The sequence below is a fragment of the Coturnix japonica genome, chromosome 32, assembly GCF_054131305.1.
Source record: "Coturnix japonica strain WE chromosome 32, WE-NBRP24, whole genome shotgun sequence".
In the NCBI taxonomy this organism is placed as follows: Eukaryota; Metazoa; Chordata; class Aves; order Galliformes; family Phasianidae; genus Coturnix; species Coturnix japonica.
Window position 1 is genome coordinate 4,624,614 of NC_140694.1, and position 59,949 is coordinate 4,684,562.

The following is a 59,949-nucleotide window of genomic DNA, read 5'->3' on the forward strand; positions in this document are numbered from 1 at the left end:
TGCTTGATCTCCCTGTTCCTCATGCTGTAGATAATAGGGTTCAGTGTTGGAGGAACCACTGAGTACAGAAGTGCCACTGTCAGATCCAGGAGTGGGGAGGGAATGGAGGGGGGCTTCAGGTAGGCAAAAGCACCAGTGCTGAGAAACAGGGAGACCACGGCCAGGTGAGGGAGGCACGTGGAGAAGGCTTTGCGCCGTCCCTGCTCAGAGGGCATCCTCAGCACAGCAAGGAAGATCTGCACATAGGACACAACTATGAAAACATAGCAGCCTACGTCTAAACTGATAGTAAAAATGAGAAACACAACTTCCCTGAGATTTGATTCTGAGCAGGAGAGCTTGAGGATCTGGGGAATTTCACAGAAAAACTGGTTCACAACATTGCCTTGGCAGAGAGGCAGTGAAAACGTACTGGCAGTGTGCAGCAGGGAATTGAGAACCCCAGTGCCCCAGGCAGCTGCTGCCATGGTGGCACAAGCTCTGCTGTCCATCAAGGTCCCGTAGTGCAGGGGCTTGCAGATGGCAACATAGCGGTCATAGGACATGATGGTGAGAAGGGAATACTCTGCTGACATGAAGAAGGAAAAGAAAAAGAGCTGTGCAGCACATCCTGTGTAGGAGATGGCCCTGGTGTCCGAGAGGGCGTTGGCCATGGCTTTGGGGAGAGTGGTGGAGATGCTGCCCAGGTCGAGCAGGGCCAGGTTGAGGAGGAAGAAGTACATGGGGGTGTGCAGGCGGCGGTCGCAGGCTACGGCTGTGCTGATGAGGCCGTTGCCCAGGAGGGCAGCCAGGTAGATGCCCAGGAAGAGCCAGAAGTGCAGGAGCTGCAGCTGCCACGTGTCTGCCAACGGCAGCAGGAGGAACTCACTGATGGAGCTGCTGTTGGGCATCTGCTGTTGTTGGGCTTGGAGTCCTGCTCAGAGTGCAGAAGATAATGACAAGTCCAGACCATTCTCAGACACACTACTCCTGCTATACTATGAAATGTTTTAATTCTCCTACAACAGTGTACATTTAGCACCATTACTTGCATTTAATTTCATGTAGATCAGCATTCCTTAAGCAGAAGCAGCATATGGAGCTCTAACCTTCCTCTTATTTTCTTATCCCTTCTCCCTGGATATTTTCATCTGTTTCAAGTCTCATATCTTTACCCCAAGTGCTCTTAGAGCCCCCTACCCGAGCTTCTGTGGCATTCAGTTTCAGTTAGAAAATGCTGCCTGTTTGTAGGATAAGTGAATTATTCATGCCTACAGAAAATGATGATAATTCCATCCTTTGAGAAAGGGGAGACTGAAAGCACATCATGTGTGAGTGTTCACAAAACAAGCAATTGATTGATGAAAAATTCTCAGAACTCTTATTGCCCCTTTTAGATTTCTGACTCCAAACCTCTTTGCCTCAGAACAGGAAATGGAAACCCCCTGCCTTGGCTCTCCTCTTGCAAAGTGCCCTCAGAAACATTCAGTTGTGCAGTGGAGTTGTGATCCCCTGCCCCAGGCAGCAGCTGTGGCAGCACAAGCCCTGCCGGGGGGCTCCTTCCCCCCACCCGTCTCCCCGCAGTGCCCTGGGCAGCTCCCCGGGCAGACTGAGTGCTGAGCCTGGCAGGCGGCAGAGTCCCATACCCGGCACACAGCCCCTGGGGCACAGCAGGGACCCTGCTCTGCAGGACAGCCCTGGGCACCCGTCTCAGCTGGAGCAGAAAGCTTTTTCCACAGTAAAGAAACATGCAGTGCCTGCAGTCAGATCTCCTATGGGATGTCCCAGTTATAGTTACCCCTTAATTAAAAGCAGCTCATGGTCAGCTGTGAGACTTACCTTGTCATGGTCTGTGAGCAATGCTCCTGCAGTGAGTTCACAGCCCGCTCACACCACACACATCCTGCAAGCTCTCTCCAATTTCTCTCCTCTCCTTCTGTCACCTGCAGGCTGTGCTGTGCACGAGATCTGCTCCTGGGCACAGCTGTCTCTCTGCAGCTCTGCCCACTTTTATGAGCTCCCTGTGTCCCAGGAACGTGGACAAGCAAGCAGCAGATTATGTCATTTTTATCCTTCCCACTCATTTCCCCTGACATGTCCCTGGGTCCTCATGGCCAACAGCTCCTGAAAGACAACAGCATCATGACTGTGCTTTGAAATCCGCTCAATTAACCACCACATGTCCAGTGGTCAGTGACTGATTGGAGACATATGGGGAGTGCTCCCAGAGATCGTTTGATGAAACAATAAGGGCACCCAGACAAGGAAGGCGAGGTTTGGACTTTCCCTGTGCAGGACAGTGATCCAGCTGAGGCAGCGCAGGAGTCTCATCCCTTGACAGAAATCCTGGAGCTGAAATGGGATTCGGCTCCCCACAGAACCACAGGAGCTGGGATTCCTCTGGTTCAGTTCAGAAGTGCACAAGGAGTTGCCTGCATGTGAGCTCCTGCTCTGAGTCCTCGGTCCTTCAGCTGGGAGGCAGCTGGGTGATGCCCAAGGTGCCTGGGCTGCTCCTGATGTTTGCAAGTGCTTGTAAACCGTGTGGGAAATCCCTGAGATAGACACCACCTTCCTGGGCATCAGCTGAGGGCCAGAGAGGGGATAGCACCGGCTGTCCGGTGAATTCACTCAGAGCTACAAGAGCAGCACAGGGCATTCAGGAAAGCCATGCCCATGGTGTGTCCGTGCTGCTACGTCACCTCCAAGATCCACGATCGGTCTAATGTTTGTGTGCCACCTTCTGCACACTGATACCATAGATGAGCTATCCAGTCAGGCAATGTCCAGTGATGCTTTTCAATTAGGATATTTACTTCTGTGCTTTTGCACTAATGCAAACACCAACACACAAGAAGCTAGAAATCTTGGTAGAGCTGCTGGCCTGAGCTCCTGTTTGGACCATGGGGACACAGTTTAATGGTTTCCACAACTGCACTGTAGCACAAGGGGGATACCGAGTCTTTAGGATGGATGGGCGAGGAGACAAAGAAGGGCGACTGCCCTCTGTGAGAGTGCACTGAGCTCTGCCTGGGGATGGAAGAGCAGACAGGTCAGAGCTAATGGAAATGGCAAACAGAGGAGACCATCAGTGTCTTTTCCTGTCTTCCTGATCAGGGAGAGTAAATGGAAGGTGCCCTCTGCAGACAGATGGGAATCTGATGTTGTCTGTCCCCTGTCCCATTTGGTGGCCTTTGTCACTCCATTATCTGTGGCAGGGACAGCACAGCAGGGCATGTGGCATCCAGCAGATCCATGGAGAGCACAGATGGCAGCTTCTTGACCAAGCAGTGGAGGAACCAAAGAGGAGAGGTGCTCTGCTGGATCTCATACTCTCCGGCATGGAAGGACTTGTGGGAACTGTGAAGGTGAAAGGGGCATCAGGCCACGTGCAAGATGCAAATGTATCTCTTTTAATTAATTTATTTATTTTGAGGCTGTAAGCTTAATAGTTGATCATAAATGTCAATAAAACTGAAACAAATAATTGAAGACAAAGATGGAAATCATTGAAATTGTGTTAACCCTTCTCAACATGAAAAATTCTCATGAGTCTTGTTCCATTTTAAGTTGTAAATATGAATCTTTGAGGTGATTTGATGTCTTTTTTTTTCTTTTACTGAAACTACAATGTTTTCCAGAACTGTGTTCGCTGGACAAAAATGCCTTCAGGTTCAGAGACACAGACAGCGGTGCCAGTGCCAATGCCCTGTGACTATAGCCCGGTGCCCAGCACTACTCTTCCCTGCTGCCTATTTGATGTGCCTCATCCTCCAAGTTTTTTCAGCTCTCCTAAAGAAATGGCCATGGTTAAGGGCATGTTTTCAGCAGGCCATTTGGGCACACACTACTCCCACTGCCCTCCAGATTTCTCCATCCCTTGCTCTTTGTTCAGTCAGATACCTCCCAATTATCTGTCTGATTTCTGACTTTCAGGGGGATTACTGGAATTTGTTCCATCTCCCCAAAGTCTGATGGAATGTGTTGTCAACTCCTTCACTGTGATTTGATCTATCCCTTCCTATCTATTCTTTTTCTTTTTCTTCTTATACTTTTTCTTTTTCTCAATCACTGTCTCTTTTTTATTAAGGCACGAAGTCTGAAAGATGTTCATTAATGTCAGTAAAAGTGAAAAACAGAGTTGGAGACAAAGATATAAATCAATGAGAATGTGTTAACCCATCTCAATGTGTGAAATACTCACAAGTCCTGATCAATTTTAAGTTGATACCTCTCAACTACCTGGCTGATCTATCCCAGGAAGATTACTGGAATTTGCTCCATCTCTCAGAGTCTGATGGCCTCTGTTGTCAACTACTTCACTGTGATTCAATCTATCCTATCCTACCTCAGTATAAATCATTTCTTTTAAAAATATTCCATATGAAAGACAAACTTCAATAGATGCCGCTTGAACATGGCATGCAGTTGATCACTGTGTTTTACTGTTCATTCAATTGCATCACCTTTCTTTCCATTTGCTGGCCAGATAAAAAAGAGAAATCTTTCCTTTTCCATGTGTAGCTGGTTCTCTGAGGAAAGCCAGTGGGAGTTGGTGCAAAGCAGTTTTAACACTGAGCGGATGAATGCATCCGAAGGATGAAGGAGAAGAGTGATGTGAAGAAAAGTGATGCAAGTCCCATACGTCCATTGTGAGCAGAAATTGTGTGGGGAGGTTGAGAAGGACCTTTGTCAACACAGTAACAGTACAGAACTCATTGGGACATCCTGGATTGGTATCAGTTGCACAGTGCTGCTTTAATGTCTTCTTTAAACCCAACTATAAATAAATAGACAAGAAATTTATACTGGATTCTTCAAGCTCTCTCCAGATATCCCTCCTTTTTGCTGAACAAGTTCTGATAACCTGAAGAAGATAACAAGATGGCATAAGGCACAGGAGATTCTTTAGGTTATAATGGTCCCAGGGTGCATTTGATGCTGAGTTCGTCAGCCTCCAGTGCAGAGAGAAGTTTGCACAAAGTGCTCAACAAGACAAAGTCAGAAGTAACAGTGAAGTTTCTTGGAGTACTAATGGGCCCAGTGAGGAACATTACCAAGTAAGCTTCCCAAGGGACTTGTTAGAGAAGATAACTGGAAGCCATGACTAAAGGCAGGCAAAGGCACTGGCATGCTAAGAAACCTCTCCTTTGCCTTACGAAGCAGACAGGTCAAGCCCTGATTGCAAGACCAGTGGTAGAGAGGTCCTGTATCTCATGTTGGCTCCTGGCATTTCCTGGGGCAATGGGTTGGAGGTCCGTATGATGTTAAATGAAAGACATGGGGACAGAAGATCCCAGGCTCTACATGTGGTGCAAGGACGCTGTGAGGTTCATGTCCCATATGAGACCTATGTTTCATTGCAGGATGTGAGAAGGGATGTGAGAAGGGCCCAGTGTGAACAAGCAGTCAATCCCTGTGAAACTCTGAACTTCAGATCTCTCAGTTCCAGTGCCCTCGTTTGCACATTCTCCCAGAGTTTGATGTCCTTTATGTTCTGAGGTGCACAATCAGGCACTTGTTCTTGTTATACTTTATGCACTTGGTGCTTAGTACCAACTGGTACCCACTTCTCTGACTTGTCCACATCTCTCTGCAAGTCCTCTCCACCCTCAGTGGAGGCAACAGCACCTCCTCATCTGGTCTCATCAGCAAACTTGCTCAGAACGACTTCTAGTCCTGCATTCAAGTCATCTGCATAAACATGAAAGGAAAGTGGCCCCAAAATGGAACCCTGGGGACCCCGACAGTGACCATCTACCAGCCTGATGGAACCCACTGACTATAATCCATTGGGACTGACCTACTGTCCAACTGCTCACCCACCACATTGTGTTTCTGTCTAGCCATATGCAGAACATTCTGTCCAGAAGGTTGTTGTGAGAAACTGTCAAAATCTCCACTGAAATCCTCAAGGATTACATCAACTGGCTTCCCTTGGTCAACTAAACGGATAACTGTGTCACAGAATGAGCTTAAATTAAACAGGACCTTCGCCTCACAAACTTGTGTTGGCTGCGACCAATGACAGAATTGTCCTTCAGCTGTTTTTCCATAACTCCCACCATCATTTTCTCCATAATTTTACCAGGCTCTGGACTGACAGGTCCATAATTGCCCATGTCATCTTTCTTGCTCTTCCTTACAATGAGACAACATTTGCCAGCTTCCTGTCAGCTGGTATGACCCTAGACTTCTTTAGATGCAATTGAAATGACAGCCCAGAGCACACAAAGGCGTCATCATTGAAAGAAAGTAGATGTGCCATAGCTTTGCAATGCCTTGAACTCCAGAGTATGCCACAAATGGAGCAGAGGGGAAGATTTGCCTCTTCTGTAGTGAACTCATTCATTTGGTAAGCAGAATAACACTACCTGATACATGAGGACTGTGTCTCTGCTCTGCTCAGCTCACAGGGCAGCGGTGCAGGGTGTTGCGCTCATGTCAATGCAGGTAAACTCACTTTAATCCTTTTTCCTCTGTAAATGCTTCCTCTGTTTGTATGCTCAGATACACTTCCACATTCCCTCAAGTACACTTTCATATATAATTAACAATTACACTTTCTTATACCATCAAAACTGTTTGTCAAACAGTACAGTTCTTCAGTTCACATAAACTCCCTTAATACAGTCTGTATTCTTCAGTTATAAACACTGTGCCACAGAACCAGCACTGATTGAACCACCTCCCTCACACACTTCCTCGCAAGCAGTACATAGTATTACATAAATGGGTTGACACTCATTGGTCGGGTGGAATGTACACCTCTCCTCAGGACAATCTTACTAATCTACAGAGTACAAACTCCCGTCTTCTTACACACAAGCAGAAAGTACTTATGAGTGGACAGACAACACAGTCTTTCACTTTGTCCGTGTCTGGCCATTTCCCTCACAGGAGGAAGGAAACATGGATCGGGACTCGGCACTCACCCTGCAGCTGTTCTGTGTCTCACTCAAACCACACTCACTCTGACATTTAGATCAAAAACCATGGTTTATTCATACTACACAATGCTGACAACGTTTTCTAGCTGGAATCTTAATAACACTCATACTCTGGTCGACCAGTTGCAAACGTTAATGTTTTTCCCAGAGTCGGCTTGACACACGGTACCAAACACTTAAAGCAGATGATAATATTGAACATACAACCTATAAGCCCCATGATTACACCTTGGAGAACCCAGGCTACCATTTGACAGGCTATCCACTATATCCCATACCTGTAGGAGAGACAAACCTAGGTCCCTCCTATTGTCAACTACCTGGGAGAGAGTACTTGTTCTTGTTTCCATTCATATGACATACAGTTCCCTTTCATAGGAACTCACCCAAGGAGTCTTCCTACCCCAGCTGGCAACCAAAGCCATGAGCTCACCTCCCTGGGAGCAGCACGTATGGCTGTAAACTGTGTAGGATGTCTCCTCAAGACATATGGGCTCCACTTACCATACACATACCTGGTCCACCTGTGGGTGGTCCTTGTCTGTCCCTGCAGTGATCAGGTGAGGAAGGGAGTCCTTCAGAGAAATCTCAGGGTGCGCCAAAAGTGTCTCCCTCTCAGCTGGTCCTGCAGCGAACAGAGCTGGTCCCACCTGGGCCGCCAAATTGACTACAGGAATTGAACTCTATAACCTCTATAACTGATACAGTCTCCCATGACATACTTATACCAAAGTTGAGGAAGTATGGGATAGGTGAGTGGACAGTGAAGTGGGTCGAGAATGGGCTGACTGGCAGAGTGCAGAGGGTTGTCGTTGGCGGTGCAGTGTCTGGCTGCAGGGCTGTAACGAGCGGCGTCCCCCAGGGGTCTGTGCTGGGTCCAGTCTTGTTCAACATCTTCATCAACGACCTTGATGAGGGGATAGTGACCACCCTCAGCAAGTTTGTGATGACACAAAGTTGGGAGGATTAGCTGACACACCTGAAGGCTGTGCTGCCATTCAGCGAGACCTGGACAGGCTGGAGAGCTGGGCAGTAAGAAACCAGATGAGGTTTAACAAAAGCAAGTGTAGAGTCTTGCACCTGGGTAGAAATAATTGCATGCACCAGTACAGGCTGGGGGAAGAGCTGCTGGAGAGGAGCTCTGCTGAGAGGGACCTGGGCGTCCTGGTGGACGACAGATTGACCATGAGCCAGCAGTGTGCCCTTGTAGCCAAAAAAGCCAATGGCATCCTGGGGTGCATTAAAAAGAGTGTGTCCAGCAGGTCGAAGGAGGTGATCCTCCCCCTCTACTCTGCCCTGGTGAGGCCTCATCTGGAATATTGTATCCAGTTCTGGGCTCCCCAGTACAAAAAAGACAGGGATCTCTTGGAAAGAGTCCAGTGGAGGACCACAAAGATGGTGAATGGCCTGGAGCATCTCCCCTATGAGGAGAGACTGAGGGAACTGGGTCTGTTTAGCCTTGAGAAAAGAAGGCTGAGAGGGGACAGGATCCAGGTCTATAAATATTTGAGGTGTGGGGGGCAAAGAGGTGAGGCCAGACTCTTTTCAGCAGTGTGTGGAGGAGGGACAAGGGGAAACAGACAGAAACTGGACCATAGGAAATTCTGCACTAATGTGTGCAATAACTTCTTTATGGTGAGAGTGACAGAGCACTGGAACAGGCGGCCCAGGGTGGTTGTGGAATCTCCTTCTCTGGAGATATTCAAGACCTGCCTGGATGCTGAGCTGTGCGACGTGGTGTAGGGAACCTGCTTTGGCAGGGGGGCTGGACTCAGTGGTCTCTGGAGGTCCCTTCCAACCCCTACAATTCTGTGATTCTGTGAATATCATGGGGTGGTTTGGATGGGGAAAGACTACCCCTTTGAATGACCTTTTGTCAGGGCATGTCCTGGGATTCCTAGGATCCTCAAAATGCAGCACTGCTTCTGTCACTGAAAAATGGGGCCCTGTGTGGGACGGAGGGAGGGTCCATGAGTCCCTGGCCCACCTGACTGAGTATTTCCATGGTCTTAGCAAAGACATACTTACAACTTGAGAATGACAGTTAGCTGTGTTCATGGTGGCATGGCCACTGCTGATGGCCTTGAACTGTCTGAACATAACTGAAGAGGCTCAGGCTGATGCAAATCAGCTATTGAATGACAGTGTTGAAAAACTGGAAAGACAGGTGGCAGTTTTGATGGGAAAAAAACCTAATTCAATCATTCTCCTATGGAAGATCAGTAACAACTGTCTGGAGGACCATGGGGGCCCTGTACAAGGGAATCTGTATAAAATGGACTCTGTAAATGAAGGCACTAAAAGGTCAGATTTTGAGGTTCCATTTGGACTAGATCTATTTGAGATCTGACTGATTGTAACCCAAAAATGAAAAAAAAAAAAAAAAAAAAATGCAGGATAGGCTGGTGGGAGTGCCCTGACCAGTGTCCAACCCCCCAAACCCTGCTGCCCATAATACAGCAGCTGAACTGATGGATATAGTACAGTGGTTTAGACAGAAACCAAGAGAGCATGCCAGCATAGCTGCTCTGGTTATGGGACATGGAGGCAGAAAGTGCTATGGTGAATGGACTGGAAATTTCAAAACTGACATCCATTACTACTAACCCTGCCCTCAGGCAAAGACTTTATGCTCTTGTCTGGAGGGCTTATCGCAATAAAGATTGGCGGATTTGCTGCGTAGACCGGTCAGAACTCAGATCTGCGTTGTGCTTCCTGCGGCACCAAACGCCCAACAGTGGCAGTTCCGTGCATTGGCCAGCAGGTGGCAGCAGAGACCACGGAAAGAACGTCTGCGGGACAGACCCTGGGGATCCGTTCTCTTTTGATTATAGGGGAAGAACACAAAGATGGAAGAGGAGGGAAGGGGGAAAAAAAAAAGAAAAAAAAAAATCAAACCAAAGCAAACAAATAAAAACTTCTCCAAACGTAGCAAACGTGAATGTCTGTCAATAAATTAATGAGTAATTAAATTGATATCCCTTTCCTGCCCCCCCCCCCAAACTTCTGAGATGAAAAAAAACCACTTCTTTTAGAAGTAAACAGAGTAGTAACAACTTCTGTACCTACATTCACCACTCTGAGATCCTGTCTGGGTCTCCCAAGGCTTGTAAATAACCACTGGGTCGGTTCTGATGTCGAGTGATTTGTTGTCAGTTCTCTCATGGTTCTCCGGTCAGTTCTCCGGTGCCAGGATCTGCCACAGGGCATTCTGACCACGGGCATCATGTTTCTACGCTGCCGCCTGCATTTAACAGGCAATGGGACTGCCCAGCATGTGCAAGGCAGCACCTCTTTCACACCACCAGAATGTTTAAGGCTGTTGGGATTGTTGTTAGCGTCCCATTAACACTGAGGCTAGAGATACCCTTAGGATTGACATTACTATTAGCATTACTTTGATGGTGCCCTATCTGGGTCATTTCCAGGAGATGTCAGGAGTAAGGCACAGTGTCAGGAGAAAAAGAACAGACTCTGTTACTTTATAAAAGTGATAATAGAGAGAGTTCATTGGAAAAAATACAACTCTTAAATAATGCAAAGCATGCTTCTGATTGGATGCAGGCATCATCTGGGCTCTGATTAATATTACTCTTAAGGTAAATATTATTGTTACCTTAATGATTGTTTTTTGGATTATGATCAGGGTTAAGGTTCCTTTTGCTACAAACTTCTAGCATCATTTTTGTTGTTGCATTTGGAGTTAGAGACGATTTTAGAATCAGGGTAAGGGTTAGGATTAGAGTTACATTGCGGGTTATTGCTGTTATCTTTACAGCTCCTGTGAGGGTTGGGGTCTGGGTCAGGTGTTTAAAAATGAAATGAAAAAAGAATTAAAAAAATATATTGAAAGCTTCAGATTTCCTTAATCTTTGTGGGAATCATATAATGTGCAACTCAGATCTACCTCTTCGTGCAGTGACTGCCTGTAAATTTGCTGGAGCCTAATATAATATGGCCTTGTGCTTTCCGCTAACTCACCTTCATTTCATTTTCATTAAATTTGCTTGGTAGTCAGATTTTGGTGTGTGGATATTTTAAAACAATCTAACTGACATTAGCAAAAAATTAAAAATATAATTAAAAAAAATGCACAACAGCATCAATTGTATCAATTTTTATAGATAAGATAAAGAAGAGCAGTTTCCCTTAGTTTTCTGTGCCTCTTTACTTTCTTACCCTCTCCCCTTGTGTGAGAAACTCTCAAAGTCAAAGATTTCTAGTTAGGCAAAGATGGCAGCGATAGCAGCAGTGCTTATTCATTATTGCAATACTGCGCGCACATCCCCTATTGGCAAGGGAGAAACTGCACACCAGTCAGTGAAATCAGTTCTGTTCTGTGCCCTAAACCCAATGCAGGTGATGCTCTCATGGCTCTCATTGGTTGAGCATCTCAGGCTCACAGACTCCTCCAGACTGTTGCTAGGATTCATTTCCATAGAAGGTCAATTACCAACCTCTTGTTTTTAGGTCTGCCTTGTACTTTTCTGCGGACAGAGAAGGGCAATGTTTCCAAAAGTCAGTACATTCATTCTGTCCTGTGCTGGGCTCTACCCACCCTGTATTTATCTTGTGCTTGTCTCAATTCTCCCCATGTCAGAATGCCCCCAGTCTGAACTTAATTCTGTTCAGCAACTTTCTTGGTGGAAAAACTACTTATACAGCTGTTTTACAAGAGGGTTATACATTCAGTTAGGGCCTACACTATGTACTGAAAATACTGGAAACTTCCACTGCAAAAACACAATCTACCTCTCCCATCTGTGCAGCCTTGCAGACCCAGAGCACGCCAGGTTATTTCTGCTTTCATAGCATTTGCATGCTGTAGGGTGAGCACAAGGTTCTGCTGCTTGATTCTTCTGCAAGAGCTGCCTACCGGCAAATGGTTGCAGGGATGGAGGATGTGACAGAAAGCATTTGTCTCCACAAGAGCAGAGTTACATTCAGTGCAGAGTGTGAGAGTCAGGTTGGTGTGGAAAAGCACTGACACGCTGGGGATGATGCAGTGCTCACATGTCTAACACTCACAGACATTACTGTCAGAAGGATGGTGCTGTGTTGTGCTTCTACCTTTGGCAGCCCCTGGAGAAATGCTGTGGCACACAGAACACCTTTGTATTGCACTGACTGCTGCCATGCAGCATGGATTTAACACACCAAATCCAGAGGAGCACGACTGCATCTAACTGCCCTGAGAAAAACTACTGTAGCTGAAGAGATGAGGAGGCAGCTGCTCATCTGCAGAACAAGCAGTACTGCCAGACACTTGGCCAGGTGAGCACCTCCTGCTGCAGCGTGATGATGACAGGGCTGGAGATGATCTGCAAAGCCAGCTTAAAAGTGGGAGACGTGAGTCAACATGGCAGGAGGACAGAGGTGTTAGGGAGCAGCCAAGGCATCAAAGAGTATCAAAAGGCATTGAAAGGTATCACAAAGCGACAGCCAGGAAGACTGGGATTATCATGAGCAGCAACCTGGATGCTAGAGATTATTTGCTGCCATACAAAATGGTAGAGATCTTGCTGCTGACATCCCAAAGCCATGCAAAATGGGAACCCAGAGCTCTGCCTGCACGAACCCCACAGCCATAGCATTGCAAGCTGAGCTGCCTTGCTGTTTGTTGCATTCATCCCAATCCCTGTGAATAAAGACTCGGAATGCAGCCAAGGCGATGATTGAGCATGAGAGTGACTTTATTCAATAAAAGACAGGAGGGCTTGAGAGGTCAAGGGTGAAGATGGGACTCCTCTTGTCAAGATGAGAGTGGCTCAGAGCTGGTGCTGCTGCCTGGTGCCTGGGACTGGCAGCCTGACTCTAAGTCCCCATCTAAGATGCTCAGCTTCACCTCACTGATGCTGCCCTGCTCCTGCATGGTGGTGCTGCTGCTGGGGCACTCGGGCTGTGCTTGGGATGGGCAGCACTGCAAAGGCGCTGGGTCACAATCCAGGCAGGTGACTGTGGTGTCTGGCAGGCTCAGGTCAGGAGCTTCAGCAGAGCCAGGAGATATGAGAGCATGAACGTGGATGAGCACCTTGTGTCCATCACTGTTACCATGTGGAAGGCTGTCATCCGAATTGCAGCGATTTGTGCTTAATAAGAACTCTCCATTGATGGAAACACACTGCACATCACTACTTGGTTTGGATCTTTGGCGTTTACAAAGGCTCGAATTATCTAGGAAGGCACAGAAACACAAGGGTTAGTGTCAAACGTTTGCAAGTTGAATCATGCAAGAGGTTGTTGATACTTGGTAATAGAGTGGCGGCAGGACGAAGCAAATAAGCTTGAAGCAACAGAGCCACTGTCTTGAAAGTGATCCTCGTGCAGGTCCATAAGTTTTGACTCTGCCTGGACTTCATATGGGGTAGTATGACATCACAAAGGGGTGATATGATGTCACAAAGGGGTATTATGATGTCACAAATAAGCATTATGATGTCACAAAGGGGCATTATGATGTAACAAAGGGGCATTATGATGTCAAAAAGGGGCATTATGACATCACAAATAAGCATTATGACGTCACAAAGGGCATTATGACATCACAAAGGGGCATCATGACGTCACAAAGGATCGTTATGACGTCACAAAGAGGCATTATGACATCACAAAGGGGCATCGTGACGTCAGAAAGGGGCATCGTGATGTAGGAAAGGAGCATTATGACATCACAAAGGGCATTATGACATCACAAAGAAGCATTATGAGGTCACAAAGGGGCATTATGACATCACAAAGGGGTGTTACCATCACCCTGCGCCCAACTCCTCTCTCCCTCCTATTGGCTCCCTCTCCCACCAATCCCCGATCTCCCCTCCCCTTAGGCATTGAATTCTCTTCTCACTACCTCCTCCCAGTCCTCCCCTAGGAACAGAAACCATTCAGATTCTACAGCAAACTACAGCGTCTGCACTGCAAGAGCACACTGAACCACCTGCAACAATGAAACATGGTTTTGGAGAGTGGGTTTGAAAACACACCTTTAGACAGCTGTCTCCCTGTAGCCAAAAGGAAACCAAGCAGCAAAAGAAGAGTCCAGCCTGAAACATGCCCATGCTACTAGCCCAGGTTTTTCACAGTCAATGCAGAATCCATCCTGTTCATGAGGTGACAAATGACCAGTGGGTCTCCCCTTGCTCCACCCCTTCTCCTTCAAAGCCAGAAAAAGAAAGAAAAAACAAGCTTCTGTACAGCTGCTGTTATTTCTGACAGCGAGTGTAATCACAGAATCATAGAATGGCCCGGGCTGGAAGGGACCTCAAGGATCATGAAGATCAATCGCCTCCCTGTCCCTGCTGGCCATCCCCTCTTCTGATGGAGCCCAGGGGACCATTTGCTCTCTGAGCTGCAAGAGCACGCTGATGGCTCACGTTCTGTTTTTCATCCACCAGGACCCCCAGGTCCTTCTCTGCGGGGCTTCTCTTAAGGACTGCTCCTCCCAGGCTGTACAGATGCCTGGGATTCCTCCAGCCCAAGTGCAAAACCTTGCACTTTGCTGTGTTCAACCTCATTAGATTCACCTAGGCCAACCTCTCGGTTCAGCTCCCTCTGAATGGCATCCCTTCCTTCCACTGCATCAGCCGCACCACTCAGCAAACAGCAGAGGGTGCACTCCATTGCATCATTGGTGTCACTGATAACCATGTAAAAAAGCACTGGTCCCAAGACAGACTCCTGGATGACACCACTTGTTATTGGCCTCCACCTGGACACAGAACCATGAATCACCACCCTCTGTCTGTGGCCTTTCAACCAATTCCTTATCCACCAGGTGGTCCACCTGTCAAATCCACATCCCTCCAGTTTAGAGATAAGGATGTGGTGGAGGGCCATGTCAAAGATCTTGCTCAAGTCCAGGTCAATGACATCAGTTTCCTTCCTTTTGTCCACAAATGCCGTCACTCCATCATAGAAGAGCACCAGATTGGTTAGGCATGGCCTTCCCCTGCTAAAGCCACGCTGACTGTCTTGGATCACATGCTCATTCCTTATGTGATCAAGCATGTCTTTGAGGCGGATCTGTTCTTCACCATCTTCATCACAGTTCTACATTTGAATCAAATAATTGGTGTTGCTGTCACCAAGAAAACCTCTTTGTCTTCTACTCCTGCTGCACATCTGTGCTTTCACCAGAAGCAAAGGGAGAGGCCACCTCCTAGATCCAAATTTTAAGAAACCAACACCCAATAGGTGTCATCTGAAGTAAAATAGGAGAGAAATTAAGATGACTCTTTTGCATCCAGCTTGGATCACTCCCTCACTCAGGCACACCACCATCAGATCAAGGAGATGCTGCCTTCAGCTTAGAGACTGTATGGGAAATCACAGCTTGAACCTCTGATTAATCAGCTGAGGCAAGTGTTGGGTCAGCTGCGGGAGCACAGGTGAGAGTAATCTAGCTGTGCTCCCAGAAGGGGTGGACCTCGACTGCACCTCTTCTGAGACCTCACCTCATTTAAAGGCTGACCACCACTAAGGCAGAATCTCTTGGAGACTGCTCCCCAGTTGAGACTGCCTCAGCTTTCTGGTCAAGGCACCAACATTGGTGAGTTTTCCTTTGCTAATAATCTTTGACTATTTACCACCATCTTGGTTAACATCTTTTTACTAGCCACCCTTACAGAGACCAGAAGGGCTTGGGCTTCCAAACTCTCAGCAAGCATTTGGATCAGACAGCTTCCTGCTGGGGAGCCCCCTGCATCACTGCTGCCTCCTTTCGTACTGGACCTGCAGATGCTTCAGAGCTCATTAGCATGGACTTCCTTCCTCCCCTCAGCAGCTGCTCCTGCACTCACCTTCATTCCTACTCAGATACCGGCCGCTTCCAGCACCAGCTGACCTGCAAGACACAGAAAGGAAAGGTGGGAGTCATGCAAACGCAGAAGCCCAAGGCTGCGTCACCACCACGTATGGCAGCCTCGGGAAGTCAGCTGCAACTACATCCTTTGTCAGAATGGAAACAGGCACCGTCAATTAAGTGTGACCTCTGAACTCATTGCCACCATCAGAAATAGGCACTGAAATTGCTCACTTCACTGCAGCTGGTTACCTCCTGATTTTGGGTAAATGCGGACACTGTCTTGAGGGCTACCAGAAAAACGACATCAACTTCATTGTAGGTGGTTAAGCTTGGAAGCTGGACTTGAGCAAGAAAAGTTTCTCAGCTCAGAATCACAGAATTATCAAGGTTGGAGAAGACCTACAAAATCATCTGGTCCAACCATTACCAATACTTCCCGGATAAATCATACCTCTCAACACAACATCCAAACGTTTCTTGAGCACTCCCATGGTCGGTGACTCCACCACCTCCCTGGGCAGTGCTATCCAATGCCTGAATACCCTTTAGGGGAAGTAATATTTCCTAATGTCCAGCCTGAATCTTTCCTGGCACAGCTTAAAACCATTCCCTCTAGATCTATAACTGATCACACGAGAGAAGAGGCCAAACCCCAGCTCACTACAACCTCCCTTCAGGACGTTATAGAGAGTTATAAGGTCTCCCCTGAGCCTGCTCTTTTCCAAGCTGAACAATCCTAGTTCCCTCAGCAGCTCCTCGTAAGGTTTGTGCTCCAGACCCCTCACTACCTTCGTAGCTGAAGACGTTCCAGAACCGCAAGGTTTTCTTGCAGGGAGGGGCCCAAAACTGAATAGGTCAAACATCCTTCTCTCCATCATTGCTGTCGCGTGGAAGGCTGTCCTTGGAACTGCAGTGACTCATGCATCCTAACTGCACTCCATTGATGGAAGCACAACGTGCATCATTGCAACTTGCTGGTGGGTTCCTGTATTGGCAAGGGATCGATTCACCTGGAAAGAGTAGATACACAGCATTTAGCGTCAAACTTTCACTGTCCAAGGAGGCAAAGGCTTGGTGCTGCCTGTCAAGCAGGTTTCAAGCAGCTTGTGAGACTCATCTGGGAAAGACAGGAGTCAACCAAAGATGTCAGGCACGGGCTTGAATGCCAGAAGGAGGTACAAGCCCACTGAAAGCATGAATTCTACCTGTGTTGCTGACAAGCAGTGTTTTGAAAGCTGGATTTGCACCCTTACCTGCCAGGACCACGACTTCTGCTTCAGAGGGCTCCCTGGCACTGCTCTGCAGTTGGTGTTTGGCCACGGGATGGTTTGCCCAGGCAGAAGCAGGAACGCCAACTGCCAGCTGGTGACTCTGCCCTCTTACTGGGAGAACTCAGTCTGGAGAGAAAACAGAGCATGCTGTCAGTCGTGGTGCAGGATGAGGGAAGAGCTGCACCGAGCCCTTGCCAATAGTTGCCTGTTCCCGCCACTGCCTGCTTTCTGCTGAAACACAGCCTAGAAACACCCTCTGTTTCAAACAGCAGAGGATGCTTCCATTCCTACAGCTCAGCCCTCAAGTCCTGCTGGCTACATTCCTCTCAATGATTTCAAGCAAGATTCGGAGCATATGAGCAAAGGCTCCACAGCCGGACAGGAAAGGAGCTGGCAGGCGTAACTGCTTTCTGAGGAACCGTACAGTTATAAGGGAAGCTCAAAAGCATCCCTGACTCTTACATTAACACCTCCTCGGCCTCAGCTCACTGCCACCTTTAATTTCTAGTGCCAGCAAGTCTGACCAACAGCTCTGCTTACAGGAGAAGCACAATTGGTTTCAGGCACATGGCCCTGAAATCTGGAAAACCCCAAGATTTCCATGTACAGCCAGCACAGAACAGGATAGACGCCAGCGTGGCTTTCTGCATCTTGTGACTGCCTGCCCAACCAGGAAGGAAAGGCACCTTGTGTGGCTCCACTGAGGCCATAGGGCAACTGTGTGTTAGTTGAATCCTCAAAGATATAATGGACAAAAAATAAACCAATAAAAATCATCCGAACAATGATGGTAGGGGCTGGAAAGGGAATTCCTCTTTCTTTATCTTTCAGATGGAAAATCAATGATTGCGTTGAAGTTCCTCAGTACAGCTGCAGGCCCTTCCTCCACTTGTATCTTGCTGCTCCGTGTTGCAACAGGAGAGCTGCTCTGGCCTCTCCTCTCAGCCTGTGCCGCCTGCACGGTGAGCAGCTTTGTGGATGGAGAGACCCACACAGACTTGGGCCCAGGCAGAGAACTGTGCCCTGCAAGGGAAAACCACAGCTAAGACAGAAAAGGAAGCAGCAGCACAGCCATCCCCATTCTGCATATCTCTCAGAATTGCTCATCCGAACCACTGGAAGAAGAGGAGCTCAAAATAACTGTGTGCTCAGAGGTATGCTCGTGGCAAAGGACACAGCCACAATTAAGAGCAGCTCACTGTATCTTAAGAGGCAAACAAAAAGCCTAGAAAAACTAGGGGCCAGAGATCTCAGAAAGCATCACTGCCACACTTCAATCAAGTTTCACCTGCTTGCAAAACATCTTAAGAGCAGTGATGGTTTTCTCTATGTAAGGCTTGGACACTCTCAGGACCCATCAACAGGGCACCATATTCTAACCTAAGCCCAGAAGCCTGCTGTCTCCTCAACAGTAACAGAATTTTCAAAGGTCTTGGAGAAGCCCTGGATTGGATGAAGCTGTCAGATTTAGATCAAGCTAATGGAGGAAGATGCTCACCTACTCCCTCTCCCATGGCTGGTGTGGATTTGGAGCAGAAAAGGACGTCTGTGTAAATAGTACTGTTGAAATATCAACTGGTAGAGCAGTGTTGCACATTGTACAAATCACAGTTGGACATCCATGGACAGCTGATGATAAAAGTAATTGTAGGGGAAGAGCTGGATGAAATATTGTTAAAAACAAATAATCATTTTAGCTGCACGTTTGTAAGCATTTCTTTTCATCCTTCTCAAAACAGTTTCATGGCAGAATAAAGAGGACACGTTCACACAGACATTTCCACAGCCAGACTAGGGAATAATCAAAGAATATCAACCAAAATGTGTTTCCTACCAGTTACATGAATCTTGAAGGTGAGTTTCTAGCCAGCAGCCTCGCAGCTGTACTCCCCTTTGTTGCAGTAATTCATTCCTGGATGTAAATCACATGTAGAAAAGTGTTGCTATGATACTAGATGACCAAGAAAGTCCTATAGCCAAAATGTTTTGCACCAGAGAGGCTGTCAGTTGATCCTCCAAATGCAAGACACACAAAATGAAGCGTTCCTTTATCTCTGGGATTCCAAGCATTTTCTCACCTCTGACTTTCACTTGGAATGTTGCTTTGTCATCTTTTGTTTCACAGCTGTAGCTCCCTTGGTCTTTCAGGGTCACATTTTTGACCATGAGCTTGCGGTGCGTCCCCTGGGAGATGATGGTTGTCCTCTGATCCTGCTTCACCTCTGTTTCATCTTTCTTCCATACGACAGCTCCGCTTGCAGCTGACACCTCACACACCAGCTCCAGGTCTTCAGAAGGACTGACTGATATTTCTGAAGTGGTTTTGGGCTTGCTGACAACATTAATGGCTTCATCTGAAGAAAAAAATAGAAAGTGGTTTACATCCTGACTCAGGCTTATTCAGCACAGCATGAAGATACAGTTAGAACTGACTGTAATGTCTCTGCTCATTACATTTGGGTATTCGAGTTTCACCTCTGGAGGTACTCACATACAAACGTCTGCTTGATTCTCCTGTGTAAGGAAAGAGTAAGTTCTATGCAGACAGTTCTTATTTCTTTTAATCAATTCTGTATTCTACACGTGTTCTTCTGAAGCTAAAATGAAGGCAGCTAAGTAACGTGTTTTCAATACATGAACAAAACTATTCAACACCTTGTCTCTAAGCTAACAAGCAGCGTTTGAAGAGCACATCAGTATTTCATGCCCTTCATTCCATCCAGACAGAACCTGCCTGAGGAGCAAGCTGATGGCTGTCAGCTACAGGCAGACCTAGCTTAGCATTGCATTTCTTAGAGCAACAACTGTTGCTTTCAGTCACTGAATATACCAAGGCCAATTGCTATGCCAGGCACATTTATGGCATCAGTGAACAAATAATGAGTTAAAAATTGTAATAGACAGGAGTCATCTATTCTTGTAAAACTAGGTGACCAAAGAAGAACAGTCCCTCTAGAGTCAAGCTGTTTAGAACTAATAGCATCAATCAATGTCACGTAGATAGATTACTTCCCTGCCCTAAGACCATCTTGTGACCATTTGGTGCTCCTAATTAAGCCCTCTTGATGGCTTTTTTGTCTGAGCCATGTGACATTTTGTGATAGGAGTTACTGCTAGTGTTCCCTTCACTCTACACCAAAGTAGGAGGTATCCATTCTCAGGGAATCATGCAGGCTTCCTCTGTATTTGATGCTCAGAGACAGCCCCAGAACTTTTTAAATCTTAGCTTAGCTCTCATCCAATAATGTTCATCAAACAGTGCAACTTGTCCTTTGGGGATGCCTTTGTTCTGCATCAACCAGTTCCAACGGAGTCTTCTTGGCTTGTTTTAGATCAGTTTTTCAATAGATAAAGAAAGGGGCTTTGAATTACAAAGTGAAATTGCAGAATGCATGATTCTCAACCAAACAGAACGGGAGGTGGGATGCAGGGTGAATACCTGAGCCAACACCACCTGCAAGCAATCCTTCAATATCTTAGGAATCTCTAGCCATCCCAAATCCAGTGTTGGGCTTGATCTATCATCTCTGCTGAGTTTTTAGCCTGCTGATGGTGAGCATCATGATGGTGATGGGTGAGCAGTCGGACTAGAGGGTCTTAATCAACCTTAAGGATCCTGTGATCAGAGGAACTTGAATGTGCTGTTAAAGGTTACAAGAGCTGCACTGCAGCATGAGCATACACAGCAAAAGGTTTTCAGTAGAGCTTCGGTTCATAAATGAGGACTGGGTTATGGAAAATAGGCTCAAGAAATAAACCAGAAACCAGATCTTAACGCCAGGTTCTGTGAATGCAGCCAGCTGAATTTCACAGATATTGAATTTCAATGACAATTTCTTGTGTTATTTTACCCTCCAGCTCCACCCTGAACAGGAACAGGTCAGTGACAAGCATTACTCCTCCAGGCTTGACCTGACAGTGCTTTACTTGTACTATGAGCTAATGCCAGGAAGAGCAGGAAAAGAGTTTCATCCACGTGCCTTCTCCTTCCTTAGTAAAACCAGTGTGAAACTGCAGCCACGTCAGGCTGAAGGAGACGTCTCAGATGTCCTGCCTGGATGCAGGAGCTCACGTGTCAGAGGATGTCTGGCACGTCAAGTCTCATGGCAGTGCAGTGCATGACAAACTGCAACAACACTTTCCTGTGGGCTCCTTTGGGCACGAGGCCCAGCGGGTGACACACCTCTGGCTGCAGCTCTTCAGAGCCTCCCAGCAGCCACGTGATGCCCATGGGAGAGACACAGCTGACCCGCACAGCAGATGATTTACCAGCTAGCTCTGATTTACAACAAGAGAAGATACAAGTGGCGATGCTGAATGGTGAAATACTGCGAGTGTGTGGCATAGGTATAAGATTTGTGAGCCTGAGGATGTTCAAAGTCAGGATGGACAGGGCTCAGAGCACCTGATGGAGCTGCGGTGCCCCTGTTCATTGCAAGGGAGTCCAACTAGCTGACCCTTAAGGGTCTCTTCCCTATCTATGAGATACACAAAAGCTGATTCTGCAGTAACCACGCTACCAACAGCAGCTGTTTGTCTTAATGTTTGCCAGCACAGATTTTAAAATAACAGCATTGATTACTCATTTGATAGTCACATTACAGTGCAAAGCACATGGAAACGTCCATCAGCTAATTCATTTAATTCTTTGGGCAGACCTGCCAGTATGAAATATTATGCTAACATGACAGAGAGAAGAAAAGCAAAATTAAGACTAGCTGACAAGCCGTGGCAGGAAGTTCTGCTCTCCATCAATTTAGTCCCGTTATTCAATTCTGTTTGGAGATGTCTCCATGACTCTCTGGAGTTTGTTCTTTGAGAAGAAGCAATTAAGTAAGCTCTCCAATGCCAAAGTGCATACACTACTCTAGGCCTTTCTTGTTTCTCCATGGATCAACAAGGGTGACAAGCCAGCAGAAGATGATGAAGAGCCTCATCATGCAAACTCATGCATTTTATCCCCCTCACAGATGCACTGACAACTTACAGCATCATCCATTGAGACGTTGTGAATTTTCAGGGTGTGTTTCTTCCCCACAATGTGCAGTTCATATTTTTCACTGGCCTTGAGCTCCTTCCCATCCTTCATCCACTCCACAGTAGCGCCTGTGTCTGAAAGCTCAGCCTGCAGTTTGGCTTCCTCACGCAGCCGAGCGGAGATCTTTTCTACATCTTTGCTCTTATTGGTAAATCTCACTGCAGCACCTGTCAGGAGCAAAGGCCTCGTTATTTCAATTTAGATCAGGCTAACGTGGTCAATGTTTCCTGCAACATCTCTGAAAAAGTATCACCTTCTGTTCCTGCACTCATCATTGTGTCACTGCTGAGCAATTCAAGATATTTCATTTGGTCTTCTTGCCGGATTTACTAAGTAGAAATCAACCAAACATCTCCTTCTACTGATTAAGAATGCTCTAAACATGCTTCTGCAGAGGTTTCCACCCAATGACAAACAGGTCCTCCCATCATGAATGTTTATTTGTTCTATTTTGTCATGCAAAGCTGATTGATAGAGATATTATTGGAATGATTGCTCCCCTACTTCTAAATTATTCCAGTGCAATCAGAAAGGCTGTCTGAACCTGGAGCTGAAAGTACTGCTCTATGGTGATGCAGTGGTAAACCTGGTGACTGAATGCACTGGCCAAGAGCTGTGAACTGCAGACATTCATCAGCTGGCATGAAGCAATCTGGTTCAGATACCAAGCAGCTGGGTAGACTGGCTTACCCTACACTCAGTGCTATCATGTTTAGGTCATTACCGGGACTCACGTCAGTCCATGGGATGCAATTTCAGGTATTTGGTACAGTCAGTGAATGCCTGCAGCCCCAGTTCTAATCATCAGATCACAGCAACTATGCCTTGACTGTAAGAGGAAAGGAGAAGGATCAAAGCAAATACCTCTCACTCTCATCTTGGTGCTGACATCAACATTTTAGGCAACAAATTTCACTTCTGCTCCACCATCATTCTTGGTGATGTTCTTTATGATTAGGCTGTGAGTAGTTGGATTCTCTTGATGATGCAGGTCTCGCTTTCCTGTAAGACTTTACCACTGAGGTACCAAGTGCTGCAACACATTGTTGTAAGATCAGTAGTAAACATGGCATCCCCTCCAGGTACAGCTTCACCAGCTGTTAGGGGGGATTTCACAGCCAGGACTGGTTCTGAGGAAGAACAACATGGATGTCTTAATGCTCTTTAGATGCAAGTCTGGTATCTCATTTAGAGATGGAAGATTAAATCATAGGTACATTTCTACTTCTCCCTTTGCATGAGTGCTGGAAGAAGCACTTCTATGCTTAAGATCTGTTACAGAAAGTTCTGCCTCTTGCACATGTGTGATATCAAAAGATAATAATATTCATGTCTCTGTCACAGAAACAGAACTTGTATCACTTTAGTGGTAGCTGGAGGTTGACAGGAGAACTAGTAATAAAGGAAAGCCTTTGGTGTGTTAATGCACTACTATCCTTAAAGTCAAAGGAAACATCTTTAGGGAACCAACACAGCTGCTCAGCTCACACTGACCCATTTCCATTGGGGTTTTTGTGCTTACCAAGGTGCACGCTCCCTGGGAATTCCAGAGACGGGCTCTGTCCATGCGCATTGACTGCAGACACTCGGAACTGATCATCAGCCTCTTCAGACAGATTGCTCACCGTGAACTCTGGGATGGGGACATGAGACTCGTGGCACCTCACCCATGTGAAGCCAGTTAGTTTATTGCCTTCCACAATGTAGCCATCGATTGGAATGGGGCGTTGCATCTTCGGAGGGGACCATGCCAGTGTCACTGAGGTTTCTGTTTTATTTTTCACCACGGGGTCAGCTGGGGGCTGGGTGGGAGGTTTTCTGGGAGCTGAACAGAAATAAATACAGAAATATTAGCATAAGGTCATTTAGGCTGGAAAAGACCTTCAAGATCAGCAGACTCAACTTTCAGCATGACCTACTGAGTCCCACCATTAACTACTGTGCTACCTGAGGACATACATGACAAGCTTATTCCTGCAGGTATTTGCATAGTGAATATATTCACCCTCTGGTTGCTTTAGAGCATTTTAGAGGTTAAAATCCCATCAGACTTTTTCACTATGTGCAGCCACTGATACAGGCAGGAGGCTGGGAATTACCTGATGGGCTGTAGTTACAGACTACTGACACAGTAAAGGATTGATTTCATTTCATTTTGGCCATCAGAAAGTTTGGTGTCTGGTTTCAGTCACCCATCTAGACTCCAATTATAATCATATGGAGAACAGCGCATTTAGGAGAACTCATCTTAATAAACCTGAATGAAATCACAGAATCATAGGATCACGGGAGGGCTTGGGTTGGAAGAAACCTTCAAGATCATTAAGTTCTAAACACCCTGCCATGGGCTTGCTGCCCACTAACCAGCTCAGGCTGCCCATCACCCATCCAACCTCGCCTTCAACACCAAGGACAGGCACCCACAGCTTCTCTGGGCAGCCTGAAATGGAAGCAATGAGCCACATGTTGAAGATACTCAAACATTCATGACTGTAGAGAGAGCCAAATACTCCATACATATTGCCTGCCTGGTCAATGGTATTAAAATGCCAACAACAGACTCATCCAGCTCATTGAAAATGGTGTGAACAAGGCGTACAGGATTCATCCAGCAGCTAGTTAGATCTGCAAAGTGTAAAAATAGGAAATCTCAATGCAATGCAATTTTCCCTCATAACATAAATAGACGCATAACTGTTTTGGGGTGCACTGTTACCAGCCTGTCAGTTGCTGTTGGTCAGTGCTAGATGCCAAAGGTCCCACTAACATAGCATGAAGCCGAAAGCTAGACGCTGGAATCAGATCTCCTGACCTTACCATCAGAAAACGAGATGTCATATTTTGCTCAGAGGTGCCTGCTTGTAGGAGGGACAGCTTCCGAGCTTTTTCTGCTCCAGGAACCAGCTCGAGCTTCAGAATTTAAACAGCAGTCAGAAATTAAACTGAGCTTTGTCACCTCCATCAAACAGAAGGAGTGGTTGGGTGGTACAGCTTTCCAAATCACTTAGAAACTGGCACAACAATCAGATGCCTACCTTTTCTTTTTGAACTTGTTAATACATAGAGCTTAATAGCATCAGAATGCCCCAAGCACTTCAGATAACACGACAGCTGTAAACCCTTCCTTAAGGATTCCTTTGTTTAACCACTGAGTAACTGTAATTCAGTGGTGCTGGTGGGAGAAGGGAAGTCCTAATCTTCCCAGATGGTGAATAGAGCTGATGTTCACATGCAGACTGGTGCTGCAGCACAGCCAGAAACCACTCATTTGGGAAACACAGCACCAAGAAAATAATGGGAATAGCTTCATAAAATCAGGCAGCTTCACCCAAATTTCATGTCAGGTCCATTATTCTTCCTATTTTCAGGAAGAAAGGTTTTCCCTTTTTCTTGTAGTTTTATTTTCTCTTCCTTTCATGCAAGCAGCTTTGTAGCTTAAAAAATTGTTTTCTAATCACCTCCTGGTGTGGACAAATCACACAGGTTTGACTCCATGTTTTACATAGTTAGCATTTTATATTTGTTCCAGTATGGAACTGTACAGCCATAGAATGGCCTGGGTTGAAAAGGATCTCAAAGATCATCCAGTTCCAACCCCCTGCTATGTGCAGGGTCACCAACCACCAGACCAGGCTGCCCAGAGCCACAATCCAGCCTTTCCTCATAGGAGAGCTGCTCCAACCCTCTGATCATCACAGTGGCCCCTCCTCTGGACCCACCCCAACAGCACCACAACCTTATTGTCCACAGAAAGCATATAACCCTCATTCAATTGCCCTTCCACTCAGCTTAGAGCACTACTAAAACCAGCATCTTCACCTTAGCTCATCACACTGCTGCAGTTCCTTTTACAAGGATTTCACTGGCAAAAATTAAATCAAAGCCATCACAAGGGATTTAGCACAGTTACGTGTTACTGGCTACGAGAGCTGTCAGCACAGTCACCTGTCAGGCTTTGCTGCTGTTCTCTTTATGTAGAGGCACAACAAGGTTCAGACACCTCACAGTGCAATTCTCACTTGGACTGTAAAGAAAAAGGAGGCTTGAAAAGCAGCGTGTGGAAAACAAAGAAACAAGAATTAGAACAACAGTGGGGCCATGGCACTTGTAGGAATTGTTCTGCCTTTAACAGCAGAGCTTTTCAAGAAGTATGAGGGCATTGCAAACCAGACCAGTTTGGACAGATTAACAACTGCAAGTAGTGGGTTCCAAAATTCCAGACATGAAATCAAAGATAGAAAAACTCTTCACATTTTCATCTCTCAATTTTTCGTACATTGTGCATTACAGTGCAAACAAGTCTTCACATACAACTTGGAAGCTAAAGACAAGTCTGACAAAATAGACTGCACAAAAATGATGGATAATTAACAGAGCAAATTGCTCTTTCAAAAACAGAGTTTATGTCTTCTGGTCATAACACTTCAGAAGCCTCAGAGGCTTCTTCTCCTTTGTATATTTTCATTAATCGTAGATTTTGTTTTCATTCAATGTGACCTCACTAAACAAATATTGTCTAAGACCATGAGTATCACATAAATGTGCAGATCTCAAGCTGCTCACTTATCTAGTACCCTTGGCATGATGCTTTATTTTCCTCAGCTGATCATCTAGATTGTGCCTGTTGATTGTGCAACAACAGCCTGTTGGTCTCGATTACCTGTGAGAGGCTCTAACTTTGGCCAGGAAAAATCATTTGAGGACAAGTAATTCTCTTGGAATCAGTAAGGCAGTCTTCCCATTCTTTCTTACCAGCACCCATCTTACATGTTAATAAAGGATTCTGGAAATCAGTTTGAAGATCAAGAAACAATTCAGTTCAAGCATATGCAATCACAGGATTTGTACGTCACCTGCAAAAGTCATTTTATTCTATCCACAATCTCATCCTACATGCAGTTCCTTAGAGGGTTCCTTAGGCACACCAACCCCATGCTCCTATTACAGACCCTTGCATAAGACAGGTGATATACCTACAAGATTATCTACAGCTTAGACTATGAAAACAGGGAGTCTAGCTAGAGAAAATAATCTACCTGTGCTTCTGAGCAATCTGTTAACCACTCTCATACAGTTCAGGCCAATCCAAACAAGATGCAATGACATGTCAGCCACAGAAACAGCTTGATTTTAAGGAGTTTGTTTGGACAAGCCCCTGTTGCATACGGTGGTCAAACATGCATTACTTGGGGGCACATTGTATTTGATTTAACACATCCTCTTACCTTTGGCTTTGCACAGAGTCCAAAGTCTATCAGCTTCAAATTGTCAATCAGCAGATTTTCCCGGTGGATGAGAAAGCAGTCAGGAATGATTTCCACCCAAATGCCCAAGGAAACATCTTTTCTCTTCTCTTCTTTCCTGCTGTGGACAGTGGTTCCCAGTCTACTCAAAACTCGCTCGCTCTCGCTGTCTCAGAGGTCTTCACTGACTGCTGGCAAGTTCCCATCTTCCAATATCCCAGGTGGGAAATGCTAGCTTGTATCTGTTGGAAAGGACCTGGGGACTAGGAGGACAAGTGGTGAGAGACCACAGGCTGAATGCAAGCCAGCAGTGTGCTCTGACAGAAAAGAAGTACAACAAGATCATCAGCTGCATTAAAAAGCAGCACAACCAGACCAGGACAAGTCATTCCTGCTTCAACACTCATTGCACCACATCTACAATACTGTATCTGGTTTTTGGCCAGGAAGGATAACAACCTGAAACAAACTCTGAAGCAAGTTCTATGGATGACCTCCAGCCTGTGCAGGGGGCTGAAGCTCCCACTCAGAGAAGAGAAGCTGGGGAGAATGATCTTTGTGACAGAAAATCCATTGCATGGGGCCAGAGGAATGCATCTCACCCCATACCCTCTGTACAGCCACCATTTGTTTAAAGGATCACTCTTCCTTGAGGCACAAAACTAGAGCAGGTTACACAACAGACTGACACCACAAGGGCTTCTCTCTAGATACAAACTGCAGCAAAGAGCATCACAAAAATGTGAAACCAACACTCAGATCAGATCTGTGTCTCTGCTCCGCTCATTAGGAGCATCATGTTTTACTCCCCTTTCAGAGGAAGATACTTCTTCAAGGATAACAAAATCCAGCTCAGCTACAGAACACAGTACCACATAGCAATAAATATCTAACATTTCCTGTAGGGAAAGAATCCTAAGCACAAGTTATTGTCTGAGTTTCAGCTGGGACTGAATTATCTTCTTCAGTGTCTGATATAATACTACGTTTTCATTCTAGAGAAGCAATGGAGATAGCGCAGTGATGCTTACAGTTGCTGCCAGGCAGCGTTGTACAGAGCCACAGTCAATCTCAGCTGAGAGCCCAAGGAAGTGAGAAGGAACAGAACTAGGACAGCTGACTTAAACTGGCCAAAGGATATTCCATACTATATGACATATTGTGGAAGGAGTTTTGAAGGGGGTATAACTTCATGTAAATCTCTTCCACTACTAGGAGGCTAACTGGACACTGATTGGTAGGTGGTGAGCAATTGCTTTTGCATTCATCATAACTATTATTCTTTACTCTATCTCAGTACATAATTCTATCTCAACCCATGAGTTCTACTTTGTGTTACTTCTCCCCCCTTCAGTTCTCTCCTGCAGTCCACTGGAATGGAGTGGAGTACTGTAACTCTCTCTGCCAACAGAAAAATAAAAACACATTCATTATTATTTATGGAAGACTGACTGCAGTTCAGGCTCACTGGTTTGAGGTCTCTGGGCATAACCCTGACTGTGAACAGAAGCAATTGCTGAAACAGTCTGTCAAAAAAAGACTGGAGCTTCCTCTTCCAAAAGGCGGTCCTTAGAAACAATGCAATCAAACAGCTTCCCTGTAAGATAAGGTTATCTGAAAATGCATTTAGAGAGTATCAGAGAAAGATAAGTAAGAAAGACAGCACAGAAAGCAGAAACTATTTCTTACCTCTATGACTATAAATATTTCTTTGATGTCTCTCTTACGTGATCCAATGGGCAAACATGTTGATGACTTCAGTTCTTCATGGCATCAATTTCTGTTTTAGCATGAGGCAAGTCATCCTTAAGAGACCATAAAAGCAAGCGATGAAATCGCTAACTACTGTGACATACCAGGTACCACATCTGACTGCTGTGGAACAGAACAAGCACATATGGGACAGTACACAATTCAACATCAACTCAGCAATGACTGACATCACTCCCATAGAAATTCTGAAACAGAGCTGTGAAAAATGAAAAGTAAAACATTCAGCATTTTCATTGGCATTTTGGTAAAGTTGCTGTAATAATGTAACAATAATGTAATGTAATGTAATGATGTAATAACTTCCTCCATTTTAAAGCCAGAGAATACTGCCCTCTGAACAACCAGCAACAAGATTTGTGGTGCTCTGTTAAACTTTTTCCAGCTCTACAGCATCTTTCAAAACGCAATGGGACCAGTAGGCTGCATTCGTATGTACCATCCCACCTGCCCCCGTGTTCTTGAGAACTCCACAACTCCAACAGAAGATATTCTCATATTTAAATGCCTTTTGGCTTACCCCTACAGTAACTTTCTCCATGATTTTTAGTGCAACTTTTTCACCAGACAGAAGATGCCGCCCGAGTTTTACCTTGGCAAAACCACCTACAAATCAAAACACAGATGCTTAAAGTTGAGTGTGAATTCTTCTCTAATATAATATTACAATTTCCAACTGGTTTAAAAAACGAATTTCAAATTTATACAAATGAAACCTGACTTAGAGAACTGACAAGAGCTGTTAATCTATTCTCAGATTAATTCTAGAGTGGTGAGACAGACTGTTAGGCGTGCTGTTTCTGTACAAAGATGACACTTACCCGTTCCAACTGTTTCATGGAATTCCTAGTACTTGAGAATTTCCTCGTAGTCACTGACAGACATCCTGAAATGTGCAAGAACTGAAGATCCTCCAAGCACGTGCAATGAGGAAGTGCCAGCAGTGTTCACATCCTACTTAGGACGTATTCTTAGAGGCAGAAGGGACACTCGTGGCAGATCCAGCAATGCTCATCTTCTCACCAACGTGCATCCCCCTCTCACCCAGCAACAACAAAACACAGTGCATGAAGCTGGCTTCACTTAGGTTAACAATATGGAACATCCCTCAGGGCTTTGTGCCACAGAGCAGTAGCAGGGCTGGACTACAGCTTGAGGAAGCAGTGGAAGCCTTTCCCTGTATGGTTACAGTGTCCCTGCATGCACCCCACAGCCAGAGCGTTGCAAGCTGAGCTGTCTTGCTGTTTCTTGTACTCATCCCAATCTCTGCGAATGAAAACTCAGAATTCAGTCAAGGCATTGATTGAGCACGAGCGTGCCTTTATTCAATAGGAAAAAGGAGGGGGTGTGAGGTCTGGAGGAAAGATGGGACTCATTCTCTGTTGTCTGACGAGAGTGTCTCAGAAGTCGTGCTGTTGCCCGGAGCCTGGGACTCTTGGCCTGATTCTACCTCCCCCTCCAAGATGTTTGGCTTCTCCTCTGTAATGCTGACCTGAGCCTGCATGGTTGTGCTGCTGTCGGGGCACTCGTGCTGTGCTTGGGCTGGGCTGTCCTCGAAAGGCACTCGGTTCAGGCTGGTGCCTGAGGAGTCTGGCAGGCTCAGGTCAGCAGCTTCAACAGGTATGGGATGAACGAGAGCTTCAACGATTATGGCATTCTTCTCTTTATAACTGATGTTATACGGAAGGCTTTCATCTGAACTGCAGCATCCTGTGCTTAGTAACAGTTCTTCATTGATGGAATCACAGGATGCTGCATCGTAACATGCCTGGCGTCTTGGAGATATACAAGGGCTCGGGTCACCTAGGAAGGAGTAGACGCACAGCAGTTAGTGTCAAAGTTTCACAAGATGAATCATGAAACAGGTTCTTGACATTTGGCTATGCAGTGATGGTGGGCAGAAGCAAATAGGCTTCTAGCAACAGTGTCACTGTCTTGAAAGTGATCCTCGTGCAGGTCCAGCTCTTGTGTTGACAAGAGACTCATTTGGGAAAGACAGGGGTCAACTGAAGATGTCAGGCACAGGCTTGAATGCCAGAAGGATGTACAAGCCCACTGAAAGCATGAATTCTACCTGTGTTGCTGACAAGCAGTGATTTGAAAGCTGGATTTGCACCCTTACCTGCCAGGACCAAGACTTCAGCTTCAGAGGGCTCCCTGGCACTGCTCTGCAGTTGGTGTTTGGCCACAGGGGATGGTTTGCCCAGGCAGAAGCAGGAACGCCAACTGCAAGCTGCTGACTCTGCCCTCTTACTGGAAGAACTCATTCTGCAGAGAAAACAGAGCATGCTGTCAGTCGTGGTGCAGGGTGAGGGAAGAGCTGCACCGAACCCTTGCCAATAGTTGCCTGTTCCTGGCAATGCCTGGTTTCTGCTGAAACACAGCTTAGAAAAGCGCTCTGTTTCAAACAGCAGAGGATGCTTCCATTCCTACAGCTCAGCCCTCAAGTCCTGTTGGCTAAATACCTCTCAACGATGTCAAGCAGGGACATGGATCCCGAGAATGTTGGAGGCTCAGGCTGCTTCGCTCTCCTGGGGCAGGCCTTCAACAGGGAACGAAGGCAGGAGATGAACTTGCCCCGTTTCTTTGGCTCTGCGCAACAAAACAAAAAAACAAGTTCATTTCAGCCCTGGCTCGGTTGGACGAGGCCGAGTGCAATACATTCAACAGAACACGTAACAACAGAAAGCATGTTCCAAACAAAGACACGCAAGAACGGATTTTCCCCATCCCTGGAGATGCCCAAGGAGCTTAATGCAGTTCTCTTTCTAAGCTTGCTCAACTCGGGCATTAATGAACCCCCTGAAAGCCACGTTCAGACCCCATTTTACTAACCCGCATTGTCAAATGTAAAATACGCACCTGGCTTTGGCAATGAATGTAGGATGGACTCGGGCAGTTTTCCCCTGATGACTTCCACGCACTCACCAGGGAAAAAACCAACCTGTAATAAGAACAAAAAGACAGGTGGGCATTAGCCCAAGCCCAGAGCCAAAGGGAAGGTCCTCTGACACTGACACAGGGCAACTGTTTGCATCCAGAAGCCATCCTGTGCAGACAGAGCAGCTCCAACCGGAGATTCCCGACTCTACTGAAGCTGTGCTCTCTAGTCAAAAATGTGTGCCTACCTCAAAGCCACGCTTGCCTCTCCAAAAGGGGCTCATCTCCTTTGGTGGCATATCAACAATGCACACGATGTCTCCAACCTGCAAAAGATTGAAACATCAATCCCAGCTTCAGCACAGCTAAAACAAAAGCCTTCTTCTACGACACAAAATATGAGAGTATTCCCGAGGCGTTCACACTCTATACTAATTCTGTGCACAACAACAAGGAACACCTGGAACTGCTTACCTCCAGAGAGAGCTCATCCGGCCCCTGGGCGACGTGGCTCCTAATAACATGGGCTGCCGCAATCGCTGGTACGTTTAAAGATGACATAGCACGCACCAGCTGCGGCTCCCGCATGTTATCAGCCTGCAAAACAGAGCACAGGCCGTGGTCAGGGCACTGAGGACAAACCAGGAGGATTTCAAGGTGAGGAGCACATCTGCAAAGAAAGCTGCAGCAAATGCGCTCCGTCCTTATCAGGAGCACTTCAGAAGGAGCTGCACGTCTCATCACAGTTATTTCCCTTTCTGGCGTGCATAGCCAGGCCATGCAAAGATGCATCTCTCTCTACCCAGACTAATCAGCAATGGCACTGGCACAGACAAGTGGCCAGGCCCTTTTTGGCCCATTCTTTCCTGCAGGAGAGTACACCTGCAGCTCCTTCTAATGGCTCAACACAGGGAAAAAAGACCGGCCAGAGCTTCATACTGTACCTCCGTCGCCGCCAACTCAGGCTCACGGCTGATCCCACTGCACGCAGCACCCATCACAGCAAGTGTGAACAGCTGGAACAGAGCAGAAACACACTTCTGTTTTCTCTATTCACACAGCACAGTATGGACAGACTTCTTCAGAGCAACCCGCGCATACCCTGCGGCAAAACCATGCGGGGGGACAAAACACGGCACGTACCTGGCAGTGAGATCACCTCAAGCTATCTGCAGCAGTTCCTTGTCGCTTTGCTCGAATGAAATGAGAGCAAAAGCTGCACCGAGGCAGTGGGCGGAGGGTGAGGAGAGGAGAGAGAAAGAGCAGGTCAGTGAGCAGGGCTAAGACAGTCATGGAATAACACACACAGCACAACTGTCCCACCCACTTGCTGCAAGATATGCTGAGTCTCAGGCTACGTGATGCCTGTCCGCCCAGCAACTTTACAATGCTTCCACTACTGAGCAAAGACGATGGAAGAAGCACGGGACAGGTGCCAACTTTACTGATACCCCCTTTGGAACGTGTATACTGGGGAAAATTACGTCTGATGGTCAAGAGTAAGCAATACGGTGCTGTGAGCTCAAACAGCCAGCAGTTCTCAACACCTCACTGCCCACCCATCCATCCCACGTCAGCTCAGCTTACCTACAAGCTGCTGCACACGACGGTGAGAAGAAAAAGCACTAAAGATACTAACTAAAGCCACTAACTAAAGGCACTAACTAACTAACGGCACTAACTAACTAAAGGCACTAACTAACTAACGGAACTAACTAACTAACGGCACTAACTAACAACAGTAACTAACTAACAACGCTAACTAACAACACTAACTAACTAACAAAACTAACTAACTAACAAAACTAACTAACTAACGGCACAAAAGGCACAAGAACAACAAGACAACCAACCACTCCGACCACTAGCTCACCCACAAAGGAACACAGAACGCACCGCTCCTCCCCTCATTCCAGCCGCTTATGACATCACCAACGGCCAACAGCCTGGTCCACCATGACCCCCCACAAGGCGGGGAGCCAAGACCACGTGGTCACATCTGATTCCAACACGGCACCACAACATTCCAGGACTCAGTGTGGGCTTGGAATTCTATCCTGGTGTGGCAGCGCAATGGGAGGTGTTAGGGCACAGCTGAAGAGCTGACAGACAACGGACGTTTCCAAAGGAGGGTGCCAGATTAACTCTCAGCATTCTCTTGCGGGGCTCTTAGGAATGCTTCAAACCCATTTTCACTGCCTAGCTCATTTCTAGAAAGTCCAGTTGAGAAATGCTCACTTTGTCTGGGGAACGCCTCTATGCATCATGAATGAAAAATAAAATAAAATGGGCACGCGACCCTATGAAACTTACCTCTCTGCTCTTGCTGTCAGCCAGACACCTCAGATGAGCATGACGTGTCCCTGCTCCTGAATGAAGATTCACCCAAGTCTGTGTTCCTCTCTGCTCCATCTCTGGGTCTAAAAGAAACGCAGACAGAGATGATTACAAGATCCTTTGTGCAGACGAAAGACAAGGGTGCACACGAATTCTGTTTAGCAAGAAATACTACATTCCCAATGGTAGTACTTGAATCCTCCTTTGGGGCTGGAGCTCAACAGGTCAACACATCAGAAATAACACAAAGTGCATCTGGAAGACGTGTCTCAAAGCCCAGAAAATCCAACACGGGAGGGGGCTGGACAGTGGACCACAAGTGTCCATTTCCATTGCAGCTCCCTGTAGAGAACAGCAACAATCAGCAGGCGTGAATCAGTTCATTCACAAGCTGCACAATGACTCTGTTCTTTACATGATAAAGAAACACACAGAGATTCCTGACCAAAAAGTTGGGAGTTAATAACGACCAAAGAGGTTCCTGTTCCTACGCCTCATCCTCTCACCCCAACTCCTGGGTGATGCCCACAGGCTTCAAGTAAGCTCTCAAATCCATTGAACTCCAGTCACAGAACTCCATCAAAAAGGATGTCACACATGTGACACTTACATACATTTTGCATCAGAAACAGTGACGCCAGCAGGAGCAGAGAGGTGACTGTCCCCCTGTACTCAGCACTGGTGAGGCCACAACTCGAATTCTGTGTCCAGTTTGTGGCCCCTCACTGAGAAAAAGAAACTGAGGCATTGGAACGTGTTCAAAGAAGGGCAACAAAGCTGGTGAGGGGTCTGGAGCACAATGGGGCCATATGAGGAGAGGCTGCAGGAGATGGGAATGTCCAGCCTGGAGAAGAGGTGGCTCAGGGGAAACCTCATTGCTCTCTATAACTTCCTGAAGGGAGGTTGCAGTGAGCTGGGGGTCGGCCTCTTCTCTCGTGTCATTACTGATAGAACTAGAGGGAATGTTTTCAAGCTGCGGCAGGAGAGGTTCAGGCTGGACATTAGGAAATATTACTCCTCAGAAAGGGTGGCCAGGCACTGGAATGGACTGCCCAGGGAGGTGGTGGAGTCACCCACCCTGGGGGTGTTCAAGGAACGTCTGCAGAAATCCCTGCTGAAATCCTGACCTCTGCCACAGGTGGCTGAGTGACACAAAAGCTGTGTCCTTGGTTCCCGGCCTTACCTTCACTTGCTGTTCATCTTTCTCTGCAGCTCCTGTTCTGAATAGTCTTCTTATATTCCCATGTGATGTACCCTGAAATACATCATTTAGTGAGTCTGAACAAAACATAAGACATTAATTGGAACTGTGAAGAAATGTTTTTTGCACTTTACTTGGAGAATGTTCCATCCTATAACTTCTGCTCTCAATTGTAACACATGATTTTTTATAAAAAGAAACAGCAAGTCAGCTCTTCAGTGTGCATATTGATGAAACTTGGTGAAATACAACTTTAGAAAAAGGCAATTTGAAAATTTAAATATTCTTATCAGAATCTCTGCTATTAGTTACCGTTCCAATGTTCTGATTTGATGATGATTCTCTCAGAGCTGTTTTGTCACTCGCCACCTCAAATGCACTTCAAGTGCTTTAGGAGCATCACTGGAATTTTGAATAAACTCGATATATTTTAGGAAAGCTGCTACAGATGCACGACTGCAGTACTTTGGAAAAATATAATCTTGATTGAACGCTGAACAGTGTTATTTAATTATAATCCAGGTAATTAAATTCATTAAACCAAGGGAATAACCTCCCAGTCAGTCAGCTCCCACCAGGGAAAACGCTTCCCTGCCAAGCAGATGCAACCAACACAAGCTGCTACATCACTCTAGGGCCCCACTGAATCTTCCCAAGGGGTCTCCAAAGGCTTCACTGTTGACTTCTGAGAAGCTGGAAACACTCACATGGAAACCAGTGCCCCCTAATGTGCCCCAGAGGTTTCTCAGGGCCCTGCAATTAGCTCTACAGACATCCAGACATGCCCCAGAGCAAGTATGTGTGCTGTAGGGAGCCCAAGAGACATTCCAGAGTATGCTAGTACTCCTCAGTGCGCTCAAGGGTTCTTCACCTGTCTCTAAATATGCCATACTTGACTTTGTTTTCTCTTCTGGAGCTTAGTTCTCAGCTTTGCTTTCTCATGCCATTTATCATTCAGTTTAGAGATTATTTTAACTAAAATATTTTAATCCACCATATTTTCTGAAAACTAAGAATTGATCCCGCTCAAGGAAACAGAAGAGAAAAACATCACCCACAGGCTGCAGATATTTACCTCGACTTCTCTACATGCCATCCCCAGTGTGCTTTTCAACTCACCTTGCACAGTGACCCTGGCTTTTGTTTCAGAGTCCTCTGTCTCACAGGTGTACTCCCCGCTGTCCTTGGCGGTAGAGTCATGGATGATCAGAATGGCCCCAGTTCCCTCCTGCTGCAAATCGTACTTCTGGCTTTTTCTGATTGCTTTGCCATCCTTGTACCACCTGATGTTCACATCTGGTTTCGACAGCTCACGGCTCAGGCTGATGTCCTGCCCTGCTGCTGCTGTCTTATCCTCCAGCTGTTTTGTTACCTCAGTAGGTTTTTCTGAAAGAAAACATGCTTTTTGAGTAACATACACTTAGGGTAGGATGCCTCTCTCAAAATACACGCATCTACATGCTGGACATAAGTTAGAGAGGCACTTGCAACAGACGCCATCCTACAGCCAGCAGTAATCTGTAAAGTACAGACAATAGAATTCCAGGCACCATTAATTCTCTCTTAAATCTACCCCATTGAGGATGATGAACCATGTCTGAAAACTGCCTCTTCCTTCTCTCCACTGATCACACTGGGAGCCTCAGATGATGCTCTCAGATGCACATGTTCTAGATAGGAATTTGTTGTACAGCTAGATGATGTGAAGGCCATCCCTTCAGCTTATACTTAGAGGATATTTGCTCCCACAGTTGCCTCAACAGATCATTCCTGATTTACTGGTAATGGAACAAGCTGTAGTGAGATGCTCATTGCCAACACTACCCCAGTGCTTTGGGTATTTCTCACATTTGTGTAAAATGGTTCCTCCTTTTACTTATTTTTAAGAGAAATTCTCAGTGCTTCAAGGTTCAAGTAGAAGGTTGCTATTCACTTTAACCATATTATGAGTTAGCTCTCATGACAATCTTATCAGAAGACAGTTGAAGGAATCAGACCCCAGAATCTCTCCCATCTCATTACCTTTCACAGACAGAGAGGCTTTGGAGGTTAGACCACGGGCAATAAAAACGACTTCCCCAGAGTCAGTAGGAGTCACACTTTTGATAAGGAGAGTCTCTTACCAACCCACGTTAGAAGCTTTAAATCGCCCACCACTTTCCACTCTGCTTCCATTCAGTGTCCACTTGAACTCATCAATGCTTTCATGGGACAGAATGCATTCAAAAGTGCAATCTTCTACCTCCTGGATTTCAGTGTTTTTCAGCCGTTTGCTAATGCCAATATTCAGCTCTGGAAGATAAGAGATAGGTTAGTATGAGGTTTAGATGGAGAAAAGGCATTCGTGACCAATGTGAGTAGCAGTACTGGTGTTTGAACTCAGGATTTGCAGATCATGGCTGCGTTCCTCACTGATGTATTCTCTAAGACATTCTCCTCTCAGAATTACCAGAAAGCTATAAAAAAAAAGAGACGTGAATCTCTTGGCTTTGCTCTGGAAGAACTACAAGGAGAGCAGCTCAGTCCATGGAGCACAATGAAGATTCAATGAGCTACAGAGGGAAAAACCTAACAGAGAGGACAACTCTAGGATGCTGCGTGAGAAAAAGGGTTTTGCCTACGACAAGACATTAAATGTTTCTATTAGCTAATTTGTTACCATCCTACCCCTACTGGTGTTCAAACCATTTCTCCATTTTAGGGATATTTAGAAAGGAAACATTTCCAGGACATTCTTGACGTTTTTTGTGATTTTCATGGCAAAAGGAGATACATTTACTTCAAAAGCAATGGGAATTTTCCAGACATCACTGCGCTAAATTGCAGAAATACTGTTCTATTGTAGAAACTATTAAGGCTCGTGGGGGAATAGGTGTAAGACATAGTGACAACACTGAATGTGCTTTTAGCACTCCTTCACTTTCCACAGTACTTACCCTGAACGCCGACATTTGACTTGGCAACATCAGTGCCAATATCACAGGTATAGAAACCTGCATCTGGCTTCTCGAGGTCATGGAGAAGGAGACATAGGGTCTTCCCAGACTGTACCAGCTCATACTTGTTGCCAGAAGTGAGCACATCACCGTCCTTTTTCCTCACTGGTTTGACCTTCTCTTTAGAGACTTCACATTCCAATTTAATCACACCCCGCTCCTCACCAAAAACATCATCCAAGGACTTCATGAAGACAGCAGGCTTCTCTGCAATTAAACAGGCAAAACAGAACAACGTGATACAGAAGTTGAGACATTTCCAGTTGCTTTCAGCTTTTTAAGGAGAGATCAATAAATCTTTACCAGTACTGACAACACCAATATAGAACCTAAAGCGGTTTCATGTCTCTTGACAGAATGCGCTTTAAGGAATTCTGAACTAATCAGTAGGAGAATACAGGGAACAGGAGGGACAGCCTGCATTGCTGTGGGTGGGACTGATATCATATGAAGTTATTGGGATGCAGCTCTTCTAAAGCTGGAGAGCTGGCATTGCCCTCACATGGAGCAGAGCTCATACAGCAGGCCACAGGATTAAGAGGATAAGCTGATCTCTCCCTGCAGTCATAAATCCTTGGAGACAACAGCATTGACACTGCATGGCACTGAAGCAGTAAAAAAATTGCTCCTGTAACTCTTCTTGTGTTAAGTAAAATGATGATAAAAAGCAATGGAATGCTTTGGCAGGACACCAAAACCATCCTCCTTCGTTGATATCTGCTGCAATGGAACCTTCCACTGGAAGAAAGCCCCTGATAACTTGTCACCCCAGAGAGGTGAGCTTTAGAAGCAGGATTGCTTCACAATAGAATGAACTGGAGCTCCTTAGCATCTCTTACATCCAGGAGGGTTGTGACCAGACCCACCTATCACCTTCAGGCGCGCGCTTTCTGACACCTTGTCTGACTTCACTGTCACTGTGCCAGCATCTTCAGGCTTAACCTGACTCATTGTCAGTGTGCAGCAACTGCCAACGTTCTTGATGTCATTGTAATTGTTGGTGTAAAGGAGGTTGCCATTCAGGAACCATTCCACGTCCTCGTCATCATGGGACAGCTCGCAGGAGAAGACAGCAGAGCTCTCTTCTTCAGTTTCCACATCATGCAGGTGCTTCGTCACTTCTACATTGCGAGCTGTGGGGAAACAAGGTGAACTGTTACAAAAATAAGAACCTTAAGAAGAGAAATCTAAGGTGAAATAGGACATGGAAGAGGCCACCCTCCATGCTCATACCTTCAGCTGTCAGCGTGGCCTAAGTCTCTGCAATTTCTGCCTTGCACTTGTACACACCAGCATCATCGGGCTTCAGCTTCAGAATCTTGAGCTCTGCTGAATGCTTATCCCTCTTGATCTTGTACTTCTCAGAGGGCTCGATGGGTGGGTGGCCCTTGAACCATTTCACAACCTTTGGAGAAGGCCTGAAGTCACAGGACAGGATGACAGAATGACGTTCCAAAGCTGTCTTGTCCTTCAACTTCCTGGTGATTTGTAAATGGTAATCTGCAAAACAGGGGTGGAAGAGAAGAAAGGATGAGGACAATTGGAAGAAGAGGAAAGTCTCTTGCGTGTATTCCATTCCAATTAATTCCATGTTCACAATTGTTCTTTGAACCACTCTAAAGATAAAACAAACGATTGCCTATAGGGAATGCCATTGACTACATTTCTATAAAGTAATACTGTATATTATCTACTAAATGCAAGGTCCAGCTCTTGTTCTGTGCTTATTAAATTGCTCCCAGTTGAGGCTTTTTTTCAAATAAGAGTGAGTTGAAAATATAACAAGTACTTTAGGATGTGAATGGAGACTCTTACGCTGGGGACAACAGCAGATAAGAAGCCTGGAAGTTTCCTTCAGATGAAATCAATGACAAACTGCATCAAATTTAGGTGCTACCAAACTTAAACTTGTCTAGTTCAGAAATACAATTAATTCCACCTGATATGACTTCTTTGGTATAGCCAAGGACAAAATCTCAGCTCTGTAGGTCTGAATAGTAAGCACATCACAACTATTCAAACAGATCTTTTACTGAGATGCAGCTGTCTTATTTAGTGTCCAACGACTTTTAAAAGGAAATGGAGCAGACCCTCCAGAAAACACACAATATTTCAAAGACTCCAGTGAAGGAAGACTGTACGTTAATTAATTCTTCATCTTCATGATGTAAATCAAGCCAGGATACGTTACCTCTGATGAGCAGATTGGCTGTGGATTTGGATTTGCCACTTGAGAACTGAATGGTGCCTGTCATATCAGTGGTGGTTTTCGGTATGGTCAGCCGGTGGATGGTGCCTTCTTGCTGCATAATCAAGTTTCTGCCAGCCTGTAAGATTTCTTCACGCAGATACCACTTGGGAGGTTTCATAGAAGGAATGGATATCTCGCATTCAAATTTGGCTTCTTCAGGCTCAGTCACATCCTCATCACACAGCTCCTTTACTAGATTAATGGATTGCTCTTTAAGAAGGATGGAACAAGAGAAAGCAGAGATTTAGAAGGAATATAAAAAACCCATACATTATCACCCTACTTACTCATGTCAGCATTACTGCACATGAACACTACACCTATCAGCTCAAAATGCCTTAAAACATCATTAAAAAAGTAGTAGAAAGAAAGGAAAGTTGTTAAGAAGTCAGACAATAAGACTGACAACCTGAAGAGAGCCCAGATCTTCTGATTCCCAGTCCAACATCCAAATCAAATCATGACCTTCCCATCTCGATATCAAACTCCTCGCATTACGAAATGGAATAGAGGATCAGTGAAACACAGACATTGATAATTACTTTGGTTAAATACAGCAACGTAGCTCTGAACAACAAGTTTTCTCCTAGTAAAGGTCTCTGTAGCTCAAATGTAATGACTCTACTTAGGAGAAATTCATTTTCCAGGATGTTCTTGCCCTTATAATTGTAACAGTGGCAAAGCTGGGGACTGAACTCTTGAGTACTGTGCTAACTCAAATGTCTCCCTTTTCTTTACCACACTTAACATCATATATATACCCTAACATTGTATATATTAAAAAAAAAACACAACCTGTGCTCATTTCAAACATACAGAGAAGAAGAAGAAAAATTCAAGCTATGTTTTTATCCCTCAACGTTCAAACACAAATCTGAAGTCTAAAGGTAGAAAATCAACTTCCTAAGAAAATCGCCTGTTTTACTTAGCAAAGTAAATCCCAAAAGACAAGCTGGATATTTTGTGGGCAGAAAGGCAGGTAGGTTGGAGCTTTTATTTCTGTGAAAGGTCATGGTGGTGTTTAACTTCCTTGACATTAAAGCAAAGGATGTTAGCTGGTTTATAACATAAGATAATTTAAGCAAAATCATCATCAGAAGCATAATTACCTTTCACTGTAAGATGGGCACGAGATTCTGCCTTTTCTGCTACAGATTTTATTTCTGCGGCATCCTTGACTTGGACACGTGTGTAAGTCAGCGAGTAGGTCTTTCCTGAAGCAGAGAACCACAGAGTCACTAAGGCTGGAAAAGACCACTAAGGTCATCTAGTCCAACCGCCAACTCATCCCTACCAAACTGTGCTCTTGAGAGCAAACCCACAACTACACTTGGCTTCCTTGAGCAAACAGCTCTGAGGCACATGGCCAGGCTGAGCATCATCCATCTGGTTTCACAGCATCACTGCCTGTTCTCTCATGTCAATGAAACCAGCCATTCCCCCACATCCACATCCCACCAAAGCTGCTTAGTGTTCCCAAAGCAAATGCTCACCAGTTGTTTCCAACTTGAAGGTCATCTTCTGGCCAGCAGCCTCGCAGATGTATTCTCCAGCATCTTTCTTCTCCAGCTGCTCCACAACCAGACGCCGTGTTTTGCCCACAGATTCCATTCTGAACTTTCTGGAGGAGGCAAGCAGTCTTCCATCCTTGGATCATTTTACTTAGATTGGATCCTGTGCTACTTCACAGCTGAGGGAGGCACATGCTGCCAGGGCAGCACTCAGCTCTTTCTGCACCTTCTCCTGGTTTATAAACACAGGTTTTGGCTCTGAGGGAAGAAAAGAAAAAGTATTGACTGAGGGACTGAAATGAGACCATCTTGCAGGTTTGTATGTACAGCTTGGAACAGGTTTAGGTTACCACTTGTGCCCAAACTAATAGCCTTCACTAGAGAATATCAGCTCTTCTGTTGAAACTAAGTGTCAAATCTAGGCAAGAAAGAACCTAGGAACTGAAGGAACCAAGAGGGTCCTTGAACACCAGTCCCATGGTTGCAAGTCACTATGCAAACATATTGAACCCAAAAGAACATCTGTCCTGCAGGCAACCAAAACCTGAGTTCCTTTTACTTCAGACCCACTGTGAAACATCAAAACACATAAACGTGTGATAGTCAAACCACTGGCAGCCTTTTCATGACCCAGAACAGTACTCCTGGCTTCCTGAACAGACTCCTCATGGCATCTACCATTGCCACAACTGTGACTGTCAAAGACACAAAGGAAATATGCTCACCAATGCAGTCCTTTGTTCTTTGTGTGTGATTTGCAGATATCTATTTTACTTTGAGCTCTGGGAATAGTCAGCTCTACCAGGTCTCTTACTGTGAGTAGCAGACTCACCTATCCAGATGCAGCCTCCAACATAAAGGCATAGGAAAAAGGCAGTGTACTACTAGGAGAAGTTCCTGCTTCTCCTACCATGAAAGCCTGCACGTACAACATGCACTCCAGCCTCACTGCACATACTTATCTTAGTCAAATGTTTCGGTGAACAAGAATTACAGTTTGGGATCTCAGGCACAGGAGAGATTTGAATAATATCTTGAATATTGCTTCCATTGTACATATATCAGTAATTATTATTCTACAGACAGACTGAAACAGGTCTTTGTGCCATACTAAAACCAAATACTTTCTACAAACCCAGGCAATCAAGTCTAGGGAAAAAACCTCAGCACAGACTACTGCAACTGGATCACTGTATAATAGAAACTAGATTTTACTTTACTGTTCTCTGCTGTATTTCAGACAACACCTGTCTCACCTGTGACATGAATCTTGAAGGTGAGTTTCTGGCCAGCAGCCTCGCAGCTGTACTCCCCTGCATCTTTCTTCTCCACCTGGCTCACCACCAGCCGACGCTGTTTGCCCTCTGACTCCACCTTGAACTTCTTGCTCCAGGTGATCAGTTTCCCCTCCTTGTACCACTTCACCTCCATCTTCTCCTGGGCCACCTCGCAGCTCAGCGTGGCATTTTCTGTTGGTGCAGCCTTCATCTCCTTTTGTATCTTGTCCTTCTCTGTAAACACGTCTTCTTTCTCTGCAGGGACATCACAAGAGTCACACAGTTTTGCTGTAGTCTGCTGCAGAGCTTACTCCAGTTGCCCGTTTTCATTATACTTGCACTTCACAGGGAGCATCGTGATGCCTCACTAAGACAGGAAAATACTTTCCCCTCTATTTTGCCTTCGGAAATGATAGACATATCATTTCATGTCATATCATATCATATCACATCATATCACAAAGCTAAACATTTTGCAGTCTGATAGCAGATTTGGACATGAGATTTAGAACACCTGCATGCACTGCTGAACCTCCTATCTTATCTTTTTTTCTTCTGATGTCTCTCTACATTTCCAGTAAATCAGAAGGGAACGGCCCTCTAGAACAGGTTGCCCAAGGAGACTGTGGATGCTCCATCCCTGCAGGCATTCAAGGCCAGGCTGGATGTGGTTCTGGGTAGCCTGGGCTGCTGGTTGGCAACCCTGCACATAGAAAGAAGGGGGTTGGAACTGGATGAGCACTGTGGGCCTTTGCAACCCAGGCCATTTATGAGTCTGATTAGTGGCATTTTCCACCTAATTGTGTCACTCAAATTTTGTAACCAGATCTCTTCAAACACCTCCCCTTTTCTCACTCCTTGCATGCCTGGTGTGCTCTTGCACTGTAACCCTGCAGACACCAGCTGACTACAAGAGCTGCACAAGTTACCCTCCTTGCCTATGGTTTGTTGCAGTAATTCATTCCTGGATGGAAAAGCACATGTAGAAAAGTGTTGCTATGAGACTAGATGACAAAGAAAGTCCTAGAGCCAAAATGTTTTGCACCAGAGAGGCTGTCAGTTGATCCTCCAAATGCAAGACACACAAAATGAAGCGTTCCTTTATCTCTGGGATTCCAAGCATTTTCTCACCTCTGACTTTCACTTGGAATGTTGCTTTGTCATCTTTTGTTTCACAGCTGTAGCTCCCTTGGTCTTTCAGGGTCACATTTTTGACCATGAGCTTGCGGTGCGTCCCCTGGGAGATGATGGTTGTCTTCTGGTCCTGCTTCACCTCTGTTTGATCTTTCTTCCATACGACAGCTCCGCTTGCAGCTGACACCTCACACACCAGCTCCAGGTATTCAGAAGGACTGACTGATATTTCTGGAGTCATTTTGGGCTTGTTGACAACATTAATGGCTTCATCTGAAGAAAAAAAGAGAAAGTGGTTTACATCCTGACTCAGGCTTATTCAGCACAGCATGAAGATACAGTTAGAACTGATTGTAATGTCTCTGCTCATTACATTTGGGTGATCGAGTTTCACCTCTGGAGATACTCACATACAAACGTGTGCTTGATTCTCCTGTGTAAGGAAAGAGTAAGTTCTATGCAGACAGTTCTTATTTCTTTTAATCAATTCTGTATTCTGCACGTGTTCTTCTGAAGCTAAAATGAAGGCAGCTAAGTAACGTGTTTTCAATGCATGAACAAACCTATTCAACACCTTGTCTCTAAGCTAACAAGCAGCGTTTGATGAGCACATCAGTATTTCATGCCCTTCATTCCATCCAGACAGAACCTGCCTGAGGAGCAAGCTGATGGCTGTCAGCTACAGGCAGACCAAGCTTAGTATTGCATTTCTTACAGCAACAACTGTTGCTTTCAGTCACTGGATATACCAAGGCCAATTGCTATGCCAGGCACATTTATGGCATCAGTGAACAAATAATGCATTAAAAATTGTAATAGACAGGAGCCATCTATTCTTTTAAAACTAGGTCACCAAAGAAGAACAGCCCCTCTAGAGTCAAGCTGTTAAGAACTAATAGCATCAATCAGTATCACATAGGTAGATTACTTCCCTGCCCTAAGACCATCTTGTGACCATTTGTTGCTCCTAATTAAGCCCTCTTGATGGCATTTTTGTCTGAGCCATGTGACATTTTGTGATAGGAGTTACTGCTAGTGTTCCCTTCACCCTACACCAAAGTAGGAGGTATCCATTCTCAGGGAATCATGCAGGCTTCCTCTGGATTTGATGCTCAGAGACAGCCCCAGAACTTTTTAAATCTTAGCTTAACTCTCATCCAATAATGTTCATCAAACAGTGCAACTTGTCCTTTGGGGATGCCTTTGTTCTGCATCCACCAGTTCCAACGGAGTCTTCTTGGCTAGTTTTAGATCAGTTTTTCAACAGATAAAGAAAGGGGCTTTGAATTACAAAGTGAAATTGCAGAATGCATGATTCTCAACCAAACAGAACGGGAGGTGGGATGCAGGGTGAATACCTGAGCCAACACCACCTGCAAGCAATCCTTCAATATCTTAGGAATCTCTAGCCATCCCAAATCCAGTGTTGTGCTTGATCTATCATCTCTGCTGAGTTTTTAGCCTGCTGATGGTGAGCATAATGGTGGTGATGGGTGAGCAGTTGGACTAGAGGGTATTAATCAACCTTAAGGAGCCTGTGATCAGAGGAATGTGAATGTGCTGTTAAAGGTCACAAGCGCTGCACTGCAGCATGAGCATACACAGCAAAAGGCTTTCAGTAGAGCTTCAGTTCATAAATGAGGACTGGGTTATGGAAAAGAGGTTCAAGATAGAAACCAGAAACCAGATCTTAACGCCAGGTTCTGTGAATGCAGCCAGTTGAATTTCACAGATATTGACTTTCAATGACAATTTCTTGTGTTATTTTATCCTCCAGCTCCACCCTGAACAGGAACATGTCAGTGACAAGCATTACTCCTCCAGGCTTGACCTGACAGTGCTTTACTTGCACTATGAGCTAATGGCTGTGCTTACAGCACCTCAGGGAGACACCTCAGAGATCACAACGTCCTTCGGGTACAGCAGGAGACACTCAACTCTCCAAATGTGGAGTTTAATTTGTCAAAAGAGGAGACTGGATTCCCATGCTAAGAACTTAGGACCGTTTCATACATAGGTTTAAAGATGATGTAAGTGCTGAGGCAATTCATGAACTAGAAGAATGAAGCCCAGATGTCAGGGCTCAAGTCGTGACTCCAGTTGTCTGTTTATGAAGTTTGCCAGTGCTGAAACAAAATATGGGCACACAAAATATGTACGATGGTAAAGAACTGCAGGGACATTGCTGACCATGAGGCATTCATTTATCATAAGGCCAAACATACACGTTTAATCCTAGTTCTAATTGCTAGATTCTAATTCAGAAGCTGGCAAATTGGCAGCTTTTATAAACCACGTACCAGATTACCTTATCTCCACAAGTTGAAAGACATACACTGTACAGGGGACAGAGCCAAAGGAAGAAGCCCAGGGCTTAAAGAAAATGTCTAAACTCGGAAAACTGAGGAAAGAATTGGAACAAGCAAACTAGAAGGAAATAAATGGAGGGTGTTCTATTACTGCATTGTAACCCCCTGGAAAACAAATCGAGCCTAAAAGATGGAGACAACACTTAGGACTGAAAAGAAAAACAGAATTCCTTTATGGAAGTTAATTGGAGTGCAAAAGTTAGATGATGAAACTGGCCTCTATTAACACACAGTGGAATAATTGTAGTCACCTCACCACTGCTGGATGTGAGCCCAGCCACACAAAAGCAGCTGCTGGTTTTCACTGCAGATACTGCAGGAAGGAGGAACAGCCTCCGGACTGGACCAGCTGAGCGTGGCCCTACCAGGATTTGCTCCAAAAGTCTTATTACCAGTAGTGCTTCCTGCTGAAATACATGGGGGTCCTCCTTTGATTCCAACCCCAACCCACCCCACCATGCCCCCTGATAACATCCATCAGGGCCACATCTCCACAGTTCCTGAACACCTCCAGGGATCCCACCACCTCCCTGGGTAGCCTGTGCCAGTTAATTCTGAGGGCAGACCTGCCAGTATGAAATATTATGCTAACGTGACAAAGAGGGAGAAGAAAAGCAAAATTAAGACTAGCTGACAAGCCTTGGCAGGAAGTTCTGCTCTCCATAAGTTTAGTCCCGTTATTCAATTCTGTTTGGAGCTGTCTCCATGCCTCTCTGGAGTTTGTTCATTGAGAAGAAGCAATTAAGTAAGCTCTCCAATGCCAAAGTGCATACACTACTCTAGGGCTTTGTTGTTTCTCCATGGATCAACAAGGGTGACAAGCCAGAAGAATATGATGAAGAGCCTCATGCATACTCAGTGTAAAAAAGAACAAGGCAATTGTTGCTGGGAAGAAGGTGCATTTGCATTTGTGTCTTCTGCAGAGGGTACTGCAGAAATGGAAAGTCTTCCACTGGAGCAAACAAAGGGCTCTCATTTATTGCAATCAAGGCCCAGCGTGTGGATCTCAGAGATCAGACCTAAACCCTGCAGCAAAACAGAGACCTGCGTGGGAAAGTTCAGTTTCTCCCTACATCTGTGTAAGAAAAAGCCCACCATGGAATGACAGCTAAGTAAACATCCCTGTGACTCGTCACAGGTCTCTTCTACATGTCAGTGCTGAGCAATTCAAGATATTTAATTTGGTCTTCTTGCCAGATTTACTAAGTAAAAATCAACCAAACATCTCCTTCTACTGATTAAGAATGCTCTAAACATGCTTCTGCAGAGGTTTCCACCCAGTGACAAACAGCTCCTCCCATCACGAATGTTTATTTGTTATATTTGGTCATGCAAAGCTGATTGATAGAGATATTATTGGAATGATTGCTCCCCTACTTCTAAACTATTCCAGTGCAATCAAAAAGGCTGTCTGAACCTGGAGCTGAAAGTACTGCTCTATGGTGATGCAGTGGTAAACCTGCTGACTGAATGCACTGGCCAATAGCTGTGAACTGCAGACATTCATCAGCTGGCATGAAGCAATCTGGTTCAGATACCAAGCAGCTGGGTAGACTGGCTTACCCTACACTCAGTGCTATCATGTTTAGGGCAAAACCAGGACTCACGTCAGTCCATGGGATGCAATTTCATGTATTTGGTACAGTCAGTGAATGCCTGCAGCCCCAGTTCTAATCATCAGATCACAGCAACTATGCCTTGACTGGAAGAGGAAAGGAGAAGGATCAAAGCAAATACCTCTCAGTCTCATCTTGGTGCTGACATCAACATTTTTGGCAACAAATTTCACTTCTGCTCCATCATCGTTCTTGGTGACGTTCTTTATCATTAGGCTTTGAGTAGTTTGGGTTCTCTTGATGATGCAGGTCTCGCTTTCCTGTAAGACTTTACCATTGATGTACCAAGTGCCGCAACACGTTGTTGTAATGTCAATAGTAAACATGGCATTCCTTCCAGGTACAGCTTCACCAGTTGTTAGTGGGGATTTCACAGCCAGGACTGGTTCTGAGGAAGAACAACATGGATGTCTTAATGCTCTTTAGATGCAAGTCTGGTATCTCATTTAGAGATGGAAGATTAAATCATAGGTACATTTCTACTTCACCCTTTGCATGAGTGCTGGAAGAAGCACTTCTATGCTTCAAATCTGTTACAGAAAGTTCTGCCTCTTGCACATGTGAGATATCAAAAGATAAGGATATTCATGTCTCTGTCACAGAAACAGAACTTGTATCACTTTAGTGGTAGCTGGAGGTTGATAGGAGATAGGAGAACTAGGAATAAAGGAAAGCCTTTGGTGTGTTAATGCACTACTATCCTTCAAGTCAAAGAAAACAACTTTAGGGAACCAACACAGCTGCTCAGCACACACTGACCCATTTCCATTGGGGCTTTTGTGCTTACCAAGGTGCACGCTCCCTGGGAATTCCAGAGACGGGCTCTGTCCATGCGCATTGACTGCAGACACTCGGAACTGATCATCAGCCTCTTCAGACAGATTGCTCACCATGAACTCTGGGACGGGGACATGAGACTCGTGGCACCTCACCGACGTGAAGCCAGTTAGTTTATTGGGTTCCACAATGTAGCCATCGATTGGAATGGGGGTTGCATCTTCGGAGGGGACCATGCCAGCGTCACTGAGGTTTCTGTTTTATTTTTCACCACGGGGTCAGCTGGGGGCTGGGTGGGAGGTTTTCTGGGAGCTGAACAGAAAGAAATACAGAAATATTAGCATAAGGTCATGTAGGCTGGAAAAGACCTTCAAGATCAGCAGACTCAACTTTCAGCATGACCTACTGAGTCCCACCATTAACTACTGTGGTACCTGACGACATACATGACAAGCTTATTCCTGCAGGTATTTGCATAGTGAATATATTCACCCTCTGGTTGCTTCTGAACATTTTAGAGGTTAAATTCCCATCAGACGTTTTCACTGTGTGCAGCCACTGATACAGGCAGGAGGCTGGGAATTACCTGATGGGCTCTAGTTACAGACTACTGACACAGTAAAGGATTGATTTCATTTCATTTTGGCCATCAGAAGGTATGGTGTCTGGTTTAAGTCACCCAATTATAATTTAAGACTCCAATTATAATCATATGGAGAACAGCGCATTTAGGAGAACTCATCTCATCTCAATAAACCTGAATGAAATCACAGAATCATAGGATCACGGGAGGGCTTGGGTTGGAAGAAACCTTCAAGATCATCCAGTTCTAAACACCCTGCCATGGGCTGGCTGCCCACTAACCAGCTCAGGCTGCCCATCACCCATCCAACCTTGCCTTCAACACCAAGGACAGGCATCCACAGCTTCTCTGGGCAGCCTGAAATGGAAGCAATGAGCCACACGTTGAAGACACTGAAATATTCATTACTGTAGAGAGAGCCAAATACTCCATACATATTGCCTGCCTGGTCAATTGCATTAAAATGCCAACAACAGACTCATCCAGCTCATTGAAAATGGTGTGAACATGGCGTACAGGATTCTTCCAGCAGCTAGTTAGATCTGCAAAGAGCAAAGACAGGAAATCTCAATGCCATACAATTTTCCTGACCCATCCTGACACATAACTGCTTTGATGTGCACTGTTACCTGCCTGTCAGTTGCTGTTAGTCAGTGCTGGATGCCAAAGGTCCCACTAACATAGCATGAAGCCAAAAGCTAGACGCTGGAATCAGATCTCCTGACCTTACCATCAGAAATTGAGATGTCATATTTTGCTCAGAGGTGCCTGCTTTTAGGAGGGACAGCTACCGAGCTTTTTCTGCTCCAGGAACCAGCTTGAGCTCCAGAATTTAAACAGCAGTCAGAAATTAAACTAAGCTTTGTCACCTCCATCAAATAGAAGGAGTGGTTGGGTTCTACAGCTTTCCAAATCACTTAGAAACTGGCACAACAATCAGATGCCTACCTTTTCTTTTTGAACTTGTTAATACATAGAGCTTAATAGCATCAGAATGCCCCAAGCACTTCAGATAACATGACAGCTATAAACCCTTCTTTAAGGATTCCTTAGAGTAACTGTAATTCAGTGGTGCTGGTGGGAGAAGGGAAGTCCTGATCTTCCCCGATGGTGAATAGAGTTGATTTTCACATGCAGACTGGTGCTGCAGCACAGCCAGAAACCACTCATTTGGGAAACACAGCACCAAGAAAATAACAGGAAGAGCTTCATAAAATCAGGCAGCTTCACCCAAATTTCCGTCTGATCATCACAGTGGCCCTCCTTTGGACCCACCCCAACAGCTCCACATCCTTCCCAGGCCTGGACACAGTGCTGCAAATAGGGCCTCACAAGAGCTGAGCAGGAGGGGACAATCACCTCCCTCTCCTGCTGGCCACCCCTTTTTCAGTGCAGCCCAGAACACACATGGATCTATCTTTTTCATATGTATATTCCCATAGATGTACATATATATACCACACCTACACCCCCACAATCTGCTACAACTCCATATTCCTCCCCATATTTGCCCCCGACAGCCCCCAGTAGCCCCATATCACCCTAAGGCCCCCACAACCCTCTATCTCTCCATACACCACCCCTTAAAGCCCCATACCTGCCCATATCCTCCAATAGCTCCCCACAACCCCTACACACCCTCACAGCCCCCTAGAGCCCCTAGTCCTCCTATGGCCCACCACAGCCCCATATCCCCCCTACAGTCCCCCTCAGCTCCTTTTACAGGCCCTGCACAGCTCTATAGAACAGTCTGATAGAACTACCTCTAGTAGAAGCAATCTCCACACAGTGATCCTTTCCCAGTGGCACTCAGCCCTTCAGTGGGGTCTAAGAGAGCTGCAGCCAGACTCAAACACAACTGCTCACACAGCTCAGCTGCCTTCACCTGTGCTCCTGACGCTGACACATTGCAGCCCCACATCCCCCTCTGCCCCCCCCACAACGGCCACTCCCGCGCACTGCGGCTCAGCCAATCGGAGCCGGCGGAGCTGCCGCTGCCCAATGGGAGGCCGGGGGAGGCCGGCGCTGGGACAGGGAGAGGAGAGAAGAGACAGAGGCAGCACTGAGGTGGGATGGGCTGATGGGGAGTGCGGGGAGGACAGGGGGGTGTGGGGCTGTGGGGGGGCAGAGGGGGATGTGGGGCTGCAATGTGTCAGCGTCAGGAGCACAGGTGAAGGCAGCTGAGCTGTGTGAGCAGTTGTGTTTGAGTCTGGCTGCAGCTCTCTTAGACCCCACTGAAGGGCTGAGTGCCACTGGGAAAGGATCTCTGTGTGGAGATTGCTTCTACTAGAGGTAGTTCTATCAGACTGTTCTATAGAGCTGTGCAGGGGCTGTGGGGGTCTCTAGGGAGTCTCTGTTTCCTCTCACAAACGTCCTACAAACCATGTCTGGGCAGTGCTGTCTTGGCCTGGATCTCAGCTCCTGAGACTGTCAGATGTGAAGCAGCAGCTGCTGGGACAGGGCTGGCTCTGTGTGCCCTCTGTGGGTCTGTGGGCACAGAGTGGGGCAGAGGGATGACTGTGAGAGGGAGGAATTGCCCAGCCACTAGAAAGAGGAAATCAGCTGAAAAGGGGAGATTTTAGAAGCACTGAGGCTGTGGCTGCTTTGACAGTAAGAAGAAACCAAGCTGTCACTGTGCAGATGGGAACTCCAGTAGGAGAGCTGTGGTGGCTTTACAGATGGCAGACAGCAGCTGGAGTGTAGAGCCAAGGGTAGGGGGGGGATCTTCCTCTTAGCAATGCCATGCAAAGAATGATGCAGACTCCTGCAGGGTCGGCTTTGCTGTGTGACCCTGGGTGGAAGCAGCTGGAAGGTCTCAGCCCTTCTGCATTATCCCAGGAGCAGGAGAATGGAGTTGTAGCAGATTGTGGGGGTGTAGGTGTGGTATATATATGTACATCTATGGGAATATCCATATGAAAAAGATAGATCCATGTGTGTTCTGGGCTGCACTGAAAAAGGGGTGGCCAGCAGGAGAGGGAGGTGATTGTCCCCTCCTGCTCAGCTCTTGTGAGGCCCTATTTGCAGCACTGTGTCCAGGCCTGGGAAGGATGTGGAGCTGTTGGGGTGGGTCCAAAGGAGGGCCACTGTGATGATCAGAGGGAAATTTGGGTGAAGCTGCCTGATTTTATGAAGCTATTCCCATTATTTTTTGGTGCTGTGTTTCCCAAATGAGTGGTTTCTGGCTGTGCTGCAGCACCAGTCTGCATGTGAACATCAACTCTGTTCACCATCTGGGAAGATTAGGACTTCCCTTCTCCCAGCAGCACCACTGAATTACAGTTACTCAGTGGTTAAACAAAGGAATCCTTAAAGAAGGGTTTACAGCTGTCGTGTTATCTGAAGTGCTTGGGGCATTCTGATGCTATTAAGCTCTATGTATTAACAAGTTCAAAAAGAAAAGGTAGGCATCTGATTGTTGTGCCAGTTTCTAAGTTATTTGGAAAGCTGTACCACCCAACCACTCCTTCTATTTGATGGAGGTGACAAAGCTCAGTATAATTTCTGACTGCTGTTTAAATTCTGAATCTTGAGCTGGATCCTGGAGTAGAAAAAGCTCGGAAACTGTCCCTCCTACAAGCAGGCACCTCTGAGCAAAATATGACATCTCAATTTCTGATGGTAAGGTCAGGAGATCTGATTCCAGCGTCTAGCTTTCGGCTTCATGCTGTGTTAGTGGGACCTTTGGCATCTAGCACTGACCAACAGCAACTGACAGGCTGGTAACAGTGCACCCCAAAACAGTTATGCGTCTATTTATGTTATGAGGGAAAACTGTATCGCATTGAGAATTCCTATTTTTACTCTTTTCAGATCTAACTAGCTGCTGGAAGAATCCTGTACGCCATGTTCACACCATTTTCAATGAGCTGGATGAGTCTGTTGTTGGCATTTTAATACCATTGACCAGGCAGGCAATATGTATGGAGTATTTGGCTCCCTACAGTCATGAATGTTTGAGTATCTTCAACATGTGGCTCATTGCTTCCATTTCAGGCTGCCCAGAGAAGCTGTGGATGCCTGTCCTTGGTGTTGAAGGCGAGGTTGGATGGGTGATGGGCAGCCTGAGCTTGTTAGTGTGCAGCCAGCCCATGGCAGGGTGTTTAGAACTTAATGACCTTGATGGTTTCTTCCAACCCAAGCCCTCCCGTGATCCTATGATTCTGTGATTTCATTCAGGTTTATTAAGATGAGATGAGTTCTCCTAAATGCGCTGTTCTCTATATGATTGTAATTGGAGTCTTAAATTATAATTGGGTGACTTAAACCAGACACCAAACTTTCTGATGGCCAAAATGAAATGAAATCAATCCTTTACTGTGTCAGTAGTCTGTAACTAGAGCCCATCAGGTAATTCCCAGCCTCCTGCTTGTATCAGTGGCTGCAAACAGTGAAAAGGTCTGATGGGATTTTAACCTCTAAAATGTTCCGAAGCAACCAGAGGGTGAATATATTCCCTATGCAAATACCTGCAGGAATAAGCTTGTCATGTATGTCCTCAGGTACCACAGTAGTTAATGGTGGGACTCAGTAGGTCATGCTGAAAGTTGAGTCTGCTGATCTTGAAGGTCTTTTCCAGCTTAAATGACCTTATGCTAATATTTCTGTATTTCTTTCTGTTCAGCTCCCAGAAAACCTCCCACCCAGCCCCCAGCTGACCCCGTGGTGAAAAATAAAACAGAAACCTCAGTGATGCTGGCATGGTCCCCTCCGAAGATGCAACGCCCCATTCCAATCGATGGCTACATTGTGGAACCCAATAAACTAACTGGCTTCACCTGGGTGAGGTGCCACAAGTCTCATGTCCCCGTCCCAGAGTTCACGGTGAGCAATCTGTCTGAAGAGGCTGATGATCAGATCCGAGTGTCTGCAGTCAATGCGCATGGACAGAGCCCGTCTCTGGAATTCCCAGGGAGCGTGCACCTTGGTAAGCACAAAAACCCCAATGGAAATGGGTCAGTGTGTGCTGAGCAGCTGTGTTGGTTCCCTAAAGATGTTTCCTTTGACTTTAAGGATAGTAGTGCATTAACACACCAAAGGCTTTCCTTTATTCCTAGTTCTCCTATCTCCTATCAACGTCCACCTACCACTAAAGTGATAAAAGTTCTGTTTCTGTGACAGAGACATGAATATCCTTATCTTTTGATATCTCACATGTGCAAGAAGCAAAACTTTCTGTAACAGATCTGAAGCATAGAAGTGCTTCTTCCAGCACTCATGCAAAAGGAGAAGTAGAAATGTGCCTATGATTAAATCTTCCATCCATAAATGAGATACCAGACTTGCATCTAAAGAGCATTAAGACATCCATGTTGTTCTTCCTCAGAACCAGTCCTGGCTGTGAAATCCCCCCTAACAACTGGTGAAGCTGTACCTGGAGGGGATGCCATGTTTACTACTGATCTTACAACAATGTGTTGCAGCACTTGGTACCTCAGTGGTAAAGTCTTACAGGAAAGCGAGACCTGCATCATCAAGAGAACCCAAACTACTCACAGCCTAATGACAAAGAACGTCACCAAGAACGATGATGGAGCAGAAGTGAAATTTGTTGCCTAAAATGTTGATGTCAGCACCAAGATGAGAGTGAGAGGTATTTGCTTTGATCCTTCTCCTTTCCTCTTCCAGTCAAGGCATAGTTGCTGTGATCTGATGATTAGAACTGGGGCTGCAGGCATTCACTGACTATACCAAATACATGAAATTGCATCCCATGGACTGACGTGAGTCCTGGTTTTGCCCTAAACATGATAGCACTGAGTGTAGGGTAAGCCAGTCTACCCAGCTGCTTGGTATCTGAACCAGATTGCTTCATGCCAGCTGATGAATGTCTGCAGTTCACAGCTATTGGCCAGTGCATTCAGTCACCAGGTTTACCACTGCATCACCATAGAGCAGAACTTTCAGCTCCAGGTTCAGACAGCCTTTCTGATTGCACTGGAATAGTTTAGAAGTAGGGGAGCAATCATTCCAATAGTATCTCTATCAATCAGCTTTGCATGACCAAATAGAACAAATAAACATTCGTGATGGGAGGAGCTGTTTGTCACTGGGTGGAAACCTCTGCAGAAGCATGTTTAGAGCATTCTTAATCAGTAGCAGGAGATGTTTGGTTGTTTTTTACTTAGTAAATCCGGCAAGAAGACCAAATGAAATATCTTGAATTGCTCAGCACTGACACAATGATGAGTGCAGGAACAGAAGGTGATACTTTTTCAGAGATGTTGCAGGAAACATTGACCACGTTAGCCTGATCTAAATTGAAATAACGAGGCCTTTGCTCCTGACAGGTGCTGCAGTGAGATTTACCAATAAGAGCAAAGATGTAGAAAAGATCTCTGCTTTGCTGCAGGGTGTAGGTCTGATCTCTGAGATCCACACGCTGGGCCTTGATTGCAATAAATGAGAACCCTTTGTTTGCTCCAGTGGAAGACTTTCCATTTCTGCAGTACCCTCTGCAGATGACACAAATGCAAATGCAACTTCTTCCCAGCAATAATTGCCTTTTTTTTTTTACACTGAGTATGCATGAGGCTCTTCATCATATTCTGCTGGCTTGTCACCCTTGTTGATCCATGGAGAGACGAGAAAGCCCTAGAGTAGTGTATGCACTTTGGCATTGGAGAGCTTACTTAATTGCTTCTTCTCAAAGTACAAACTCCAGAGAGGCATGGAGACAGCTCCAAAGAGAATTGAATAATGGGTATAAATTTAAGGAGAGCAAAACACCCTGCCAAGGCTTGTCAGCTAGTCTTAATTTTGCTTTTCTTCTCTTTCTTTGTCACGATAGCATAATATTTCATACTGGCAGTTCTGCCCACAGAATTAACTGGCACAGGCTGCCCGGGGAGGTGGTGGGATCCCTGGAGGTGTTCAGGACCAATTCTTGGGACCAGTGCTTTTTTACATGGTTATCAGTGACACCAATGATGCAATGGAGTGCACCCTCTGCTGTTTGCTGAGTGGTGCGGCTGATGCAGTGGAAGGAAGGGATGCCATTCAGAGGGAGCTGAACCGAGAGGTTGGCCTAGGTGAATCTAATGAGGTTCAACACAGCAAAGTGCAAATTTTGCACTTGGGCTGGAGGAATCCCAGGCATTTCTACAGACTGGGAGGAGCAGTCCTTAAGAGAAGACCCCCAGAGAAGGACCTGGGGGTCCTGGTGGATGAAAAACAGAACGTGAGCCATCAGCGTGCTCTTGCAGCTCAGAGAGCAAATGGTCCCCTGGGCTCCATCAGAAGAGGGGATGGCCAGCAGGGACAGGGAGGTGATTGATCTTCATGATCCTTGAGGTCCTTTCCAACCCGGGCCATTCTATGATTCTATGATTACGCTCGCTGTCAGAAATAACGGCAGCTGTACAGAAGCTGGATATATTTGGGGACAGTTCTTGTAACCAGCTGATTTTAAGACCTTGCCCGAGTCGAGAGTCTACATTGCATGTCAGAAGAAAGCTGGGAAAGTGGTTATTGCTCATTCTTTTTCATTTGCTGATTCTTTCTTTCGGGTTCCTTTTCCAAAGGAGATTCTGGTGATGGAAGCAGTTGAAGAAAGAACCAAAGCAGCTCTTGCCAAGAGTGCTTGAAGTCCCTGTGGAGAGAAGCAAAGAACTTGGGCTTCCTCTGGCATGCTCCCCACCATGTCTCAGGAAGGAGACAACTGCTGTTCCACTTTCTGCTCTGTGCGTGGAAAGGTACGTCTGGGTTTCTTCTGCTTGTTTTTTCTTTCTTTTTCTGGCTTTGAAGGAGAAGGGGTGGAGCAAGGGGAGACCCACTGGTCATTTGTTACCTCAAGAACAGGATGGATTCTGCATTCACTGTGAAAAACCTGGGCTAGTAGCATGGGCATGTTTCAGGCTGGACTCTTCTTTTGCTGCTTGGTTTCCTTTTGGCTACAGGGAGACAGCTGTCTAAAGGTGTGTTTTCAAACCCACTCTCCAAAACCATGTTTCACTATTGCAGGTGGTTCAGTGTGCTCTTGCAGTGCAGATGCTGTAGTTTGCTTTAGAATCTGAATGGTTTCTGTTCCTAGGGGAGGACTGGGAGGAGGTAGTGAGAAGAGAATTCAATGCCTGAGGTGTATCTTAGTGAGAAATGTAGGCATGAGGTGCTGAAAGTCTTGAGCTGTCAAAGGCCAGTGAGGCTCAGACTCCTTAACCTGCTGGAGCAGGGTGGAAGCAAGGAGTGGGCACTGCCGTCCCACAGGCTGCACTTGGTTCTGGTCTGCCAGGTCTGTGCTGGCCTGGATTTCTTCTGAGAAGTTTGTTGGAGCTGCTTGGAGTAGTGAAGGGTGGGGAAGAAGTGCTGCTCAAGAGCTAAGGCTCTGCTTGATCATTTTGGATGGATTTAACCATGGTATCTGAAGACATAGTTTCCATCAGAATGATCCCAGCATTGTGCAAGTGTCTCAGCTGAAGCCCCTGAGCAGATGTGTGAGACCACCCGCCTCCTCCAGCTGAGCCATAGGAAAGCTGACTGTGCCCAGTAATTACAGCTTCTGCAGATTGAATGTGCTTCCAAGTGTTTTCCTTAGTGATCAATCATGTCCCAGCACTCTGATATTCCATCTCTGGCACAATCTGGAGCATCTCTGCAAACATTGGGTGCTCATTCCCACCAGCGTTTCTTCCTTTCTCTCTTTAGAATCAGTGTGGTGCAGTTCCCAGTGTTTGTGAGCAGCAGCCAGCAGGCTGCAAGAGATCCAATGGCAGCTTTCAGCACACAGAGTGATATGATGGGGACAGACTGTCCTTACCGCCATGCAGAAGGGAGTTTTTACCGTCCTCTCTCAAGAAGTATGAAAGAATAGAGTTTCAATGATAGTTGTGAGCAGGTGCTGTGCTGTAGGGGATGTCAGGTAACCATTCCTATGGGGGTGCGGGAAGGAGCAGTGAAAGTGATGTATTAGTTTGTGTTTTGGCTGTTAAAGAGGAGTTCCATTTCTGGAAGCAAAACTATGGGCTAAGATGGAAAACAGAAGGGAGAAGGCTGATACCTGGATCGTGGGCTGAGCTTTGGTGACTGCAGCCATCTGCAGTAGAAGTTTTGCTGTTTTGCATAGTGGGGTTCATAATGGGAGCTGATGATGAATGGGAGCTGCTCGAGGGACAGACTTCCATGTACAAGTTCCAGTGCCTCAATGACTTTCTTGTAGCGAGGAACCCCAAACTGAACATAAGACTTGAGGCGCAGCCTCCCCAGTGTTGAGTCCAAGGGGATGATTACCTCTCTGCTCCTGCTGGCCACACTATTTCTTAGACAGGCCAGGATGCCGTTGGCCTTCTTGGCCACCTGGGCACACTGTTGGCTCATGTTCAGCTGAGCATCGACTAACACCCCCAGGTCTATTTCCTCTGCACAGCCCTGCAGCCACTCAGCCCCAAGCCTATAGCGCTGCATGGGGTTATTGTGGCCAAAGTGCAGGACCTGGCACTTGGCCTGGGTGTACCACATCCCATTCACCTCAGCCCAGTGAGGTTGATCCGGCTTATCTAGATCCCTCTGAAGGGGCCTCCCTACCCTCAGGCAGGTTGACACCAGCTCCCAGTCAAAAGACAAAAAGAGAAGAAAGCAGAAATGAAGAAGGCTTCTCTGAGAGCTGCCCCTGCACCTGCAGAGGTGAGTCCTTGTTATGGACAGACACAGCTCTTGTTGTCAGGGCCTCCATCTGTCAGACATGAATGAGGCTGTAAAATCCTGAGGGAAGTGGCGTCCTGGTTCTGCACTTGCTTTGTTTCTTTGCAGTGTTTGAAGTGTTACACAAAATGAAGGATAAATCTCTAAAGCAGGTGGTCGGTATGCTGTCATGGTGATGTTACTTGGTAATTAGTGCTATTATTTTGTAGTATATTAATAGTTTGCTAATAAACAAAAAACAAGGGGGGGAGGAAGGCGTTCTGATAACAGAGGATGCTGAGAAGGCAGAAACACTGAATGCCTTCTTTGCTTCTGTCTTTAGTGAAAAGGCTC

The 59,949-nt window shown here is 45.9% G+C and overlaps 2 protein-coding genes and 2 long non-coding RNA genes across 4 annotated transcripts; all 4 read right to left on the reverse strand.

Moving 5' to 3' along the window:
- Positions 1 to 12,787: 12,787 nt before the first annotated feature.
- LOC146755540 (uncharacterized) lies at positions 12,788 to 17,998 on the reverse strand. The gene is made up of 4 exons (XR_014938026.1): positions 16,980 to 17,998; positions 16,515 to 16,736; positions 15,722 to 15,765; positions 12,788 to 13,100 (listed from the first exon to the last, which is right to left on the reverse strand). It is a non-coding gene; the product is annotated as an uncharacterized LOC146755540 (long non-coding RNA).
- A 13,065-nt stretch (positions 17,999 to 31,063) lies between these two features.
- Positions 31,064 to 32,247, reverse strand: LOC146755541 (rho GTPase-activating protein 33-like). Its single transcript, XM_085525531.1, has 4 exons — positions 32,177 to 32,247; positions 31,911 to 31,992; positions 31,514 to 31,640; positions 31,064 to 31,316 (listed from the first exon to the last, which is right to left on the reverse strand). The coding sequence occupies exons 1-4, from the start codon at positions 32,225 to 32,227 to the stop codon at positions 31,064 to 31,066; spliced, it is 513 nt and encodes a 170-aa protein (XP_085381657.1). The 5' UTR covers positions 32,228 to 32,247.
- Positions 32,248 to 32,806: 559 nt separating this feature from the next.
- Positions 32,807 to 37,047, reverse strand: LOC146755542 (uncharacterized). The gene is made up of 5 exons (XR_014938027.1): positions 36,586 to 37,047; positions 35,449 to 35,520; positions 34,242 to 34,348; positions 33,072 to 33,144; positions 32,807 to 32,944 (listed from the first exon to the last, which is right to left on the reverse strand). It is a non-coding gene; the product is annotated as an uncharacterized LOC146755542 (long non-coding RNA).
- Positions 37,048 to 38,465: 1,418 nt separating this feature from the next.
- LOC146755543 (obscurin-like) lies at positions 38,466 to 50,575 on the reverse strand. The gene is made up of 8 exons (XM_085525532.1): positions 50,572 to 50,575; positions 48,742 to 49,008; positions 44,633 to 44,908; positions 41,823 to 41,927; positions 40,654 to 40,923; positions 39,696 to 39,962; positions 39,329 to 39,595; positions 38,466 to 38,669 (listed from the first exon to the last, which is right to left on the reverse strand). Exons 1-6 carry the CDS (start codon positions 50,573 to 50,575, stop codon positions 39,715 to 39,717), a joined length of 1,170 nt encoding a protein of 389 aa, XP_085381658.1. The 3' UTR covers positions 38,466 to 38,669; positions 39,329 to 39,595; positions 39,696 to 39,714.
- Positions 50,576 to 59,949: the final 9,374 nt, after the last annotated feature.

Coding starts and splice junctions, on each gene's coding strand:
- LOC146755543 (XM_085525532.1), bottom strand. Junction 41,928..44,632: donor ATTCCAAGTGAAAGTCAGAG/GTGAGAAAATGC, acceptor TCTCTGCTTCAG/GAAAGACCTACTCGCTGACT. Junction 40,924..41,822: donor TGCCCATCTTACAGTGAAAG/GTAATTATGCTT, acceptor TCCTTCTTAAAG/AGCAATCCATTAATCTAGTA.
- LOC146755541 (XM_085525531.1), bottom strand. CDS start 32,227: ATGCCACCAAAGGAGATGAGCCCCTTTTGGAGAGGCAAGCGTGGCTTT. Junction 31,641..31,910: donor ACATTCATTGCCAAAGCCAG/GTGCGTATTTTA, acceptor TTTGTTGCGCAG/AGCCAAAGAAACGGGGCAAG. Junction 31,317..31,513: donor CTGCTTGACATCGTTGAGAG/GTATTTAGCCAA, acceptor TTTTCTCTGCAG/AATGAGTTCTTCCAGTAAGA.